Source organism: Passer domesticus, chromosome 16 (genome assembly GCF_036417665.1).
Source record: "Passer domesticus isolate bPasDom1 chromosome 16, bPasDom1.hap1, whole genome shotgun sequence".
Taxonomy (NCBI): domain Eukaryota; kingdom Metazoa; phylum Chordata; class Aves; order Passeriformes; family Passeridae; genus Passer; species Passer domesticus.
In genome coordinates, this window is record NC_087489.1 from 3,091,175 (window position 1) to 3,152,122 (window position 60,948).

General features: G+C 50.3%; 1 protein-coding gene across 6 annotated transcripts; it reads right to left on the minus strand.

Moving 5' to 3' along the window:
* Nucleotides 1–942: 942 nt before the first annotated feature.
* CBFA2T2 (CBFA2/RUNX1 partner transcriptional co-repressor 2) lies at nucleotides 943–60,635 on the minus strand. Of its 6 annotated transcripts, none has more exons than XM_064391457.1 (11): nucleotides 60,506–60,635; nucleotides 17,522–17,665; nucleotides 14,205–14,446; nucleotides 12,557–12,646; nucleotides 11,654–11,835; nucleotides 10,776–11,029; nucleotides 10,028–10,113; nucleotides 8,883–9,078; nucleotides 6,745–6,813; nucleotides 6,245–6,432; nucleotides 943–3,386 (listed from the first exon to the last, which is right to left on the minus strand). In XM_064391457.1, exons 1-11 carry the CDS (start codon nucleotides 60,531–60,533, stop codon nucleotides 3,099–3,101), a joined length of 1,767 nt encoding a protein of 588 aa, XP_064247527.1. In that variant the 5' UTR covers nucleotides 60,534–60,635; the 3' UTR covers nucleotides 943–3,098. The 6 variants fall into 6 exon arrangements, with proteins under 6 accessions (XP_064247527.1, XP_064247525.1, XP_064247526.1 ...); XM_064391455.1 differs by having other exon boundaries at nucleotides 6,245–6,435; XM_064391456.1 differs by having other exon boundaries at nucleotides 6,745–6,816.
* Nucleotides 60,636–60,948: the final 313 nt, after the last annotated feature.

A 60,948-nucleotide genomic window follows, 5' to 3' on the forward strand; every position in this document is an offset into this window, starting at 1 on the left:
GCCTGGCTTTGGGGTGCCAGGGCTGACCTGGCTGATGCCAGGAGCCACCTGCAGAGATCAGGGAAGCTCCTGCTTGGAGGGACAGCAGCTGCTGCTGCCAGCCCAGCTGGGCACTGCCAGACCCCAGCCCAGGGCAGGCTCAGCACCCAAAGCACAAATGCCCCTCCCAGGGATGGGGGCAGGGCCTGTCCCTGTCCCCACGGGGACACATCCCCAAGCACCCCATTGTCTCCCTGGTTATCAATCCCTGCTGCTGCCCCTGGCCAAAGCCAGGATCTGCTGGGACCGTGGGGCAGCAGGGGCAGCTGCAGGGCCACACTGCTGCCCCTGGGAGTGACAAACAGGGGATGCAGGGATGTGCTGGAGCCACAGCAGCACCATCAGGAAGGGACAGGCTGTGCCAGGGCACAGCCAGGGGGGTCAGAGAGGGGCAGCCACAGGGGCAGAGCTGCAGCAGGCACTGGTTTGGGATTCCTGAGCTGCCTCCCCAGCCCTGGGTGGGGTTCACCCCTCAGTTTTGGGTTTTTTCACCACTGGATTAATGTTTGCAGCAGCCTGGAGACCAAAATCTTCAGATTAAGCCAAGGTGTGGGCAGGGGGCATCCCTGGGGGCCCCAGGGCTGGCAGTGGCAGCCAGCTGAGACAGAGCCCTGCAGGCTGCTCTGTGCTCACCTAAAAAAAGATCATTTTAAAAAAGCTCAGAAAACAACACACTGAGCTATAAACTCAAAGAAATCACTGAGGATGGGGCTTAACTCCAGCTCTGCCTGCACTTGCTCCCAGGCTTTGCCCACAGCATCACCACCACAGGGGAGGCAATTTTTGTCCCTAAAAGTCCCCTGGCCAAGGCCAAGGTGTGGCAGCATTCCCCAAAATCCCCAAGAGCTGCCTGAGCACTGCTGAAAACCTCTGCCCCTTCCCAGAGAGAAGGGAGCTGGAGGATGAATATAGTCTTTTTATTGACTACTTTTGAGTAGAACAAACTAAATACATCTGTAACAGTTTGGGTTCCTTTATACAGGACATTAAATAAGTTATGCACAGGAATGAAGTAACAAATTTCTATTACAGAATTAAATGTCAAAAAAAAAATAGAAACCTTAACCCAATGTCTTCCCACACCCAAGTTCACATTTATAATTCCATCTTTTAAAAAATCAACAAAAAAGAAAAGAAGCAATCATTCTAATCATGACTGTTAGTATTTCATTCATTTACACTGGGGTTAATTTTAATACACAGCCATCAACGTTGCATGAGAATTATGGAAGACAATCTATTTACAAGCAGCTCCTTCCAGCCCTGCCCTGCTCCCCCAGCCCAGCCTGGCACAGCGTGAGGCTGGGGCTGCACGTGAGGAGGGGACACCACAACCTGGGAATGACCTGAGGCTGTTCCAGAAGTGTCCCTTAGGGCAGGAAGTCCCTTCCTGACAGCCCCAGGATGGGCTGCTGCAGGTCAGGGTGGCTCCAGTGCCACCCCACTGGGAGCTGCCTCAATGCCAGTGTGCTCCAGCATCAGCTCCTGGGGGCACAGGACAGACATCCCCAGGGCCACTGGAGCTGTGGGATTCACCTCAACACCAGGAGACCTTGTGGCTTTTTAATAAAACCCTGCAGACCAGCTCCATCCCACAAGAGCAGCTTCCCAAGGGGCCAGGCTGGAGCAGCAGGTTCCCTGCTCACCCCCATGACAACTCATTACAGCTCCATTGTCGCCCTCCAACTGAAAAAGTGATCAAAAATAAATTGGGAATCACTTGCCTCACTGGGCTCCAGCCCAGCAGTGGCACACACACAGTCCCAAACACAGCTGTGCTGAAGAGAAGGATTTCTAGAGCCCTTGTGGGAGCTGGGAGCAGCTCCTGGAGGGCACGTCCCCTCCCTGCCACGGGCTGTGCCACTGCCACCCTGTGTGACACTGCTGGCCAGCCCTGCTGCAGGGCTGTGCTGTCACAGCCTGCACTGCCCTGGCTCCCCCCAGTCCCTTTTCCCACCCCACAGCAGGGACTCTGTGATGGACAGAGCTCCCCAGGCTGGCCCCCTTCCCCAGGGACCTCGTGATCCTCTGGTTTGGGGATCCTCTGATCCTGGGGTTTCAGGACAATCTCTGAAGGTGGATGCACATCCCTGGGCATCTCTGGATGCAGGAATCCCCTGGAGCAGGGGATAAAAATCCACACAGGACACCCAGTCCTGCCTTTCTTTTACCGGTGTGAGTGGAGAGCACAGGCTGTAAACAACCTCTCGCACCAGTGAGGCTCCCTGGGCTCAAAAACAACAGCAGGAACTCACAAACCAGCAGCTTCCAGGCAGTGAAAAAACAAACCAAGGGCCCCCAGGTGGAAAGGGCACCTGCACCCAGCCCAGATCTGCTGTGCACGTGTTCCCCCAGCAGAGGCCCCACCCAGGAAACACCCAACTGTCTGTCTCACCACAGACCAGGATGAAACCCAGGCCATCCAGCAGCACCTCCCTGCCACTGCCTCTTGTTTTGGAGCAGACACATCCCCTCCTCCCTCTCTGCAACCCTCAGCTGCCAGCCTGGAGGCAGGAGAAGTGGGCTCAGCTTTTGCCACTGCACAGAGGATGAGATGCTCCCGCTGGGAAATTGGCTCTGGTCTGTTCACAGCAACAGCCAGCCCACACAGCCACCTGAGGCACAGCTGCCTGGGAGCAGGGAAAAACCACGGATTTTATGGAGGAAAGGTGGCAGGAGGAGGCAGTGGTGGCTCTGACACCTTGGGAAGCGAGCCTGAGCATGCCACAAGGACAGGGCTCCCTGCTTGGGCACCACACTCTCAGCATCTCCGGTGTGTGCCAGCCCTCTCCCCCAAGTCCAGGTCCCCCAAGCGTGTGCCCAGTGCCCCCCAGGTCCTGACACTGCTCTGGTGTCCCCCTGAGAGGAGCAGGGAGATGCTGCAGGCGAGGCTCACCCCAGTCCACGAGCCACAAAGGAAAAGGCAGGATGAGAGGGCAAAGCCGGAGGGTCGGCGCTCCGATGTGTCAAATATGTCAAGTGATAACAGTTGCTGCAGGGGGTTTGTCAGCTTCCAAACCCCAGGAACTCATCCAGTGGAGTGGAGGCAGGCCTCCCTCCTAGAGCCCGTTGGTGTCTATGGCTGTCACGGACGCTGGCGTGGAGGAGCGCGAGGTGGTGGCCGAGGTCTTCTCCAGGGCCGGGCTGGGGATGCCGTCGAGGCTCTTGGCTGCTGCTGCCACCCGGCCCGAGGGCAGGGCCAGGGGCTTGCTCTGGCCGTGCAGGCCCTGCCCACAGATGCGGTGGTGCCTCTCCCAGTCCTTGTGCTGGCAGAAGGAGCCGCAGTAGCGCGCGATGTTGCAGCCGCTGCACGTCTCGCTGGCCTTGCGGCCGCAGTTCCAGCAGCTCTGCAAGACAAAGACACTGTGCTTGAAAGGAGCTCACGGAATCACAGAACCACGAGGATGGAAGAGACCTCCAAGATCACAGAGTCCAACCTATGTGCTAACACCTCAATAGACTACAGCACCAAGTGCCATGTCCAGCCTTTTTGTAAACACATCCAGAGATGCTGATTCCACCACCTCCCTGGGAAGAGCACTCCAGTGCTTTATTATTTTTTTTGTGGAAATTTTTTTCCCAATATCCAACCTATACCCCCCCAGACATGGCTTGAGACTGTGTCCTCTTGTTCTGTCAGTTACTGCCTGGTGGAAGAGACCAAGCCCCACCTGTCTACAACCTCCCTTCAGGAAGTTGTAGAGAGCAATAAGGTCACCTCTAAGCCTCCTCTTCTCCAGGCTAAACAACCCCAGTTCCTTCAAATGCTCCTCATAGGGCTTGTGTTCCAAGCCCTTCACCAGCCTTCTTCCCCTCCTCTGGACACACTCAAGTATCTCAACATCCTCCCTAAACTGAGGGGCCAGAACTGGACACAGTTTAGTTTCCCTGGGAGCTGCAGGATGGTGCTGACTCAGCTCTGGAGGGGACTGTTCATCCCCTCTGGCCCAGATTTGAGAATATGGAAATGAACAATCCATTAATTCCTGCTATTTCCCAGCTCTTTGCCAACGGTTCTCACCCCCACTGCTGTTTGCCCACAGCCGCTGTCACACTGCTCCAGGCACATCCTCTCCCCTAGACCCACCCGAATGCAGAGAGGAAACAGCAGGCATGGACTGAAAAACACGCTGCAGATGCTGCTATTGGGCCTTTTTATTTCCTGTTTTAAGCAGCTCTATTTTGGTCTCGCTCCCAGCCAAGCGCTCTCCGCGGGGATCACGGCGCTGCACCGGCACCATTTGCTCCGCACCCTGCCTCGCTGCACAAGGGGCTGGAGCAGGCCAATTTGGAAAAGCAATTGCTCATTTGAAAGCCTCCCAGCCAGGTGGAAGCACTGCCAGAGCCCGAGCTTCAACGTGGAAGCGCAGCAAAGCCCCTCTGGCCGCCGGGAGAGGTGTCAGCTGGTGGCTCCGCGTGCCACCGCTTCCCTCGCAGCGCGGGGCAAGGGGCCAGCCCCGAGCGAGGGCTGCAGCTGCTCCGGGGAGGGGAGGGACGGGGGAGCAGCTTCCCTGCAGCTGGGCCAGGGCGTAGCAAACACGCACTGGGGAGGGAAGCTCAGCTGTGGGAACGCAGCTTCTGTCAGAGCTGGCCTTTGTGGGGACATGGCTGCTGCAACCACCAGCAAAGAGCTGTGACAGGAGGGGGGTGCTGGGAGCTGCTGGGCTCCACCAGGCAGCCCTGCCCTGGGGAAGGGCTGGGAGATTCCCACTGCCAGGCTCAGCACCAGAGCCACCAGCTCACCATGATGATTTATGGGCTGGCAGTGAAGCACCTGACCGGTTCACTTTGGAGTGAGCTGCTCCAGAGCCCCTGTGTCCCCCAAGTCCTCCATCTTCCAGAAGAAGCAGGACTTGGGACCAAAAAGCCCCTACCAAAGGCTGTAGTAGTTAATGGAAAACTGGGTCACTGCTTTGCAGCTGTTTACTCTTCAAGTGTTTTTCAACTGTGTTGCAAAGGTTACAAGACGTGCCAGAACACAGGACAGCTTTTAGACAAGGGCTCTAGGGCTTGCACAGGGGTGCTCAGCAGCTCCCGAGGTCCCAGCCTGCTCCTCAGCACAGCTGGAGGAGGAGGACACTCCTCTGCTATTCCCCTATGGAGCAATCACTACTTGCTTCATTCCTTCCATGGCTTCCTGAGCAGTTCCACCCACTCCCATCATGCGACTGGTGCGTTCAACCCTCAGCAATTTCACTGGGAATTGCAGCATGGACATCATTCTCTGGAATGACACCTAGAAATTCCAGGGTTCTGGCCACACTTCCCGAGCCCCAGCTGAGCTGAAACCCACCAGGAGAGGGGATGGACGTGCTGCCCCCACATCCCAGACATGAACAGCACAGTCCCATCAGATTTCTGCTCAGCAGATACAAACCCTCTGCTCTTGTACATGTAGAGAAATTAAAATGGGGAGCAAAGCCCACATGGATGGGATGTGGTAGTGCAGGAATCAGCCATCTGATTCCCCTTGCTCAAAATCTCAAAAGCTCTACCAAGTGAACTTCCTGTTAAGCAACAGGGAGGGTGATTGAGGAGTAGAAAGAGATTCTCTGAGGCACCCATTCAGCACATGGCACTGGCTATGACAAACCAAGATCCATCCCTTCTTATCCAACACGCAAGTGTGGTACAGACCACCAGGAATGTCGAAGAGCCTTTCCTGCAGCCCAGCTTCTGCCCTGCCCTATTTTCAAGCCCACAAAACAGAAATCTCTTTCCTGCAAAGATCAAGTACACCACCATAATTTCTGAGCTAAACTGCTGCATGCTCAAGCACCCTTTTCTCTTTGCTTCTACACCTCTTTCAATCCCACAAAATCCCTGGTCATTACACTGAGTCCAGCTCAGGGAACCCAGTGGTTGCACACACACGTGTCCACAGACATTGTTCAGGCTGAATCCCTGCCAGCAAACCCTAAAAAGGATTTTGGATGATACTGGTGCACTGTTTTAGTTATTGATTGGAGAAAGACTTCTAAAAGGAAAAGGTGTTGAAGACTGGATGGAGTTTGGAGCCCCCTGGTCTAGTGGCAGTGTCCCTGCTCATGGCAGGGGCTTGGAATGAGATCATCTTTGAGGTCTCTTCCAACCCAACCCATTGTGTGATCTACGATTCTGTGAAAAGAGGTGGGAGCCTGCAGGTTTGACCTGGAGACTCTGCAGCCTTGGCAAGCCCTTGCCAGGCTGTCCCCTGGCAGCTCACCTCGGTGGACTCCTCCTGCTCGTTGATGACCAGGAAGGCATCCTCGGTGGCCTGGCGCTTGGCGTCGGCGATGGTCTGCTCCATGCGCGCCCGCTCCGACGCGATCATCTCAAACGCCTTCTGCTCCGCCTCGGCCACCGCCTTCTGCACCTCCGACATGGCCTGCCGCTTCACCTCGTTCACAGCTTCTTCTGGAAGGAAAGAGCAGCCTCACCCACCACCCTGCGAGTGAGGGGAGCCTCCCACAGAAACACAGCCCCAGCACCAGCATCCAACGAGCGGCGAGGCCGGGCTCAGCGCCACGGGATCCCCGTGGCACCACAGAGGAGCAGAGCCCTGTGGGAAAGGCAGGGTGGGGATGATGGCAGCCAGATGTGCACATCCCGGGGTGTTGCTGCAGCTGGGCTCCTGCTGTTTCTGCACAGCACACCCGCAGCATGTGTGCTTTGTGTTCAGCCCTGATGCGGCAGGACGCGGCCGCGGTCACCACCAGCACTCACCGGCTTTTTTCCAAATCTCCTCCGTGACGTAGCCCGTCCCCGACCTGCTGCTGAACTCCCGCAGGGAATCTGCTGGAGGAAGGGACACAGGCAAAGGTTGGCAAAGCCTCATCCCACCCAGCTGCTGCTCACGTGCCCAGGGGTAGCTCAGGACATCACGGGGCAGGGAAGGATTGACCGGCTAAAACTCCAAGCAGAGCGTTCCTACGGTTAAAGCTGCTCCTCAAACACCCAGATGATAAATTGCAACACTTAATTAGCACCTTGCATAATTTATGACACTGTATAACCTACCTCCTGGTACTCTAAAACAACAGGCAATGCTTACAAATGTATGTTATCCAACTTCTGCACTGTCCAGAGGCTGTGAGCATCAATCTGTGCACCAGCAGTTTACATTAAGCACAGCACTTCCCAATCCCAGGGCAATTCAAAGGCTTGAACTGATGGACAAACTGTCCTCCAAGACACCTGGAGATGCTGCTTGATGCTTAACTGAACCTTCTCACAAGAGCAATAGAGCTTGAAAATTATCCCTAGGTCCCACAAGGGGAGAAAGCAACAGCTTTCCAAATTTACATAAAAATTTTTAATTATATCATCTTTAACAACATGGGGCTGGAAGTGTATTAGTCATGATATGCTTAAATATAGAAGGGCTAAAAGCTGCCTGTGCCCCCCAGGCTGTCACATACACCCACTGCTCCTCAGCCTTGGTGGCAACTGGAGCCAGGGCCACTTGGATTCCTTGCAGGAGGATTCACTCTATATTTTGTATACAAACAAGTAAAATATACATCAAATTGACATTTATTCTTGCTAGAAGAAATCCATCTTTATTACTGAATAATCAGAGGTTCTTTTCCCCAGAACTTGAATTGCAGTGGGTTAGTTTGGATGGAAATCAGAATTACATTGAAATAAATCAGCATTTTAGATTTATTTTTTCTACAGGGTCAAACCCCTGCATACTGGATGGGGAAACCAGTCAGCTTTGATAAAGTTGACTCATGATACAAAAATAGAATTAGTAACACAGGTAGCTATTACACTTACAAAAGCCTTTGGTATTTTTAGAATAAATAGACCTTGACATTTAAAATCCTTCAGGCAAGAGGGAATGGAAGGGGGAGAGTGGTGGAGACCAACACCTCTTCCCTGCCTTTTCACCCCCAGCTTTGGACCAACTTTGGCCAGCAGTGACAAGGAAAGCATGAGCAAAAGTGCCTTTAGACACTGACAAAAACTGCTTCCTGTGACACCTCTCTTCAAATACTTAAGCAATGTGTGGATGTGACAGCCTGTTGTTTTTTTGTTTGTGTGTTTTGGGATTTATGGTTTTTTTTAGAAGGCAAAAGACCCATTTATTTGATCCTCTCCTTTTTATACCTTAGTTCGCTACAGGTGCACCTGATTGGTCCTTTAATCAATACATTTCACATGATTGCCTAATTAACAAGACACCCATTTATAAACAACCTTATGAGAATAACAGCAAAACAACTTGTTTAAAAACACCACCTGCAGATTGTTTTAATATTTGACTATCATTATTTCTCTCCAGCTCCCTAAAGCTTCCCAGACCAATTCATGAGAAAACTTATCCAGCTTTCTCTCTCTCTGACCAGGCTGTTATTGTATTTGCTGGGAAGTGCCCCAGAAAAGGCAGGAATGATGCATCTGACTCCATGTTCTCAGAAGGCTAATTTATTACTTTATGATACCATATTATATTAAAGAATACTATACTAAACTATACTAAAGAACACAAAAAGGATACTTATAGAAGGCTAAAAAGATAATAATGAAAACTGGTGACTCTCGCCAGAGTCCTGACACAGCTTGGCCCTGATTGGCCAAAGAGTGAAAACAACTCACAGCAGAATCCAATGAAACAATCACCTGTGGGTGAACAATACCCAAACACATTCCACATGAGCACAACACAGGAGAAGCAAATGAGATAAGAATTGTTTTCCTTTTCTCTGAGGCCTCTCAGCTTCCCAGGAGAAAAATCCCGGGTGAAGGGATTTTTCCAGAGAATGTGAATGCCTCAGTCTGTCACATCCACAGCAGTGCTTAACCAAACCAAACCATCCCAGGAGTGGCACGGGGTCCCTCCCTCCCTGCCCGCTCACCGCTGCCCGCGGAGTCGGCGCTGGCGGGGCTGTGCTGGCGGCTCAGCAGCTCGGTGCCCGCCTTGCGCGGCTCGGCCGTCTCGGAGCAGCGCCGCTTCCAGTAGTTGAGCTCCTCCCTGTCGGCCTCCTGGCAGCGCCGCAGCACCGCCATGGAGCGCCGCGTCTTCTCCACCATCTCCATGATGCAGTTCAGGGCCTGCGGGGGAAAGGGTCTTGGTTTCACCCTGGGGGGACCATGCCAGGCAGGTGAGACCGGAGCGGGGTGGTTTCCCAGGGTTTGGGATGGTGCTGTGCCCAAGGATACAGCACTAGGCAGGGTCACCACAAAAGGCTGTACTCCTAAAAGTGAGCGCCCCACCACTCCCCACAGGATTAGGGTCTCCCAAATTTGCCCTGAACCAGGACAGCTGCAATCCTGGTGTCAGTGCTCCAGAGTCACAGTCCAACTCCAAATATTCAGCTACAGGGCCTTCGCTCCACCCCAACACCATCCACTTCAAAAAAACCATTAGCTTTAAACCGTGAGGTCTCTCTGCATTTATGATCAAAGCTGAATTTTAATCCCATCTCTTTGATGGAAACAGCTGTGAAGTGCCTGGAGGAGCTGCCTTGCTCAGAAGGAAAAAGCTCAGCACAAAATCTGCCAGAAGTACCAGGTCTTGCTGTTGGTGCCTTTTTTGGTCCATAAAAGACTGGCACCTCAAGGAAAAAAAGTCTTAAAATACAGTAATGATAGGTTTACTCATTTTGTAAGTCCATATCCTGACTGCATTTAGTGCATCTGTGCACTTGTGCTGGCCAGGGCTGGGGCAGAAAAGATCCCAGTGAGGATAAAGCTGAGTTTGGTTGCTCAGCCAGCCATGGCAGCCCCTGGCCATGTTCTGCAGGAGAAGCTCCCCAGCTCCAGACACTTAAACCACACCAATTTTAGTTTCCACTGACCACGGGCAGAGGAAATCTGCCAGGAAAGTGCTACAGCTCCTCTCAGCCCTCCCCACCATCCACCTGCTTGTGGTGGCTTGTTCCTCCACCAGCCACCAGGAGAGGCTGGATATGGTATCAACAAGGAAATCACCATGTGGAGCAGGTGGAACACTGGGTTGCTGCTTCCCACAGAGCTTCCCACAGCCCCTGCAGCTCCTTACGTGATCGAGATGCTTCCACTCATCCGCCCACTCCCTCTCTGTCAGGCGGTGATCCACCAGCTCGTCCTGGTAGCCTCCATTCAACCCTGCAACAAAACACAGCACAGAGGGATGAGATGGACCACTGGAGAGAGAAGTAGCCCCAAAGCAAGAATAAAGAGCTCTATTTCCAGCTCCACATAGCTGGGATTTTAAAACATCTCCAGGTGGCAGCTCTGCAGGGGTAATTCCGTGCTGGTGCTTTTTTATCCCTGTCTGCTCCACTGTCTGGGAAGTGCTACAATCCATTTGTGGCTCCAGCTCTGACCTGCTTGTGGAGCTGGTTCTCCTGTTAAACCCACAGCAGCTCAGAGCCTGTGATTCAGGCTGTTGTGCTGGAAAAACATCATGCACCTCCCACACATCCCTTGGAGAAACAGGGCAGGGGGTCAATCTCTACTCTCCTGCTTAGGGAGATCTTGGAAAAGTTAATTTCTATTTCCCTGCCCTCTCTTCCTGCCTGCTGGGTTGGCTACACTCAACTCACACACCAAGTCCTTCCTCCTCACCCTCAGTGACTCCAGCCTTCATACAGAGAAATACAAACGCTCAATCCTCCTGTTTGTAACTTCCCATGGGGAGCTGTTTCCTCTGAACTCCCTGCAAAGACTCAGCTGTGAGGACACGCCCAGCATCAACCATCTTTGGGTGCAAGTGGCCAAGCAGAGATCAACACCAAAGCTCAACCAGGAACCCTCCAGGCTCTCACCAAGCCCGCCGTGCCTGTCCCGGATCTCTCTGTGCTCCAACATCTTGCTGGGGTCCCTGTAGAGGTGGGAGGTGGCAATATCTTCCAAGGTGTAGTGCTGGAGGGGAGGTGGGGTGGGGTGGAACTGCCCGCTGGGGTTCATCAGGGGGATGGTGAGGGCAGGGCTGTGCCGGGGCGCGGGGCTGATGGTGCAAACCCTCTTGGCTGGAGGCTCTGTTGGCAGCTGCTCCCTCTCAAAGCTGCTGTCTTCCCTCCTGCAAGCACACCAGTAAAGACAGCCATTCCTTAGCATCCCATACATGTACTCAGAAAGATGCAGATTTGGAATCAGCAGGGTTCGGGCAGCAAGGATTCTACCACGGGGTAAATGCAGAGAGCTCAAACAAATGCGCTCAATTTGTGAGGCAATGCACAAAGCGACCCCGTCAAAGAAAAGGGTTCAGGATGCCTGAGTGTTGTGATTCATCTCTCTGAGCATGACCAAATTAAAATTTCACAGTTTTTATAAATTTGAGGCATGCTCCACATAATTGCATAACAACTTTTATCTTGGAATAAAACGTGGTGAAAATGAAGGGCATCCTTCCCAGCCCTGCCAATGCCTCCGCTCATTGCCTTGGGGGTGGGAAACTGCTCAGCTCTCTGGCTTGGGCTTTTCAGTGCTACCCAAATATGCCTCTGGGACACACCCTGCCTGAAAGAGGAACCCAACCTGAATTCATAGTGCAGTAGGAGCAGTCATTGGAGTCTTAGAACAGCCACAATTGTTGTTGGGAGTGATAAGATACTGAATGCTGCTTAAAGCTTTGTCAGCAGCAGAGATAACACAAAAATTACGACTTCAAGAACTGAGTAGAGTGACAAAAGCTGTGTTTCACCTGTCTGGACTGTGCCTCTTGCCATTGCCGTTGACCTCGATGAGCAGCTCGGAGGAGTCAGCAGGAGACGTGGTGTTGGTGTTGAGCAGGATGTGCTCGTGCTGTGCCAGGTACTGGGAGGGCGTTTGCTTGGCAGCGCGGGCACAGTGCAGCAGCTCCCGCTGCAGCAGAGGCAGGTTGGCCTGCAAAACAAGCACAGGGCTGGATTACAGCAGGGCAGGGGTTTCCAGCTGTTCCAAAAGGTTTGGTTTTCATTACTAGCTCAGAGCAGTAACACCTGTGACCCATGACCCCCACTCAGGATCCCCCAGCTCCTGGTGTCTGCACTGTCAGATTTACCTGTATTTTCCCAGGAGCCTGATGTTGGTGGACCCAAAATCCAGGTGTTAGGAAGCACTGTGTGCTTCCAGCATCTAGTTACCCAGAGATGTTGTGGAATCCCCATCCCTGGAAGTGCTCAAGGCAAAGTTGGACAGGGCTTGGAGCAGCCAGGTCTAGTGGAAGGTGTCCCTGCCCATGGCAGGAGGCTGGAATGAGATGAGCTTTAAGGTCCCTTCCAACCCAAACCATCCTGTGATTCTCTGATTCAACCATCCCAGACAGACTCCCTGTGCCAGCACTTCAAACATTCTAGATCTGAACATTTGCAAATAAGATTATAGGCTCAGAAGCTGCCACATGGAGCTTGGTTTGCCTCCTTTATCTCCAGCACACAAGCAGACATATGTGGCACACAGCACAACGCCAGCCAGTCCCACACGGCCAGCGCTACGCTCTGTCTGTCCTGGGCTCCAGCAGAATTGCTGTGGTGCTTGCAAGGAGAGCTCTCCCAGCAATGTCACAGTGCCAAGAGGCACAGGCAGGCACACGGAGTGGCAGCAAGCCCCAGCAGCTCCCTGTCACCTTCAGGAAGGGGATCACAAACGGCCGCAGGGGGAAGTTGGTCGCCTCTTGCAGCTTGCAGTGAAATTCCTCGATTGTCACCGTTGAGTTCTGAGAAAAGAAATTAAGAAATGAAATGAAAATTTGTTCTTATTTTTAGACATGTGGGAAATGGCTCCAAATGAACAGAACTGGGAGGGAGACAGCATCTGCTGCTCCAGGACTGACAGTGTTTGCATTGGATCCTGCTGGATGCAGCCAGCCAGGCTCAGGCCAGCAGAGCAGGACTGCTGCACCAGGAGAGGGGTGGGAACTGCCTGGCTCAGCACCCCCAGCTCCAGAGTGGGAGGCAGAGGCTGACTCCAGGGCAGCAGGACCCAGCTGGCATCTGCTGCATGCTGGGACAGGCTGTGGAGAGTCAGACTTTGATCCCAGCTGCTCAGAACTGCACCCCTTCCTCCCCTTCAGTTCTCATCTAACCCATCCATGGAGTCTCAGCAGCCTTCTGTTCCCTGTGGTCCCCCCCACAGTCCAGCCCTGCCTCCCCCGGGGCTGCTCAGGCTGGGGAATCCCTGGGACAGCAGCATTTGATAATCTGCATAAACAAAACTCACCCCTGCAGCAACAAGCACAATCAGGGGTGAGAACAACAGCCAAAGGGACCTGGAGAGCTTCTCCTTCCCTCCCCAAAAGGGTAGGCTGAGGTACTGCCCTACATCCATGGAATTAAATATGCTCTATAAATGCAGCAGCAGCATTTCACATCCAGTGCTTAAGCCCTGGGAGTGACCCAGAGGACATGGAGAGACTGAGCTTTGCCTTGGAAGCAGAAATGCTCCAGGCTGCTGCAGTCTACAGGGCCTGCTGAGCCTCAAAAGAAAATATGCCAAAAAACAGATCAGTGCAGGAGCCCCACTGGGTGCCTCACGGGACCACAGCTGCCCAGGACTCCAGGGCCTCAGTCCAAGGTCACAGAATGGTTTGGGTTAGAAACATCCTTAAAGGCATCTCATTCCTCCCCTGCCATGGGCAGGGACACCTTCCACTGTCCCAGGCTGCTCCCAGCCCTGTCCAACCTGGCCTTGGGCACTGCCAGGGATCCAGGGGCAGCCCCAGCTGCTCTGGGCACCCTGTGCCAGGGCCTCAGCACCCTCACAGGGAAGAATTTCTTCCTAATATGCAATCCAAACCTCCTCTTTTTCAGTTTAAAGCCATTCCCTCTTGTGCTGTCACTTCATGCCTTTGTAAGGCAAGTGCAGTATCATGTCTAATGCACTGGACAGCATTTCTCCCAGTTATTCTGTATAAATGCAAACACTGGATACAATTCTACAGCAAGGCCTGCTCATTTGGGTTTGAAGGGTGTTCTCATGGCAGGGGTTAGGAATGAGATGATCTTTAAGGTCCCAAATCAAACCATTCTGTGATTCCACGATTTTCAGAAAAGCTTTGTCCAATTCCTTCCAGCTTTCCTTAAGTTCAGCTGCACCAATCTCGTGCCTCAGCCACCGGACAAACAGCTTTTTGAAATACAGCAAAGAAAAAATAAATCATTCATTTTCCCAGGAAGCACAAACAGAAGAGTCTTGCTGAGCAAAGATGCAACCAGACCGCACTGTGTGCCAGGAGCTGGGAAAAGCCAGGCAGCCTGGGATGGAGCAGGACTTACCACGAGTGCCAGCACGAGGGTCCGGACCTTCTCCCCGATCTCCGGTGAGATGTCATTCCCAAACTGCTGCAGGGTGGTGAGGAAACGCTTCAGCTTGCTGAGCTGCCGGGCTCCACACGTGGCTGGGAGCTGCTGGTTGGTCAGTGACGAGGAGGAGGATGAGGAAGGGCCGTTGCTGAACCTCTGGGGTGGGGATGGGGCCCCGTTCAGCGTCGGGGGCGAATGGTTTATTCCGTTGGGCACTGCAAAGGGGAGACAGAAGCCATGCTGAGCAGCAGACAGGCACATCCCTGTGCTCTGGTGCTGAAGTGGATCCATCCTGCAGCCAGGAGGCGGCTGCTGCAGGGCAGCTCAGGTGGCTCCACCTCGCCCGAGGAGGGCTGGCAGAGCCTGCCCTGCGCCTGCCATCCCTCCCTGGGGATTTACAGGGAGTTTCACAAACACAGTTGTTTTTTCCAACCTGGTCCCATCTGCAACTTTGCCTCCTGTAAGTGGTGAGCATGTCGAAACAGACTGAAGGGCTGGAAGTTTGGGAACTCGGCAAGGGATTAGGATAAATTGTTGACATCCCCATGCTGTGGTTGTGCAATGTCAAACCCTGTCTGATGAGCAGCTGTGCACTGGGGCCCCAGCTTGATATAAACCCAGAATTTCAGAGTGAAAAGCACATCATTGGAAATAGTCATAGCTGATCCACGGGGTTGATCCTTAAACACCCAGCCCTGAATCCCTTATGGTTTTAAGTGCTGACAAGGGGGGCACAAGGTATAAAAATAATTTCAAGTGATGGTGTTCAGAGCAGCCCTGAAACCACCTGGCAGAGCTGCCCCTTGCCTGTGAAAGGAGCAGAAACTTGTGAGAAAAGATGCCAAAATTTCTGCTGCAGCTTCACAAGGATCATACCAAATCCTGATGAACCCACGATGGGTTTTTCAGAGAAGACAGGAGGTACCTGAACAGTTAAACCACTCTGGGGCATGCCAGGGTTGGAGGCTGGAAAGGCTCCAAACACCTGGACCTTCGTGGTGAGCACAGGAGGGAAACTTAACCAGAGTCAGTTAAGATGCAAGGAAAGATAAGGCTACAGAGACCAAGAAAGGTGGTTCCTGCTAACCAAGGGGTGACAGCCCTCACAGACAGATGAAGAGATGAAGGTGAAGGCCAGCACTGAGGGAATGGAGGTACAAAGGCAATGTGAGCTCATGCCTTTTGTTATGAAGCAAAGCAACCTGAAAAACTCCTGTTTTTCACACACACTCCCAAAGCAGCAAAGCCACAGGGATGTCAGTGTGTTCCCACAGGTACAGCTCCACAGAGTACACCAGAGCTGTGTGAAAGGCAAGGCCTTTCTGGTAATTACTCATAAAGGCCTTTATTTCACTACAAAAGGGTTACAAATAGGGTGAAGCTGCCAAGAGAAGCTCCTCTCAAACAGCAAAGGCTGTGCAGCTCTGTGCTCTCCAGCAGCCACAACCGAGGCACTTTCCCCCTTCTCTATTTCACTTCCTCTTATTCTTTCAGATGAAAGCCTGGGGACAGCAATGAGCTCTATTTATACCTCAGGAGAAAGAGGGGCTGTGAGAACCCCTGGGGCTGTGGGGGACCCTCGGGAGAGGCTGCCAAGGAGGGAGCAGAGGATGCAGGGGGACGGGGGATGCCGTTAGACACGGCCCCGTAACCGCGCTCTGCGTTTTTGGGCTCAGCCCTCCTGACCCTCTGCCAACGGCACCACCACAGGGCAGCTGGCACTTATCTGATCCTGCACATCACCAGGAGCTGCTCCACCACAGACCACACAGCAGGGCTGGCACCTCGACTTCCAGGTGAGAGCACAGCGCTGCAGCAAGCGAGGCAGCGTACCACAGCCACTGGGATTGCTGCTCTGGGGACAGCAGGATGATAAAACTCCTGGGAACAAAGTCACCATCTAAGGCTACTCTTAAATTCTGCCTTAGGTCCTACATAGCCAAAGGTTTTGCTGCTTCTCCAAGCCTGTGTCAGTGATCCACAGGCAGGCATGGCTTTGTTCCAAATGCTCCACCTCACCAAGGCATGGCAGGTCACATCCCCACTGAGTGACCAAGACCCTCTGGTCCAACTGAGAAATGAAAAAGCAAGAATGAACTTCACCACAGGTCACATCTCTCATGTGTCTTGGAAAGAGGCAATTAAGTCATCTGCAATCAGCAGATTCAGGCTTCTTGGCCCTTAACAGCGTGCCAAGCATCCTCATTGGAAAAATTAATTTCTGTCACTTTGCTAATGGTCTTTTTCTGCCTGAGCAAAAGGAGAGCCATTAAAAACGCCTGAGCACATAAAGATGGGGACAATGTGTCTGGTGGGATAACCCAGTGATTAGTGCTGCTGCCAGCACATCACAGTGTGTCCTCCAGGAGGCTGGGCTGGAAATCTCCGAATCCCAGTGCCAGCATGGAACTCTGAGATAGCCCAGACACTGTCATGGACAGCACAGCAACGCAGAACCAGCTAGGGAACACTCTGTGCAAGGAAAAGGGGAGAGGAGAGCATGGAAAATATGTACATGCCATGTGTGGGGGTCAGATAACTCCATGCCCAACAAAGTAAAGCAGCTTTGCTCCGGAACAATGCTTATAAAAAAAGACATTAAATGGCTTAAATGTTGGCTAAAGAAGGAAAAAAAAAAAAGACCCTTTTTAGGCTGCAAGAAAAGGCTGAAGGTCCTTTCCATCCATGGAGTCACCTTTGAGCAACACTCAGCCAGAAGAAGTGGGTGCAAGGCTGTGCTACAGCTGAGCAGGATCAGGACTGACTGTGGCTTAATAGGGAAGATTATAAAGAGAAGATGGAAAAAAGAGAAACTGGATGGACAGCAAGGAATTTTCAAGGCTGGGAAATTAAAAAAATGAAAAACTTTCTAATCTCAGCTGCAGGAATGCTGCCTGCAAAGTGAGATACAGCAGAGTGGGAATTAACTCCTCCAAAAGATAAAGAGGAAAGCCCAGCTCTTGGCTCGCTTGAAGCTGACCTGATAAAAGATTCAATTTCTTAAGGAGTTTATGGTGGAAATCAAGGCTGCACCTGCAAGAGAAAGACTCAAGGCAGCAGCAGGAGCAAGGCAGGAGCAGGCAGGGGGGCAAAGGGGGATTACACAGCCTGTTTTATGTCCTGCATGCACTAGAGAACTGCAGGAAAGCCCCAGTCCCCCCTCCCACACAACCAAGCAGCATCACCCGCCGTGCCCTGGCTGATGGCTGGGACATCCCAGTGAGTTCAACGAGCAGAGCCTTCCCTGCTGGCTAGAGCTGGTCCAGAACAAGCAGCAATGCTGGGCTTACGTGCAGTCGGAGTGAAGGACACGGGCCGGGGGCCGCCGGCGTTGACGGGGGGCAGCGGCGGCATGTTGGGAGGAGAGGACCTGGACTGTATCTTCACTTCCACGGGCGATCCGGGCATCACTGGCACCCTCTTCTCACCAGCAACTGTACCAAGAGAAGGTGGCAAGGCTTAGTGACAGTCACTGACACGCATTTCCCCGCCCAGCACGCCGGGAACAGTTGCAAGGGCGAAGATAAGAGCTGGGGGAAGTCACGCAAGGCTCCCACGCTGCTCTGGAGGGCCCCGAGCTGGGGACAGGCACCAGGGGTCATGTCTGCAGTGTCTGTGCTCGCCATCCCAGCCTCCTGACTCCACCTCCTCACCCCTCATGCCCAAAGATGCTGTTCAAAGTGTTTCTGTTGATTTGCTTTGCCCCTATTTAAGATCTCTGTGATACTCCCCAGATGTGCCCACTCACACCTCACTGAGCCTTTGCAGAGGAATCACAGCCTCTGGGAGCCATGCAAGCAGTGACCTGGACTTGGGCCGTGCCAGAAGTGCCTGGAATGGGGCTGGGGTTGTAGAGATGAGCTGATATCAGCTGGTATCAGCCCCACTCCTGTGTGCAGCCTCTGGTGTCTAATTTGTCACCAGCTCAAACTGCAGCTTCCTTTGCAGCCCTGAGGGATGTGCCAGCTCAGGGGAACAGTGTGAGCACACTCCCAGCTCCAGAGGCTGGGATCAGCTTCACAAGAGAAAAAGGAAGAAATATCATAATGTAATAGTGGTTTTTTGAGAGGGGTGTTCTGGGGTGTTTTTGGTTTTTAAAATGCAGACAGCTCAGCAGACAAAGCCTAAGGATCTCCAAAGCACAGCTCCTGTGGGAGCCAGTCCCAGTCCTGGGGTGCTCTGCATTGCACTGCCAGCATCTCCAGTGTCCATGACCCCAAAGAACTCACCCATCTGTGATGATGGTCCCCACTCCTTGCTCTTCAAGCTGCCTCTCCCTGGCTCAATTAACTCACTAACGAGATGTGAGCAGCTTGTCCCACCCAGGAACACAGCCAGGTCTCCAGCCTGTCCAGCCGCACCCCAGCTCAGGCTGTGAGCGAGCTCAACCCAATTTCCAACTCTCCAGTGATGCAAGCTGGGCTTGGGACCATTACCACCTAATTTGTTATCCACAGCTCTTACCAATATCTGTCAGCTGCAAGAAACTCAGCTTTTGAGCCCAGGCAAAGGACTAAATGCTGCATTCCTATGGAGTGCTGAATAGGTGGCAAAACTGTGCACTGAAATACAACCCAAACCTGCTACTTCTCGACTCCCAACAACAAAAATGCTGCTTTTGAGAGCAGAGAAAACACAAACTGGCACCTGAGCCCTCGTCCTGCTGCCTGGGATCTGCTCTGTCAGCCCCAGCACCTGCTCTGCCACCGAGCTGCCTCATTTATTTTCCTTATGGCAAGTCACGGGGAATGCCAGCGAGGTAACAAATGAACTTTGTTATTCCCAGCATTTCTTTCTGCTGTTTGCAGGAAGGGGAAGCAGGGATGATACACACTGAAAACCCATGTTTTCCTGCCCTGTCAGTACAGGTGGAATAACTCGGGTTGGAATTGCTGCAAAACCCACATGCCAGAACATTTGTGTCTTCATTTATCTAAACCTGCTTTCAAGAATTCTAGGCTTTGCTTTAATGAAGTGGGGAGATATTGAAGTCATGGGAAACTACTATTAATTTTAACTTATAATAACTACATTAATCCCATATTGCAAATTACTGTACATGTGGCCCAGCTTCCATACAATTGAACCCTGATGTGCAGACCCTCCCTGTCATTCCCATGCATGAATATGATATTCAGATGAATAACCATGCATTTTTGTAGGAACATGACATCATTTATACATGTAGGCACCTATTCCAGCAGGTGAGCTTATCAGCAAGAGCAGGGAAAACCCCATGACTTTCTTTCCTTTCTAAATCAATGCAGCAAAACAGTGAAATTTTGTACACAAAGTTAGGGGTATTTCTACCACAAAAAGTCTGAGTTCCCTCACTCAGGCAAGGAAGGAACACATTGCTAAATGACCCAAATTATTCAATCAAAACAGCACTAATTGTGCCTCTCCAGCACTGTCAGCTGCCAATGACCATCCAGGGACCCACTGTCACCCACTTGCCTCCTCCTCTTCTCCCTCTTCCCATGAAACCCCTTTTCCAGGTGCACATGGCCAATCTGGTATTGCCATACTCTGCAGAGCATCCTTAACTTTTCTCCTATTCCTTCCTAAAATGTTCCTAGGGCACATTAAGAAAGCATAACTAATTTGGTTAATTTACAGGAAGGGAGATAAATTTTGCATGGAATTTATAACCCCAAAATAAAACCAGCTACTGTGTCAGACACCAAAACTGAAGCCCACAAGAAGCCAACACCTTCCTTTCCAAGCCCACTCCAACAGACAAGAAGCAAACAGGATTGTTAAATTTAAAAGCTTCCTGCTAATGACCTGGGGCATCTATAAATGCAGATAAAATCCATCTTTCTGAAGCTCTCCTTTTTTAGCCTAAACATGTCCATTTAATGAGAATCATCTGAGCAAACCAGGCTGTGACCAAGGGCTTGAGTCAGCCCTGAGTTGACCTGGGGCTAAAACTGAGCCAGTGAGCTGCTCCCTGGAGAAAGGCTGCCTTCCTGATCTCATTCTTTCACTTCCACCACTTGAAAATATTTATTGGCTCACCAAGATCAGCTTTTCAGTGCTGCCTCCATTTGCACAGGCAGGATGCAGAGATGCTCCTCAAAATATGTGCAAGTCACTCAGCTGTGTCACTCACCTAAAGAGTCAAATGCCATCACAAGAACAATAATAATATCCTAATAATATTGTTAACAATATATAATATTCTAACAAGAATAATTGTTGTCAATGACTGAATGCCCCAAGCACCAGAGTAAGATGCCTGCCCAAACTGGAAACATTGCACTGCTCTCCTTCAAAAACTCCTCCTTCCAAACCTTACCTGGATCAGAAACACAAATGCTGTGTTACTTCTCAAGCAGTGCCTGCAGGAGCAGGCCAAACATATTCATGGGACACCACTGTGGCTGTCAAGCTGCCAGATGCCCAAACTTTGCAGTGACACGTGCTCAGCTCTGCACCAGGACCTGCCCAAGGTGACCAGGGACAGAGGTGGCAGTGACGTGGACACCGGGGGAGAGCTGCCTTCCCAGCCTCAGATACACTGGAATTCCCCATGGGAAGAGGACTCCGAGAAAACAAAACGTAATGAGATGCTGATTTAGTCCTGGCTCCATGCAGGAATTCCATCTCCTCCAGCAGTGGTGCATTTCACGGCTCTTGGCTGGGCACGGGCAGCTGCAGCACAGAGCAGCCTGTGCTCCTGCCCCAGATATTCCTGTGCCCCATTTAAGGAGCCCAGGTGTGCAAGAGACAGAAAGCCCCAGAGCTGTGAGTACACCTGGAGCCAGCCCTCCCTCCCTCCCTGACCCGCTGCAAGGCCCTGTGCTCATCTGGCTCCGCTCTGGCTGTCGGTGCGCACCAGATTTCCTTCGCTGCTCCAGTTGCCATCCTGGCGTAACAAATTAAAAAGGAACATATGTCAGGATTAAATGCAGCTGATGACTTTTTCTTTCTGGAGAGGAGAAAGAGCTAAGTGAGGCAATGGGACAAGATGCCAAAAAAACATCTGGGGTCTCAAGTGATGCTCAGAGAGGTGCCACTCCTGCATTCCCAGCCCTCGCAGCACATTTCAGAGGGTCAGTTCCAACACCAGCTCCAGACAGATCTCATCCTATTTATTTTCTTTAAAAAAGTCTTCCACCTATGGTGTTTAACATAAAGAGTGTTGCTGTGACAGGTAACCTCAGCATTTACTTGCACTATAAACTGTATAAAGAAACTGCTTTATTAATCTCTTCATGCCTGTGGGCTTGGGAAAAGGGAGAAGGCAGAAGAAAAAAAAACTAACCCAGCAACAAGTTAGGGAGTATCTCAACTACACTGGAATTTAAATTAATCCTTAAATTCCTCTGGCAATCAGAGAATAAACTAAGTGATGAAAAAGAAGTAAAAACAGTTCATGAGGAGAACTGGATGCTACCTTCCCCAAAAAAGCAAGATTAGGAACTGGAGAAGAGTGACAATGAGGCAGACAGACACAAATGGCCACCTCCTCATCCTTTTCCCAAAGTTCAAAATATAATTCAAGGCAGTACCAGGAGGTGCTCCACTCTGCTCAAGGAAAAGCCGTGATCTGGATTCCCTGGCAGAGCCATGGATCTGCTGAGACCAAGGGAAGAGAGGAAGAGCCACTGCTACAGAGCAGAAAATGGAGATGCTTTATATGAATTTACACTGCAGTGTCTGCATGGGCACTATTTAATCCAGCCACCTCCCTGAGTGGTATCTTCAAGCCATTCCTGATGCACAGGTAGGATTCCCCTTGATTCCAGGCATGAGAGTTAAGGAGGAAGGATGAACAGTGGAGTGATTTTGGAGCTGTCATTTGTAAATAAGCTGCAAAGAGTCAGAACTGTGTCTCACCAACCCATGTGCCAGACTCGAGTTCTCCAGCTTTCTGTAGAAGTCAAACCATGAAATATCTTGGAAGAAATAAGAGAAAACTACATGAAACATGAGACAGCCCCACAACACCAGCAGCCATGCCCAGGTAAGGGTTTGCTTTTCCCTTTGGCAGCTTGCAGGACAGAGAACAGGCTCAAAATCAGATCTAGTCAACAAAGCTTTTATCACTAAGTGTTTACATTGCAAACCTGTAAATTAACAAAGGTGTTTTTTGAGTAAAAGGCTGTGTACAAGGGTTTGCCCAGTGATTCAGTTTCAGGAGAGAAAGCATGCAATGATTTCAGACAGAAAGAAGAAGTTTAATCAAAGCAGATGTTTTCAACTTTCATCTGGAACAGGCAGAACACATTCATAAACTAAAAAGCCTCTCACCCCAAAAAGTTAAAAGCCCCAAATTCATACCTGCCTCTTGAGAGCAAGGGACAGGAGAACTGTCCCAGTAACAACAGTCAAGGTCAGTCCAGCAGGAGAAATTCTTTGGTCACCCACAAGCAAGGTCTGAGCTTATTCCAGAGCCAGTGGACAAACAGACATCCCAAAGGGGATCCAGCCCATCCCAAAACACCCCTCAAAGCAAGGGAGAGCGGCCCCACCTCTCCTTCCACTGGCCCTGCCACCTCAGGGGAGCACTCAGGCTAGAGGCATGAATTATAGATCACCCACAAGTCAGCAAAATGAGCCCTTCCTACAAACAGTCCTTGGAACTTCCCCCACCATTTACATGGATCAGAGTCCCTGGTTTTAGATAAAGCAATGCCAAACTTGGCTAAATGGATAGAGGTCACTGGACAGAGGGAAACGGAGGGACAGACCTGGAACAGCCCCCTCTGACCCAAGCTGTGCTACAACCCTGCAAGCAGCTCCATGTCTGTGCTGCAGGCAGGCCAGGGAATGGCCCAGCCCAGCCATGCAGCCCTGACGTCCCAGCGAGGAGGATGTGCTGCAGTTGGCTCGTCACAGGGTCCCTGTTGATCATCTGAATGCAGACGAGAGCAGCATCAGTGTAACCTGACCTGATAATGTAAATAGGGTGAAATGAAATATGGTTCGCCACCTCCCCAGCTTTGGCGAATGTTTATTTTGAATAACATGCTTATCTGCTCCAACTGCTCACCATCTGTTTTCAGTCTCCACCAAGCTAATATTTTTCACATTTAGGAACTGAGAAATGGGAAGAATTACATTTAAATTTTATTAACATCTTTCCTCCTCTCCAAGGTTGCCTCTCCCTCCCCTTGATGGCTCTAAGCCATCTGTAGAGCACCTTTGCAGTTCTCCAAGGCATGCAGATGAGAGGTGATCTACATGCAAAGCAAGAGCATCATTACTCAGGCTTCCAGAAGATGCCATTTACTCCTTCTCCACCGCAATTCCTTCCCTCACCTGCTTCCAGACAGTTTCCCCCAAGCTCAAACTCCAATCACATCGTCAAGGGAAAAGTAATATTTTATCTTTTTGCAGCATTGCTGCATCAAAAAGTGATGAAGGGGGAAGACTGAAGATAAGCATCAGGAACAAGGCAGCCAATACAGCAGCTTTCAGAAAAAAAGGATGGTTGGGTCTGTCCCAATTTGGAGGAGAGTGAGACACTGGGAGGTCTGTAGTAAAGATGACTTGTCTCTACAAATATTGACATTTATTTGCTTGTGGGGTGGTTTCTAGAGGTCTTTCTTTGCTTGAGTCAACAAAAGGTGATTTACAACCAGCACTGGGGGACACGAGCGTGTGCCATAACCAGGTCACCAGCAAGGGCTGGTCACACGAGGTCCCTGTCCATCCTCCTCCCTCCATGCATGCAGTTGGCCAAGATGCTACTACAGCAGCAGTGCCAGTGGGTAACTCATGGCCCTTTACAGATATTTCCTCCACTCCATGTGATCAGCTATTTTTACCCCGTTTAGCTCGGGTTTATGGCACATCCCAGCTCCTGAGCTGTAAGATGCTGTGGGAGTGGAGAGGGCTCGGCACCTCTCAGGAGAGCCTTGCATCACACAGGAGGGAGCTGCTGAGCCTGGGATAGGCATTTTATAAATCAAAAATAAACGTGTGTATCTCCATTGCCATCTAGTCCTCTCCCACACACAGCTGTTTCACTTTAAATCTCAATTCAATGCGAAACTCAGATAGAAGAACTTGAAAGAGCAAAGTATGTTATCGTTCACAAGCAGTCCAGAAAGCAGTTAATAAGGGAAATAAGATTAATAATTTATTCCTGAAGGCAGACTGCAGATCTTTATCCGTCTTGCCTTTCAGTGATTTTTATAAAATCCTATTAATGTGCCTGGCTCTAGGAACTCAGCAGTAGCACAGGTTGGGTTTTGGGCAGTTCCCAGGCAGACAAGGCGGCGGCAGCTCCAGCTCTGCCTGTGCCATGGCTGTGTCAGACCCAGCAGCACAAAACGCCTGCAGGGCACTCCTGCCTTCCTCTGGGGCCACGGACCAATCCCTGCATGTGGGATTCACCCCACAAACTATCACATCCAACATGCCCCACAGCTGGTGCACATCAAGCCCCCAAACTCATCTCGCTTCTAGAAGAGCACGAACCACCCTGTTGTGGTAATCCCCACTCTCCTGCTCTCTTTCCATGAAGGAGGCAGGGATTAGTTACCCTGACAGCCATTTCCACCCAGGAGCTGTAGCTGCTCTAGCCACCACCACTGCCATTCCCATCCCACACCACTAGCATCCCTACAAATAAATTTTGGGGACCCAAGTTCATCCCTTGATGTCCCTGGCAGCAGCTTTTGCTCATCACTGTGTCAAAGGGATGCTGTGAGCTCTGCCAGGGAGCCCGAGGTGCCCTGGGGCATGGAACCCTCCTCACCCTCACCAGCTGATTGCTCTGCCCTCAGCAGAGACAGCCACCCCAGAGGGAGGCATACACTCCTGGAATATAGCCCAGGAGAACACATTCCTGGAAACCAAGGCCTGCACTGCAGTTTTAGGATAGGAAGCACTTTGGGGATTGGGGGGAGTGACAGAGCCTGCCCAAACCACTCCTTTGGCTGGGTTATAACCTGGGACAGAGCACTCGTTCAGCAAAGCCAGAGTTGCTCACTAACTCATTTGCTTAGATACCACTAAGTATTTTGGTACTTTTTCATTAATCCCTTGTTCCATTTAACATTACAGAATCAAGACTATTTTTTTTTTAAATCACCCACTCCCATAACAATATTAAGCAATATTTCCTCCTCCACACTATTTACTCCTTGGGCTAAAGCACTCGGAATGAAAAATGAAAGCAGTTACAGATATCAAACAGGCAATTATCACAATCACGGCAAAAAATTACTTCTTAAAAGTCTCAGCCTGCTGCACTGCTCTCCAAAGCCTCTGACTCTGAGCAGAACAACGGTGGCGGGAGCAAAGTTTCCAGATGGGAACATCTGTGTCTCATTTGCCTCAGGGAAGAAAACACCAGGAAGATTAACGGCTCCCGAGGCTGGTGGAGCCCAGACACAACATGTACAGAAGGGATACCATGGAGAAAGGCTTGGAGCAACAGCCTGCTAGCAAAGATTGGGATTTTTTATTTAATGATTATTTTGTGGCGCTTCTACACGTGGGGAAATGAGATGTCAGGGCAAAAGAGAGCTTGGGTTTTGTGTACTGTAAATGTTGTGTAAATTGAAAGCAAGAATTGAGTTCATTATGCTTGTATTAAAATAAAATAAAATAAAATAAAAGCAGCACTTTTACCATCTCAGCTATTTTTGGATAGAAAAATTAATTTTAAGGTTGGCTTTAAGGGGTTACACTCCTAAAAGGTCTGAAATTGCTCCCTGCCCAGAGCATCAAGGCCACAGATTCACCCCTCTGGGGTCCAGGGAACACCAAGTTTGCACCAGAGAGTAAAAAGCGATCCAACAAGTGGGAATCTCATGGTTGAATGACCAAGTCTTCCCTGGCAATGGCAGTAAAAACCTGTTTCCCTTAGGAGCATTCCTTAAATTCTGCCACATTTCCGAAGGTGGGCAGGCGTATAATCCACAGGTTATACAGAAGAACAACTGAGCACTGTAATTTTGAGAGTGCAAATCTGCTTTTCATTCTGCCTAGGCTAAACACCATGGAGTAAATAAAGCTGGAACTTTTATACCTGTAAAATTTTGGGAGGTCCAAAAGAGGGGAAACGCGGTGAAACAAGCTCTAAGTTTAGAAAGCATTTTCCACCTTAACAGAGGCTTCGAGACAGCCTTTAGGACATGATTTTATCTAGCCCTCATAAATCCTTTTAAAACTTGGATTGCTGGCCATTTAACAAGCAGCTCCACCCTTCTCCTGCTCTCCAGATGAAACACATTTGCACTGGGCTCCATTTTGTTCCCTCCTTCTCCAACCCAGCAGTACCAGCAAAGCAGCAGAGCCTGGGGAACCGTGGTTAATTGGCATCCTCTAATTACTAATTAGCTCCAAGGGGCTCTCTGCAGCTCCAAACAGTCAATGGGAATGCATCCACTGATTTAAACAGGCTTGGGAAAAGCTGAGCTGCTGGAGCAGGCACCGAGGAGTGACCCAGGGAACTGCACAGGGAGCCCACAGGTCCCCAAGGAGGATCCAGCACGGGCCACCACCACTGCAGCCCTTCCTGGGCTGCTCAGGAGGAGCCTCAGGGAGGGTTTGAGGGTTCTCTCCTCCAAGGGGAACATTCCCAGGGGGTTCTGGCTGCTCTGCAGCTTCTCCTGCACAAGCACCTCTCACACAGATGCTGCGGTTAAAGGTGTCCGAGCAGCATTTGTGGTTTAAAAATCCATCGTAAGATATTTAAGGCACAAATTCATCCCACAAACTCCATTTAGGACCCTGAGCCTCCTCGCTTCATGACTACCAAAAGAGCTGAGGAGAGGGCAATGTGCACAGAGCAGAGCCCAGCAGGAGCCCATGGCCACAGCTCCCACCCTGCAGCACTGCCCTGCTCCCTGCAGAGCTGCTCCAGGAGATCCAGGGGAGCACTGCAGGGCTGGCATTCCCATGGCTGCCCCAGGACAACCCCTTCCCAAGGGAATCCTGCAGCTTCTGCGCTCTGAGTCTGGTTCATCCCAGAAGTGATGGTCACCAGGGCAGCGAGCCTCCTTTTTCACTGCCTGGTGGTTTATGTCCCAGCTCCCAGTTTGAGTAGGAAAAGCTGTGGAAAAGGAGGACGTTTTCTGGCTAATTCCATAAGAAATTTAGGAGGTGCTGAGAAGGATGCTGTTTCTGGGTCAGCACAGTGAGCCCCTTTGCTGAAGGCTTCCCACCACAGCCCTGCTCTGCTCCCTGCAGGATGAATCCTGCATTTTTAACCCCAGGCAGCTGAGGGATGGTGTGATAGCCCTTATCACAGTGCCAGCTGAGCTCAGATCCCAGTCCCACAGCTCCTGGCACTTCAGATCCTGCCTCTGCTCCCAGTTAGCTGCTGGGAATAAGTTTGGTCACAAGCAGGACAAGTTCCTACAGGGATGTGCATGGTCTGTACAAAAGCCCCCACAGACTGTTATGAGGGCAGCAAGGCTTACTCAAGTTTTTTGTCATCAGAGAACACAGAAATCCTTCAGCCACAGCAGCTCCTTCAGGAGAGACAACCTTGTCTGTGCCAACACGTTCTTTCCCCAGGATCCCTGAGATCCACAGTGATCCTGCCTCACTGGGTACAACAAACACAGGCACTGTCCATGACCTGGACAGGTCCCCAAGCCACACTGACACACCCAGGGATCTGCACAGCAGGGCGGAGACAGCCTGGAGCACCTCGGGAGTTCAAGCAACACAAGGAAATAGGGGAACGGCCTGAAAAATCATTAAATCTTTCAAAATAAAAGGATGAATTCAAACCCACCTTAAAATCACCCAGCGATTCAAGATTTGGGGGCTTTAAACCTGATTACTAAAGACATACAGGAGGAGTTTAAAGTCAAGCTTCAAAACCATTTAAGAAGACATCCCTCTTGCTGTCCTCCATAGTCCAAACACTGCTCCTTGATGGTTTGGTCTCCAACACTATAAACGAATCTTAAAATCAGCACCGACCTCAGAAAACAACCAGTACTGAGCAAATCTGGATTTCTTAGAGCATCATGAATATCACTGAGCACAGAGATCTGGGCTAATGAGAACAAGAACAGCAGCTCTGGGGTTTAAGAGTAGGGGTATCCAGTGAGTAGAGAGTACTCCAAATGAGTAAAGCACAAACTGGGATAAAAAAATCTCTGCCTTCCAGGCAGACACAAAGCAGCAGTGCTAGCAGCTCAAGCACCACGACCAATAACTGCAAATAACAGCAATTAAAGAAAAGAGCAAGGTCACTTCTGAAAGAAGTGAGATCAAGGCAGAAAACCACATTTAATCCATAACAACCAACATGACCACAGAGAGGCACAAATAATACCAAGGACACCCAAAGCTATTAAAAAAGCCTATATTAAACTTGGGAAGAAAAAAAACCAACCAAACAAACAAACAAAAAAACCCAACAAAACTAACAACAAACCTGTTTGTTAAGCACAGACCAGGTACAAATCCTGACCATCTGGAGAAGGAAGCAATCCAGAAACTCATAGTCAGATGGGCCAGTTTAGATGAAAACAATGGTCATTTTAGCAAAAACAAAACAGAAACCAAATCCAGTGCAAAACAAACCACTAACCAAGTTCTACCACAAACCCAAAATGAAGCAATCAAGGAAGGATACAGAAAAACATCCCCCTTGGGTCTCTGAAGTCATACCATTTCCAAATATAAAGCAGACTAACACAGACTCCCTTCTCCAGATGGAGGCTGAAGAGCAGGAGCTCATCACTGCCAGCCAGGGCTAAAGCTCCATCAGGTTTTATCCAAAACTGGGCAAGTTGTCCAAGAAATCAAGGAGGAACTTGGGAAAAATTTGGAAAATCTTTTTCATCCTCACTATTTACAAGTGCCCCTATCCCTCTGTCAGTGTCTGCAGGGAAGGGTCACAGCAGGGACAGACTCTGCTCTGTGGGGACAAGAGGAATGGGCAGGAACTGATACCCAGGAAGTTACACCTGAACATGAAAAACTTCTTTACTGTGTGGAAATGCTGAGGGAGGGCAAATATCTCCTCACTGGAGGTGTTCCAAAGCCGTCTGGACACAACCCTGTGCCACGTGCTCTGGGATGACCCACCCTGAGCTGGTGTGACCAGCAGTGTCCCTTGCCCCACAGCCAGGCTGCTTTCCCAGGCAGCCCTGGCACTGCTGCCCACACCAACACCCCTCTCATGCCCTGCTGATCCTGCTGAGGTAGCCAAGCCTCACTAATGAGTCCCCAGCTCCCTGGCTCTGTGGAGAGCTCTTCATTCACTTGGGCGCTAAGTGCATTCAGTGCTGCCCAGCTAATAGTCCCTGCCATCACTGGCACACACACAGGAGCCCTGCCAAGATGACAATTCTGCCTCTTAAAATCAATTCTCACACCACTACACAAATGGCTCTTCCTCTGTGCCCCAAGCCTGAGCAGCCTGTGGGAAATTTCCACCATTCCCTGGAGCTGGAAGCACAGGAGGAAGACACTTAGGGGTGTAGGGGCCTGATGATGTAGAGGGGTCCTTACACCTGGAACCCCCTAAACCAGCATCTCCTGCAGAGTCCAGGCACAGAGAGAGCAGGATGGACAGGAGAACCATCAAACCCACTGTTTAGAATCATGGAATGGTTTGGGTTGGAAGGGACCTTGAAGATCACTCTGTTCCAAACCCCTGAATACCTTCCACCAGACCAGGTTACTCCAAGCCCTGTCCAACTGGAACATGAACACTGCTAGGGATGGGGACCCACAACTTCTTGGTCTGTTCAGGGAATGATCCCAGCAGAGACAGAGGCACAGCAGTGACTGTTTCTGTGTGCCTCCTTCCCCTCCCTCTCGGGGGCAGCAGAGGTGGAATATTTCCATAGATAACCTCTGGAGATGCAGTGATGCACAGGGACTGGAGAGGGAAGGCTGGCTCAGCTGCTGCTGCACTCGCTTTCAACCCATCACACAGCACAGACAAGACTTCTCAATTCATCATTCTTAGGGCTGTCCTCATGTAGTTACCAGTAACCTGCATTAACCTGCTCCCCCATCAATGGGAGCACGGGGGAAAGACAAAAACCCAAAAAAGCTCAATTTCCAAAACTGCGAGACCAGGGCACAAAACAACCCAGCAAACCCCCAAGTTTGTTCTGAACTGCCATTTTCCTTCCCTGGTCACAGCAAAGCCTGTGCCACTGTGCCTATAAATTTCCTCTAATGATGCAGCAGTGAGGCAGAGCCCCATCTGTGCCTGGGCACAGGTGAGACTTTTCACTATCGTGTAAGTGGAGGCTGCCTTTCAATTACACTCACCAGCCCATTAGGCAAATTAGATTTGCATATGAGAGGATAACTAGAAAGTCAAGAAAGAGGCCCTGAAGGAAAATACATTCTATGGCTACATGTCCCTGGGAAGATGTGGGCAGGGAGTTTGCTGTCCAGCCCTTCAGGGCTGCTGTAGGTTTTCATGGTGCTCAGGCTCCTCTCAGCGCTGGCATGGGTTTGAGGACAGCCTCTCCACCAGGCAGAACTGAAGCCAGACAAAGACATCTGCGTTCCCTGCATCCCCACCTCCCTAAAAAGATGCCCATTTCTGAAGGGCTTTGCATCATTTGCAGGTTCTGCCTTGCAGTATGCTGGAGAGGAGATTAAAATACTACTGGTGTGAGAGAATTTCAATTGATCCCACCTGGGTTTCAATAATGTATCACTGAAGTACAGAGTTATTTCCAGCACCCTAAGAAGGTCCAGAGGAACATGATACCCAGTGGTATGGCATTACACAGGTGTCCCATGTCACTGAGGACACCCATGTGGACTAAACAGTTCTGCTCAGGTGCTTCTGAAGAATTCATCCGCCTGCACACACTTGTTTTTTTTTTTCCTGGTGAGTGTATGCAAAACAGAGACAACCTAGCTCATCTCCCAGAATCCAGATGGCACTTGCAAACCTTGTCTGTGTATCAAATGTTGTTTTTTAGATCAAGTGTCCCTGGTTGACAACACAGAACTTCACGATGCTATCTTTAGAGAGGCTTCTCTGCAAAGAAACACCCTTGGAGCATACGTTGCAGGAATATGCTAATGTGGCAGGGTGTTTTCAGCAGCCACAAATGGATCTGTTCCCGGGAGCTCAGACACCCCACAACAAGCTGAGACTGGCTGGAGATGAAGGGTCACCCAGCCCCTATGGAAAAGATGCACCAACAAGTTAAAAATCGCAGAGAAAGGTTAAGTTACACCACTGGAGAGATGCAGGGTGAGCTCACAGCAAGTGCTCTTGCACACAAGTGATGATTATCAAAAAATCCTATTAAATAAGTGAGGGCAGCTCAAAACAGAGAGACAAATCTGAGACTTTCCATTCCTTGACTTCTACAAGTTTAGAGATTCTTACCCTATTTCCTATTCAGCTAACTGCAAGGATCTTATAAAAACCCAGTGATTTTTCTTCCTCAAGGTCTTCACTTCCTCCTCCACATCTCATGCAAAGATAAAAGCAGCACATGCAAAGTAAGTTCTTTAAAACCAGCCCATTAATAAAGAACCAAACTCTACAAAACTTGCAGTTTGACATATTCTTGAGATGGTCATGTTACCTTCAATGAAAAAAAATTGTAGCAGTTGTTAAAAGAAAACACCAGCACCTCCCAAAAAACCCACCCTGAGTTGTTTTTCTATTCTCCTCAGCTCCAAGAACAAGAATCATTACCTGCGTGTGAAAAAGCATGAAAAAAACTCTGACTTATATACACTCCACAGTGAGCAGCAAAATGACCTAACAAAAGCCAAGAAAAAAAACAAAGAAAGCTGCAGAAACAGGTTATGGCAGAGCTCAACCCTGGGATCAGAAGGTGACACCAACAGCACTGAGGTGGCAGAAATAACCCCTCATGCCTGCTGCTGAAAAGAACATTTCAGAACAGTGACATCAGGTAAAGCAGCAGCTTTTGAAAAAAGAAAGTGATCCAGGAGGTAGCTCCTTCCATATTGCAGGCGCTCACAGTAAACACCATATGGCCTGTTAATTTAATTAGGGAGAAGAAACCCCCTAAGTTTGAGATTTGACTTTGAAGGGTTTAAAACAAGTCTGAGGAAAATCACTCGAGATATTCCATGAGGTTGCCTTGCCTCTTTCATCCACCTTCTGACCCGCTGTACCTGGTGGCTCTCCCCAGGCTGCACAGCACCCCTAAAAGCTGGAATTTTTTTAGAAGTCCACCACCTTCCCCACACTGCACCTGCACAGATTCCTCCCAGGAAGATCTTGGTGGTCACTGCCAGGTAACCAAGCCAGGAGAGGTCTGGATCAGGAAGGAGGGACTTGCAGTAAATAAACCAAGTACTTCAGCTGAACAATATTCTCAGATAACAACCAGAATTTTTATTTTAAATCCTCACAATCTACATTGGCAGGTCCCACCTGTCAAAGACAGAATGCAGCTCGTGCTGAAGGTCAGTCTGACAAATGGTGGAGCACCAATGCTGAGACACAAAGCCTCAGGGCAAGTCCACTCCCCATCCATAAGTAAGTTTGCATCTGTAATCTTGGGATCAACCAAGCGAGCTCCAGCTGTCCCTAAAGACTTTTGTATCTGAGCAAAGCCTCAGTGCAGTGACTGTTTGCTGAATAAAATGTCATTCTGCATTATGGGTATGTCTTCCATGTCTCTTTGTGAGCAGAGAGGGGCATTTCTAGGATCATTTCCAGCTAGAGGCTTGCTTTCCTGCATCTGTACTGTGATGGGACACTGCAGCACCACTGCCAGGTCTCTGCACAAACTGCCCAGTGCATCACCAGCAGGAACAAGAGAGATCCTGTGGCTGCTGGGGCACCACCAAGAATGCAAAGCCACAAGAGGTGATGATTCCCTGAGGAATGGCCTCCCAGGCTAGAAGAGCTGGGGCTTACGAGACCCTGGTAGGCTCTCACCTTCAGCAGCCCCTGAGGGCCAGGCAGCAGCAGCAGCAACACCTCCATGGTGCTCCAAGGACCAGCCCCTGAGGAGCTGCTCTGGCAGGAGCCTCCAGCACAAACCCCACCAGCACAGCCTTGGGGGTCCAGCTGGGTGAGGGAAACCCAACACTTCTCCAGAGAGGTGTGACTGACCAACCTCAGGCCTGGGATAGGGCTTTGGCCCCCAGGCTGCCCGGGCAGGGGCACAGAGGGAAGCTCTGCCTGATCCTCAGCACGGGCACAGAGGGAAGCTCTGCCTGATCCTCCAGCATGGGCACAGAGGGAAGCTCTGCCTGATCCTCCAGCACAGGCACACAGGGAAACTCTGCCTGATTCCTCAGCACGGGCACAGAGGGAAGCTCTGCCTGATCCTCCAGCATGGGCACAGAGGGAAGCTCTGCCTGATCCTCAGCACGGGCACAGAGGAAAGCTCTGCCTGATCCTCAGCACGGGCACAGAGGGAAGCTCTGCCTGATCCTCAGCACGGGCACAGAGGGAAGCTCTGCCTGATCCTCAGCACGGGCACAGAGGGAAGCTCTGCCTGATCCTCCAGCACAGGCACACAGGGAAACTCTGCCTGATTCCTCAGCACGGGCACAGAGGGAAGCTCTGCCTGATCCTCCAGCATGGGCACAGAGGGAAGCTCTGCCTGATCCTCAGCACGGGCACAGAGGGAAGCTCTGCCTGATCCTCCAGCATGGGCACAGAGGGAAGCTCTGCCTGATCCTCAGCACGGGCACAGAGGAAAGCTCTGCCTGATCCTCAGCACGGGCACAGAGGGAAGCTCTGCCTGATCCTCAGCACGGGCACAGAGGGAAGCTCTGCCTGATCCTCCAGCACGGGCACAGAGGGAAGCTCTGCCTGATCCTCAGCATGGGCACAGAGGGAAACTCTGCCTGATCCTCAGCATGGGCACAGAGGGAAGCTCTGCCTGATCCTCCAGCACGGGCACAGAGGGAAGCTCTGCCTGATCCTCCAGCACAGGCACACAGGGAAGCTCTGCCTGATTCCTCAGCATGGGCACAGAGGGAAGCTCTGCCTGATCCTCAGCACGGGAACAGAGGGAAGCTCTGCCTGATCCTCAGCATGGGCACAGAGGGAAGCTCTGCCTGATCCTCAGCATGGGCACAGAGGGAAGCTCTGCCTGATCCTCCAGCACGGGCACAGAGGGAAGCTCTGCCTGATCCTCCAGCGCGGGCACAAGCTGCCACCCTCCTCTACTCCTGCCTGGCACAAAGTGGGTCAGGGCTGTGCGGGCTGATGGCACGTCACAGGATGTGACCCTCCTGTGCTCCCCACCAGAGATGCCCCACAGTGTCTCTGAAGAGCAGGTGCATTTCCCAGGTAGGGCAGCTGGGGATGCTCCCTCCCTCCCTCCTCCTCTTTCCAACTGCAGCCCATCTTGTCTTGAGGAAAACCCAGGATGCTCCATGCCAGTGCTACCCCAGGGGATATTTTAGGAGGTTTGGACTTTCATGGAACCTGCTGCCCTGTAGATAAGTTGTACCAGGAGAAGATCACATTGTTCCTAGAAATTTGTAACCTCAGTTGGCATGGAGTTTCTCCTTGGCTCCTCTCAACAGCTGACTACACTCACAAATTAACATCCCACTTGTTTAATTATGGTTTCCTTTCCTATCCAGACACAGGCTGGGATCTGTGTGTCCCTTTAATAGGTGTGTCACAGCAGTATGCCAGAGTTTCCTATTTTCTAGTAAAAAAAAAAAAAAAGCGCCAAAAAACAAGCCCAAACCCAGATAACAAAACATCTGAAGCCCAGCAGACTTCTTCCTGCTAGCAAGGAAACCTCCTCTCAGGACACTGCAAAGATTTAATTTACTACCAATTGCCCTCTGGTTATTTTACATTTATGGGGTGGGGGCTGAAGAAAGGAAGAAAGCAGAGAGGGTGTAATTAGCTTTGCTTGTAAAATGTTCATCCCAGTTGTAACAGCAACTGGAGCCTATCGGGGGCTTAATAGATTTCAGGGTTTTGTTGAAACTGAAGGGTCTGCATGGGGCGGGGGGAAAGGCTAGGGATAAAAAAAGGGGAAAAAATATTAAAAAAAAAATCAATAAGTGGATTCTACATCTTGCCACAGCCCCATATGGAAGTAATCAAGCACAAGGGTGGCAGCTGGGGCCAATAACAGTCACCTGCAGTTGAGGGACGTGGGGGTTTGGGATGGGTTTTTAATGCTAATTTCCTGGAGGAACAATGCGGGAGCGGCTGAATGGGGAGCAGCGGAACAATGGCTGCACCTGGCGCTGCGGGCAGCGCACGGAGCGGCAGCGCCCGGCACATCTGTTCGCACAATGCCGCTCCCCCTGCAACAGGTCCGAGCTGCAGCCTCCTCATCCTCCCCTCCGCCGCCGTTAGCCACACTTTTGGGGCTTTCGAGGGTTTTTTTTTTTGGTGAAAGGGATGGTTGCACAGCATCCCGCCGGCAGGTTGCGGCATCCCGCCGCCACAGACAAGGCGAGGAAGGAAAACTGACTCTTGGGTTTGAAGATGTGCAAGTGTTGGTTCTTCTAAGTGGTCTTCTGGCCACCTGTGACTGTCCTCCTTCAATACCCCAAGCCGTGCTGCAGCCAGCAGAGATGGGAATCCCGCGGCCGGCAGCGCGCCGAGGAAATTCAATACGCATTATTCTAAAACCTTAAGCTTAGCTTATAAAAACGCCACTGCCCAGCCCAATAAAAGGCATGATAGTTACACTTTAAAATGCTTTGAAACCTCTGAAATCGCTATTGTCCTGTCGGACATAAGCTGCTGACACACAAAGCCGTGCTAAGGTCAAGGTCCTGCCTCAGAAAATTGCTTGCAGACCCAGGAACTGAACCCAAGCCTCTCCGTGCTGCACTTTAACTGTGGGATCACTGCTCACCATTTCTTCCTGGCTGCTGCTCCTGCTCTAAACAAAGGTTTTTCCAGCCATTCCCTGAACGCTGCATGAATTAAGGCAGTCTCCATCATAAAAATAAAAGTTGAACAGACTCCCAGAGACCTGCAGTGACGCTGCCCCCAGGGACTGCTCTGGAGTGTCTGTCGAAACACATTTCATACCTAGCTCCTAACAAGCAATCAGATATGGAAATAGTCACTAGATAAAGGCAAGCTTACAATCCAGCCCAGAACAAGTATGGATAAGCCAGCTCTTATAATGGGAAAAAACCTGATAGGCAACAGATTATGACCATCTCCTGCTCAGATTTAAAAACTAACCAGCATTGACTTAAATCTGCTGCATGTGCCCAAGTCCTCAAATGACTGTGTTCAGCTCTGCAGCTATACTATAAACATCACACATACACGTCAAACAAATCTTGTTTTTTGTCCAAACCTTAAAAAAACAGATCTGGAAAAAAACAAGAGGCCACCTGGCTCCCCCATCCCATCCCATAACCGTGGGAGAGCACTGCCTCCTGCTAAATGCTGCTGGTAGTTACAGCATTTATGGGTCAATTTGGGGACTGGAGGGCTGATTGACTTGAAAACTCAGCTCCTGCAGTCAAACCACACAAACCTGTCAAACCAGTGATAACCTCTACAAGCCAAACTCCACCGTGGGTGATGCAAGACAAAGCTCTGTAAAGCAGCAGTAAAATCATTTGGGACTCACACTCAATGCGACAGGGGAGGCAGCATTAAATGAAACCCCGCTCTCTTGGGGACCCTGATCCAGTAAGACTGAGAAGAATAAACCAGAAAAAAACCCAAACCCAAGAGCCTGAGCCAGGATTCACGTGAGCAAAGCTCCCTTTGCTTTGGCGGGTTTAAACAAGCCTCTGCAACACCAGCAGATGCAAGTTGCAAAAATAGCAGCATCTTGGAAGTAAGCAGGGGCTGTGGCTCCAGTCCCCGGGCAGAGCAGAGCCTGGCTTGGCCTTTTCACTATTAAATGGAGTTTCTGCTCTTTTCCTCGGGGCATTGCCTGTGTAATAGAGTTCTCAGATTAACGATTTATTCTCCTTGCCTTCAGCAATTCTGCTCCTTCCTCAAACCCTTCAAATCTTTCCCTTGGCTTAGCTGCACTTTCCTGTTGGCAGTATTTTATCAAACTGCCTTTGCTTTACTCTTTTTCCTTGTTTCCCACACTGGAGTCTCTAAGTTTTGCATTATTGTGTGTTTCTCTAACTGCCGGATGTGCTGGGCTACCTGGCTGTGCAGGGCACACAGTCATTTAGGTGAAGCCTAGGTAGTTACAAAAATAAAACTAAACATCTTTTCCATATTAATAGTGAAAATCATGTCATCCAGCAGACAATAGCAGGGGGGAAAAAAAAGTGTCTTCACCTGGATGTCCTGTACCATTTCTATAAAATTATTAGGTCTGGTGACAGAGTTTCAAGCCACCCTCTTCCCCAAAATACAACCACCTCTCATCTAAGCACTCAGCTCATCAGGCACCCTAAATCCTTTTTAAAAATAAAGGAGCCTGAGGTAAAAAAGAAAGTTTTCTGCAGGGCTTGAACAAGACTCTACTAAATTAGTTGTTTAATGGCCAAATCGTGCTGCCTTGGTGCCAGCAGAACTTCCGTTTGCTTAATCAGGGCTCAACCTGCAAGGAGACCGCAGCAGCAGCTGCTCCAGCACCCTGCACTGCCTTCACAAATTCGGGAAGTCTCCAGGAGAGCAGCACGGCTCTCTCCTCCTAGATACCATCCCACCCTCTATGGCTTTGCTGGACATTTCTGGGGTTTCAAACTCCTTTGTGCTGCTGCACTTTGAGACATCGAAGCGCACACACTCCTTCTGCCTCCTCCCCAGGGACACACAGGAAGTGTTTGGTGTGTTTATAGAATCAGATTCGTATTTTTTAAAGCCTCTACCCAAATGCTTACATGCTGCAAAAGAAGGAAAGCCTTAGGGTGGCCCATGGAGTGGCCAAACTAGCCGAGCACAGAGCTGCAGACCAAGCACACTGCCAGGGAGTCCAGCCAGGCTCTCCCTCAGGAAACCCCATCATTTGGCATGTTTAAAGCTAACCCGGACAAAGCAACACTAAAGGAAATCATCCTGCACCAGGCAGCCCAGCAAATATTCCTCTCTCTTTCTCCAGCCTGACAGCAAGTGATGCTCAGCCATGTTTCAGCTCCCCAAACTTTGAGTGCGGATTTTGGTACATCTCGTGTGGCTGGGCAGGATTTCTCCAGCACATAAGTACTGAGTACAGGAGCTGAGTGGTGTAGGGGGCAGAAAAAGCTGGTAATATTTGGGGGAGCAGCTTAAACATGCAACAGAGGGATCTCTACAACAAGCTACACCAGAGGGTCAGAGGAGTAAGTTCAACTGCTGAACCTTCCCAAAAGACAGGGAGGGGGCAAAAGGGCAGGTTAAAACTAAATATGCAAGATCCAGGGATTACAATAGAAAAAGAGAAAATACAGCCTATCTACAGCCCGACAGTGAAAATATATAGGGGAGGTGTGCTCTGCTATCACAAGATTGATCTGGGAGATTTAGATGCTGGGAGCATCAGTTGCTGCTCAAGGAGTGCAAAGACAAAAAGGGAGCAGCCTCTGACACAATGCAGAGAAGCCCTGAAAACACGGGGGAAATTAAGGAAATTTGGGAGCCAATGGAAGAAATCCACCTCTGCAGTTTACACTCCCCCCACCTCAGCTTCAATACCAGCATGCAGAAACCAGAGTAACCCTAGGCACAGCAGAAAAACACGTTCTGCTAAAACACACAAAACCCTTCCTGCATTGCCATTTCCCCAGAAAACGCCAAATCCCAGTCCTCTGCTCACGGAGTGGGGGGGGTGAGGGGGGGGGGAAGATAAAAAAAAAATAACCATTCCATAGCAACCCAGAACGAGCTGTACCGCAGCTCTCCTCAGAGAGAGTTTAGTGTTTTTTCAGCTGCAGAATCCTCGCATGCAGCCGGCTGGGCTATTGAAGTTTTCCCCAGCACTGCAGAGGAGCGAGGCAAGGCTGGCAGAGCGCTGCGGCCGCCGCTCCCAGCCTCTCTCAGCCTCTCCCCGTACCTGCTCCCGATTCGAGGCTCTCCCAGCCCGCCTGCGAAAGCCAAGGCGCTCCCCAGACCTCGCAGGGCTGAGCATCCCCCCGAGCATCCCCCGCCGCCCCGGGTACGCCGAGCGCCGCTTAAAAATAATCCCGTTCCTTGCTTACCCTAGCCAGCGAGGTTGCAAGGATCCAGCTGCTGTGCAATACACCTCGTTTCTTTCAAATAGAAAGAAAAGCGCTCTTCCTCCTCCTCCTCCTCCGCCCGTGATCTTCGAGCGCAGCCGGAGCCCAGCCTGCCTTCTCCTTTCATTAGCTGGACATGTGTCAGGTCCCGCACATCTGCGATTTCTCACTGCCTGGAGCCGCCTGTCCGATTCCAGGGAAACACAGATGGATCCCAGATGGGAAGGTCCTGCCAAACAGACCAGCTCTCCACCTTGCCAGAATACCCAGCTTAGAGGCACACACCCTCGGCTCGCTGCCTGCTCCCTGCCTGCGCCGCGCTGCTGCCAGGCTGCTCGCCAGCTGATGTCACCAGGCACACACCTACCAGCGCCTCGCCGCCCGCCTGACATTAACTTGTTAAATACACGGAATTTGTTTATGGCCGGCAGGAACAGCGAGGCAGCGGCAGCTCCGCCGCCCCCCTCCCCAGAGCCGGCACCGGGGGCACAGCAGCCTCTGCCCGGGTTTGGACACCGGGATGAGCTCTTGGGTAAAGCGGCGGATTAATTTTCCGAAGGTTTCCCCACGCACGTAAATCTTCGCTGCAAACTCCCCCCCGCTCCCCAGCAAGCCCAGTGCCAGAGTTTGCGGCGCTGGAAAACTGGCATGTGTTAGCAATTAGAAGCAACAACAAGATAACAAGACACTGATGTTGCAAGGGTACCAAACGCGGACTGGAAAATTCAAAGGAAGAGCAATTAAATGTGTAACATACTACCCGGCTCGAAGAGGAAGTGTTAAAGGAAAATGTAAATCCAAAATGTTTTATACCGGGAATAAACTCCACCAGATATCTCAGAGCACCGAGGGAGGCCGGGAGCAGGAACCCACTGGGCACGACCACGTTTGACCATCTCCCCCTCGCATTAATGCACAGCCGTGGCTGCTGTGCCACCTACAAACCTCGTGGTAATCCTGACAGCCTCTTCCCGAGGTGCGGCGTGAACAACAGATATTAACTGGGGGCCCCTGACTAATCCCATTCACCGCCAGCCGGGCGCTGGGCAAACAGGGATTTACACAACAGCACTCCCGGCCACGTCCCTGCCGGCCGGGGACTGCCCCGAGCCGGGGCAACCACCCCTCCAGAGTGCCCAAAGCACCCTGCTCCACACCACCCACTGCCAGCTCCCCTCCAACCGCCCCACGAGGAGAAGCAGTGCTTGCATTTTGCCTGCAGACCATGCACAGGCACACTTTACACCCCACGAGGAGAAGCAATGCTTGCATTTCGCCTGCAGACCATGCACAGGCACACTTTACACCCCACGAGGAGAAGCAATGCTTGCATTTCGCCTGCAGACCATGCACAGGCACACTTTACGCCCCAGGAGGAGAAGCAATGCTTGCACTTTGCCTGCAGACCATGCACAGGCACACTTTAAGATCTCAGAAGGGATCCACTGCTCCAGTCCTTACAGCTTAGCGGGTTCAGGTCTTGATCCTTTCCAAATCTCTGCAGTCAACAACACCTCTCTCTCCAGCTACTTTTTTTGAGAACCAGGGACCTCAACACTTCCCCAGTTCAGCAAACTAAGAGCCTGCCACTGCCCAAGCTGGGGGATGCTGCTTTTTCACAAGTCCAAAAATCATACATGCCAAATTCTCCACAGCTGGTGTAGGCATGACAGGATAGTTACTTGTTCACAGGCAGCAAAATGCTCCTTTTTATGAAATTCCCAAGGCTCTGGCAGGCTACTGCTAACTGCTATGCCCATAAACCTTCTGGAGGTACTGCCCCCCTGGCATCTCACCTAACCCTTCACCCTGGCTTCTCTGCTGCTTATTCCTAATTAGTTTAAGGTACCTCTACTTCCCTTTGGGAGGGGGAAAAGGCTATAAAGGGAGAAAAGTGCTTTAAAGGAAGCATTAAAAAGCATTCTGCAAGCAGGCACGGCATGAGTCCATGAACAACAGGGGCCACAATCTCCTCCTGCAGAGGACAGGCCTCCCAGTACAGGCAGGATGCTGCATGATAATGGGGGGCAATTTGGGCAGGAGATTTTTGGGCTGTTGTAGGAGCACATGAAGCTGCTGCTTCCCTGGCTGGGCAAACACATCACTCTGAGAAGAGCAGCCTGGCTGCAGGCAGAGGGGACACAGGTTTACAGCAGCTCTCCCTCCTCCAAACCTCACCCAAGAGCAGCAATTCCACCTGCTTCAGTTAGGAAAAAAGAAGTGAATCACATTCAAGTATCAGCTCACAAACACCTGGAGCATCCCATGAGATGATGCTCAGGCAGCAAAACAGGTTGAGAACAGGCAGATCCAACAGTGCCTCCCAGCACCCCAGTCCCCACTGGAGGGGCTGCTGGCAAGGCACATCAATAAAACATTTCGGTTCAGAAAGTTCAGCTCGCTGGGACTTCTGACACTTCTGATGGAGGTTGCGCAAAATAGCAAAGCTCTCAATATTTCATAAGCTGAGATGGAAAAACCATCTCTAAATTACACAGACAATGAAGGGAGGCACAACCCAAGCTGCTCCACCAACACCAGAACTAATAAAGTTATTTTCCTATGGACTTGCATCTCATGGTTGGCTCCCTGGCACCTCACGCTGTGAGGTCCCCAACAGGAGCCGTCCCCGGCCGGGTCGTGGTGACAGCGGTGGCTCTCATGTGGATTTTCTGATGTCTTCTAAGAAGCAAGCTCATGTTGCAGCTCTGTCCCCAGTGGAGATGGCACCAGGCAGATGGACGCTCCCAGTGTTAGGAATCCAGCATCAGACACCGCTGCTCCCTGTCCAGCCCTGTCCCACCATCCCCAGTGAACTGGGCAGTGAACTCCAAAGCTGACTTTGTCTGAGTGTGACAGAGGAGGGGATGCTCAAGAGCATCCACGTGGGATCTGTCAGGTCTTTGGGTCAAAGCCATAAGAGAAGTACCCGCAGAAGGCACAGGGGACATCCTGGGGTTGAGATAAAGGAGCTTTATGTGAGATACATAACCAGCATGAGGTGTTCCCTCGCCTGCTTTTTTAACCATATTTCAGCTTAAGGACCTGAACAGCTTGTAACACTTCATACAAACAAAAGCTGTCCACAAATGTGACAACTGGGTTCTAACTACCCTTTGTCAACCAAGGCTAAATAAATCTCTTCAATGTTTTTACAACCTAAAGCACTTTGAAATGTCAAGAACTCAGGTCACTGCAAGTATTTTAAGTATAGTTACAACGACTTTATAAACCTTTATGAAAAGGCACATAATTCTTTGTCACTGTGTCCACAGCCCAGTATCTAAAACCCCACCATCCTCACTCAGGGAAGACATCCCCACCTCTTGCTAGGGAGGCAGGAATAAGCCAGACCTCATGGATCACCATTAGAGTAAGAAAGATAGATGTGTGCTTTTGGGTTCTCCAGGTACAAAAACTATGGACACCAGGGTGCCCTGAGTGGAAGTCATTGCCAAACCATTGCCTTTCTTTGAAAGGCTCATGGATTATGTCTTACATATGATCCACGTGCCTCAGCTTACCCAAACCATGGCCTATCCCTAAGCTCATCCCTGAGCTCACCTCTGGCAGAGGCAGGTCCCTGAAGCACAGAATCACAAAGTCCCAGAGTGGGTTGGGTTGGAAGGGACCTTAAAGCTCATCCCATCCCACATCCTGCCATGGCAGGGACACCTTCCACTGTCCCAGGCAGCTCCAGCCCTGTCCAGCCTGGCCCTGGGCACTGCCAGGGATCCAGGGGCAGCCCCAGCTGCTCTGGGCACCCTGTGCCAGGGCTCCAGGTTGCTCCAACCCCCATCCAACCTGGCAAGGGGAGCCCATCCACATGTCATCTACTGACCCCTCTCACTGTTCCCAAGAGGCTTGTCTGCTCCTAAATACACACTAAAGCAGATTTTGTAGCCCAGACATCACCAGCACAGCGGAAGGAAGCAGAAGTGCAGGCAGCATGGGGAGAACTTCTTTCCCCAGCTCATCATGCTAATCTGCTTCTGCTTTCTTCTCCTGGGAATGTTCCATGGAAAGAACGATGCAAGCAAACTTTGAACACTGGGAGCTATTGATACCTGCTGCTCTCTGTGGTTTCTGAGGAAAGCAAGGAAATCTGAAGAATTTTTCCAGTTTGCAGTGGAATTTTTATGCCTATCACAGCCCATTGCCACAGCGAGCACAACAGACCCGAACTGCTTCTGATTTCTCTGCTATTCCACAGATAGTTCATGATGTGTCTCAGATTTATTTTTTGCCTGCTGTGTTCTTACCTCAGAAAGAAGCTCCAATTGAATTCAAGGCAACCCTGGAAAGCCTTTGCCTTTTTAAGCTGACCACTTTCCATTGCACAGAAAAATAAATCCAAATGCACTAAGGCAGCCAAAGCCATTTATCAGGCTAAGTAGAAACCGTAAATTCATGCTAACTGGAATCTGATGGAAACCAATTGGGATCCTTCTCCTCCTCCAGGCTCAGGTCTGGCAGGAAAGTCAAACATTTTATTGCCTTCTTTATGCCTTACAAGACAGTGGAGCCAAGAAGGGACTGCTCCCTTTGAAGCAATGCTGGTGGGGCTGCAAGGGACACTCAGTGACTTGAGTTCAAGCTCAACCCCCAAAACAGAGATTAGACCTCTCCATTCCTGGCAAATTTATCACATTTAACAAACATCCTCTTTTCAATACATCTATTATTTGAATTAGTACAAGGCAGATTATGCTAACAAGCTTAATTTGTCACAGAATCGTGGAGAAAGGTTTGGATAGGAAGGGATCTTAAAGCTCATCTCGTTCCACCCCCTGCCATGGACACCTTTGACTATCCCAGGGTGCTCCCAGCCCTGCCCAGCCTGGCCTTGGGCACTGCCAGGGATCCAGGGGCAGCCCCAGCTGCTCTGGGCACCCTGTGCCAGGGCCTCAGCACCCTCACAGGGAGAAATTCCATCTCAATATCCCATCTAACCCTGCCAAGGCACACCTTCTTATCACTTCCAGAGCCTTGTCCAAAGTCCCTCTCCAGCTCTCTCGGAGCCCTGTCAGACACTGCAAAGGGCTCTAAGGTCTCCCTGGAACTTTCTCTTCTCCAAGCTGGACATCCCCAGCATTCCCAGCCTTTCCCCAGAGAAGAAGAGTTCCACCCCTCGACAAAATCCAAATCAAATCACATTGCCTTCTTCAGGAGTGAACATGAACAGTGTTTGGCTTTTGTGCCATTTTAATCCTCCCCGGAGAGGGGGAAAACCACATTAAAAGCTGGCCTTAACTGAGCTGGAAGAACGTTACAATCAGACATTACCAAAAAAATCCCCAACAATCAGGAGGAGCAAAGATGCAACAAGGAATTAAACACAACCTGAGGAAGTTATTGAAAATACTCCTGGCTACCCATTAAGGGAGGGGACACACATCACCTAAGCACATGATGCTTTATTCTTGTGGCCACATATGAAAAGAAAAACTGATGTCCTATGCAAAAACATCCCCTCCAAAACAACAAACCAATTCCTAAATCTAACACCCTTGCTCTGATTAGAAATCCAAGCTTCTGTAGCTGTCATGGGTATTTAAACCAAACACAGAAATATGGAAAAAATGAGTAATCCTATTTGGAGAGAGAGTAAAATCCAGCCTGCAGAGGATTAATTCTAGTCCAACAGCCCTGCAGCTTGACAGTATTTTCCAGATCAATAGCAGTGCCATTTGATTACAGAGATTTGTTCAAATACATACATCCACTCCCCTCCAATTGTCATTTCAGTGATTCTCAACTTCAGTTGCCCAACACCCAGAGCAGGAGCATTCCAGGCACTGGAGGCTGTGTGGATGCAGCTCTCAGCCACCTCTCCCCTACTTCAGAACCCTAAATTTCCTGTCTACATCTGACAGTCATGCACTCCTTGCACGACCATCCTCTTTAGCACCTGTTTATGGTGCAGACAACCTTCAGAAGCCAAAATCCTCCCTTTTTCAGGTGAGGTGGTGGCTTTGAGAGCTGTGTTTTGGATCAGGCACCGTACTCCAGGCTCCCAGTGCTCCTCACCACCAGGTGTGCAAGTAGGACCATTTACAATTAAGAAAGCACAGGTTAAAGCCCAACAAAGCAGCAGAATATGGGGGTTTTGCCTCATCCCAGGGGCCATGGCAGGCAATAAAGGAGGTGATGGATCCAAGCCCTACAGCAGGCTCACTACATCCCAGTTTGCTTCCAGCACCTCCCTCCACTGGTGCCTTCCCTGCCACAAGCTCTGACTCTTTCTTGAGAATGGCTTTTCCTTCTTTATCTTGGACTCTTTTAACAGAAAGAGCTTCTCCTTCTTTATCTCAGGCTCTTTTTTTCCCCCCAATTCCACCCTGAGCTTCCCTCTGCTCCGGCCCTTATCTGTGAGGGCTGCTGGGGCTCTGCTCCTTTCCCAGTGCTTCACAGGAGGACAGCGGCACCTCCTCACCACACAGCCACCCAAGGAGGGTTCTTTTCTCATTTATTACCTGTCACTAACCTGGTAACATTGATTAAAAATATCCCAATTCCCATCTCCCTTTAAAAAAAAATCCCAAGTTGTTTTGTTCATTACACCCAGCAAAACCACCAGCTGTGGATTTTAAGCAAGGCATCCCAGTTTAGCACCAAGCAGGGTTCCCTTCCTTCCAGCCTCAACCAATCACAAAAACCACATTTCAAACATGGTCTTTGCTAGTTTTTCCTCCGTTTACTTTTCACCCATTTTTCTTTGCCAGCTCCCTTCTCCTGCTGACCCTTTAGACCTAACAACCGCTGCCTTTGGGGAGAGCGAAAAGAAGAAAGAGCCCGGCGCAGCCCTTTGCGCCTGGCCCGGCATTCCAGCGCCGCGCTCCCGGCTCCACCAAGTCTGATTTAGGAGCACTGCTGGGAGCTATTAGTTTACGAAAGGCCCAGCACGCCCACCCAGGCTCAGGGACGGCGAGAGGCTCCCCTTTCACCGCTGCCATGTGCCGAGCCGAGGCAGCGCGGCCGGCGGAGCGCGGGGGTCAGGGGACAGCGCTGGACACCGGCCACACCACGGGAGCCTCATTCACGGCAGGCTCAGCAACAGAGGCCAGGCTCTCCTTTCACACTGCCCGGTGCTCCTTGTTACAACCACTCCTTCCTTTTTGTAGCCTTTTTGTTTCCATTACCATGCTTCTAATCTCTTTTTTTTTTTTTGCCTTATTTTTGCTTCCCTTCTCCACTCTCTGCTTCCACCATCTCCTCATCTGCCTCCATCCCTTCCCCAGCAGCCCCAAGAGCTGATCCTGAAAACCATCACAGTGCTCCCAACCAGGGGAATCTGCTGAGCAAGCTCAGCCGCCTGCCCAGGTGTCTGCTACCTGGCCCTGTTACCCTCCCAGAACTAAAGCATGCATCAGCCTCCCAAAAATGTGGGCCACGGGGAACTTAATGGGGTGCTCTGCCAATAGCTGCCAGATTTTGGGCAGCTCATTATCCCAAAACGCCTGGTGTGGATGTAAGACAGAGTTAACTCCCCAAAACAGGATCAGCTCAGTGGTGGGAGAGGCAGTGAGAAAGGAAAGGGGAAAACAAGCAAATGAAGCATCATTTTGGAGTCATCAGGGTTTTGACATTCTCCAACTGGCTTCTATTAGCATTGCATCTGTTTGGGTGCCTGAAGGAGAAAAAAAATCAAAGGCAAGACTCATTTCCAGAGGTACAGAGCAATCAGCAGGTTCTCTGTGCTTGCCTCTGGAGCCCTTGGATGCAGCTCAAGGAGGACCAGGCACAGTGAACAAGGACCTGGAATTTTATTACCTTCCCCTCCTGCCGGAAGCAGAGCCTATTTGCAGATTTACAGCTCGTGTCAACAGGAAGTTCGTGTTTACAAGTTTCCTGGAAAAAAAGCCAGCATTCCTGTCCTCCACCACAGCCCGGTGGGAATGCTGCCTCGTGGGGGAGTGCTCAGATGGGTACAGGAGACAGGAATGAGTTTTGGCCATGTAAAACATACAGACAAATAGATAAAGCTATGAAAAAAAAAAAATTGAAGACCAGAAGGAGAACAGTAATTCAGCAATTTGGTGGAAAATGCACAGCAAGACAGCACAGCCGTGTCTGGAAAAATACTTTTGTAGCATCTGGGATTCACACTTCAAAGAAGCAGAAGAATTTTAAGAGGATGAAAAGCTATATTCAGGCTAACATGAATTTTTCTCTTCTGGCCCAACTCTTCTGTCATTCCCATTACACTGTTCCTCCAGGAGTCCCAGCCAAGCTCAGCTGGTCACACTGGGGTGGGCCCTCCTCTCCCAGTAAAGGCATTAATGGGACCACAGTGGGTCTGGTGGTGCTGCTGGATCCACCAGGACCTGCCAGGATCCATCCATCCCTGAGCTCAACCCCAGATGGAGCTGAGGACATTGTTTATTGCCTTCACAAACTGGAGCCCTGGGCCTGAACAGCCCTATCTTGTGAAAGCTGGATTTTAAATCTTCCCCTTTCATATGGTTATTTAAAAAAAACAAACCCAAAAAACAAAAAAACCCCACAAACAAACAAAAAAACCCCACAAACAAACAAACAAGAAAAACCCACCACCAACAAAAAAGCCCCCAACAACAACAAAACATAAAACAACAAAAAAAAAACCCAAACCAAACAAACAAAAACCACACCTAAAACCAAAACTGAAACTAAACAAAAAAACCCCAATATTTGTTCCAAAATTACTCAAAACAAGAGGACAGCCAAAGGTTAAGCAGCCAGAGCTCTACCAGGACAGCAAAGACCCAAATCAGTAAATATTTATTTAGGCCATGCTGTACAGTTTAGCAAAGACAGATATGGAGTGCTTAGGGTGGTATCTGATCCCCTGAGAGAGAACACACTGCTCCCAAGGAAAGTTTCTGTCTTGACAGATGGACATTTTCCAACAGAAGGATGATCCAGTCACAAGATCCCTCTGACACAAACTCATTCAACAACACAACAGGTACAGAGAACCAAGTCCCAAAAAGCCACACTTAGCTTCTCCCTAGAGGAAGGGCTGGAGAAAACCAAGCTGACAAAGCACTCAACCCACCCAGCCTTACCAACTTCCAGGATTTAACATGCAGAAGCTTGAAACAACTGAGCTGAAGAGGAAACTCAGAACTAGAGCAGGCATCAGGTCCTTCCAACACCACCACAAGTGTCCCCAGCATAAATTTAGGTGATCCTCCTCACCCAGAGCTGCACCTCTCCACTCATTCCCTGGGTATTTGAGCTCTTTCCACACCAACCAGCAGCACTAAGAACAAAATTCCCAGTAGAATCAGAGATGGGGAGGAGAGTATCATGCAGAGGTCCCAAAACTTATTTTTTCCACCTTAAGTCCTTATCAGGAAACCATTACTGAGGAGGTGCCTGCCTGGATTCAAGCATTTCACATGCAGGTGCCACCATCCCTGTGCAGGAGGATGGAAGTTCAAAGGGAAGATTTTGCAATAGGCTGAAAGGAACATTTGCTGAAAGCATCCCATCAAAGCAGGCAGGTGTCTTCTACCCCACACACTGGACATACTTGTTCAGACAACTTCAAGAGCCAGAAGAACCTAAACATCTGTATGGTGAAGTTAATTTCCATGCACAGAGAGGAAAAAGCAAGAAAATTATTACCTTCAATCCAAACCTCAGGTTTACTAAACTTGAAACTTCAAAAGTCATCAAAATCTTCATTTTCTACACGAGTTACATAAAAAAACCCCAAACAACTCAGGGAGAAGAATAAGAAAGAGACAACTTAAAAAAACAATAAAAACCTGGAGCAGGAGATAAAAAGAGAGATTCATCAGCAAAGCTCCTCTAAAGCAGGGTTGGAGTTGATGGCAGAGGCAGTTAAACTGCAGCATTGTGGGAAGAGCTAATTTGATTTGGCTGTCAGTACCGGGGGAAAGAAAAACCCAACGAAACTAAAGCAGCTCAAACACATTTACTTCCTCTTCATTTCGTTAATCCTACCCAGGGCTGTGGCCAAGGTGAAGCTGAGTTTATTGCCCGGAGCCTGCTCTGGGGTGTGCTCTGCCCAGGTGAGCCAGCACCTCCCAGAGCTGCTCTTAACTTGTCCCAGCTGTGTTTTCCCCATGCCCCAAACGTCTCCACCTGGCTCTGCAGATGGAGCAGCTGCAGCTGAAGGCAAACACCTGGTGAGCCACAGCCCTGCCCTGCGTGCAGGGGGAGATCACAGTTACAGCAGCTCCTGCCCTATTTAAGGCCATGTCAGGGGTTTAAGTGCTGTGTTTGTGGTTAATAATCTGCTCCCTTTGAGCCTAAGGAACCTGAAAAGCTCAGCTGGGCAGCTTTGCACTGACCAGCCACCAAAAACCTCCTGAAGATGTGGAAAGGAGTGCTAAACCCCACTCAGAGTACAACACCACTGGATGTACCTCTACAAGAGCTGCATTTCTCACACAGCAGCTTTGGGCTGCACCAGCACAGGAGCTGCAGATGTGCCCAGGTCCCTGGTGGGCTCCAGGCTGGCAGCAGGCTGCCCTGGGACAGAGGAAGGGACACCCTTGTCCTGTTCACTGTTGATGTCTGACCTAGTAAATACTTGGAAATTCACTCCTCTAGAAAAACATTTGACAAATACTCATCCCCTAGGGAATGTCATGATGAGCAGAGCAAGAGAAGTACTAGGACTGTTTTTTAAGGGATTTTTATAGCAATCATGTCAAGTAACATCCCTCTTCAAGTCAATACTGCTGTCTGAACAGGCTTTCAGTCCAACAGTTCATTCTTGTTGGAGACTCCTTACAACTAAGCAGCAGTGTCAAAGAACTACCTGGTTAGCAGTGCTGCTTCAGCATTTCTTTGCACCAGTTTCCTCCAAGTTCTTGCTCAGTGATGGCAGTATTTATATTAAGAACACAAGGGTATATAAGACTACAAACTGGAGAAGCAGACAGTGCATTTAAAAAAAACTCCAAACCCATTTCCCAACAGGCTCCAGACATTTATGGCCACCAAGAACCAGCAAAAGAAGCTGTTTGTTACTTAGCAGTAATTTTCAAGTGACTTGAGCTGAATTCAGTATCACAGTCACACAGGAAAAAAAAAAACAAAAACAAAAACAAACCAAAAAACATGAGAAATGCTCAAGGCCAGGCTGGAATGGGCTCTCAGCAACCAGGGATAGGGGAAGATGTCTCTGCCCACAGCAGGGGTTTGGAACAGGAGGGTCTTTAAGGCCCCTTCTAACCCAACCATTCTAGGAATCTATGTAGTAAAATGTTGGGGGAAAGGGAGATAATTCAAGGGTTAAATGAAATCTTGCTAGGCCAAACTGACAGGAATCAGTTCCAGAAAGCCTGCAGGGTCAGCTTGTATCGACTACAGAAGATCCTTGTGCAAATTAAAAGGTTTCCCTGTCTGCTTGTTTCAGCATATGGAAAAGCTGCAAATTCACTCCCTGAGGTTTGCACTGAGGAGGCTGTTGAATGCCAGGACGAGTCTCAGGACTGGGATATTTGGATGCTAAGGAGTGCTGGAGGTGCAGCCTGCTGCCATTCTCCCACGTGTTCAGGAGTCAAGTCGAATCAAGCCAACATTTGTAAACGCCCCTCTCGGGCCCGGTTTCCAAACACCTGCATCCCTGTGTCTCCTGGGCCCCCAGCTCTCCCGTTTCTCAGTGCATCTCACTCTGAAAATACAGAGTGCCTGTCTTCCTCACCCATGCAGAACAGCTAATCCCAGCAGGATAATCCTGCTTTAATGAGAAAACTATAGGACCTTTGATAAAGCATATAAATCTTATAAAAGCCCTACTACAACATTCCTTAGTCTCTGGGACTGGATGACCGACCTCTAAAATGAATTTTGCATGTGGCTGTCTCAAAGCTGTGGAAGGTAACACGTGGCAGGGACAGCAAACTGCTCCCTCTTGCAGGACACCATAAAATCTGTAACAGTGCTGGAGGCAAATTTCCCATGCCTCTGGACATGTGTGCCACTCCATCACCAACATACCTCATCCTCTGCCTGCCACAGGAGCCAGAGGACACTGTCAGCTCCCATTCCTTTTCTCCAGCTCACAGCACACTGCCCCAAATGGAAATGGCCATGATAGAGCTGACCTGCCCCAGGTCAGGGGCTCCAAAGGTCCAGTAATTTCTTACAGCCCAACAAAGAGCTGGGAGATGGCAGGAACTGTGTCCTGGGCTGCAGCACAGCTGCTGAGCTCCAAGATAAACCTCAGAGCCTCTGCCAAACTGGGAATCTGTGTCAGGTTTTGTATGATAAAAAATAAAATATTTGAGAACAATTCCTCATTACAACTTAGGTGTAGAAATCCACAAACACTTTTTTCTGACCTCACAAGACCTTGCTCCTGCTCCAGAGAAGAGCCCAATGAATTGACATTTCAACACTTTCTTTTCCCCTCAAGTACAAACACACAACTGCTGAGAAAAAGCAGTGATGCTCTGACCTGACACGACCAGTCGTGTTGAGGGATAATTCCTGTGCTGTATCAGTGACTGGAATTACCAGGGCTTTGCCAACAATTTAATGAGATGGAAACTCATGCTTCCACTGCCAGAATTTGTTTGTCGGGCCATAAACTATTTAGATGCCCTGAATATTTTGCTCCTGTGTTATAAAACAGGTGTGAAGAGGTGCATCTCCATCCACAGAGCTGCTGCTCGGAGCAGCACGGCCTTCTGGACAGATGTAAGCTCCTGGTGTGCTGTGAGTGCTCAGGGAGAGCTGTCCACTGGCTTGTCCTTCACCAAAAGCGGCTCTCAGAGCCTGGATGGGGATGGGGTCACACCTGCCCAGAGCTCACCTGAAGCTGGACCAGCTCTGAGTGGTGCTGCCAGGTTCTCCAGAGCTTCCTGGGCCTCCTTACACCAGCAGCAGCAGGATACTAAAAATGCAGTGCTGGTGGGAACCGAGGCAATCCTTACACATGCACAAGGGAGAAGGGGAGATTCTGTGCCACCACACCAACTCCTGTTTGGTACCTGTGAGACTGAAGGCAAGAATTCCTGCATGGATCAGATCCTGGTCTTTGGTGCTCCACTGTCTTTATGCCACCAGGAAAGTCCTTAGCACTGATGGAGGATCAAGATGTGGTAAACAATGTTCAGGAGCAGTGACTGAGCCTACAAGTGGTTTTTTTCTGAGCGTATTTTACCATAAAAACATAACAAATTTAATTCCATTAGTTTTATCTCAAACTCCACTTTCTTAATTAGAGGTACAGGGCTCGAGGGGAAACTGCTGTAATTATTAAATGGGAAATAAAACCTGATGAACACAGTAACTGCAGTGACTGAAAACTTCAATAAAACTGGTAGAGAACAAATCAAGAAATATCTAAACATCACCTGCTCAACAGTTTGTGTGCTCTAATAGTTATTTACCTTTTCACATGCAAAAAGAGGTTTTATTCTCCCTCTTGCTAAAATCAATACCACACAGGAAAAAAAAAAAAGGTTCTTCAACAAGAAAAATATATTCAAGAAGAAAACAGTCAGACAAGCACCTGGGAATGTTTCTGGAGTACTGCAGTGCAAAACCAAGACCCTCCCTCAAAAGATTCCATCAATTTAACTTCTAGGTGCTCAGTATGCCTAGATAAAGAGGGAAAACCAAGCTCTCAGGGAAAAAAATCATCCCCTGGGGGGTGAAAGGACACAACCAGTGTATTCTGGAATGTGGAGACTCAGGTGGGCCAAGGGCAGTAATCTGAAGTCAGGGCTTCTGCAGCAGAGGGGTGAATAAACACCAGCAAATGGATGCAGGTGATCCACCCACAATTCCAGTTCCAGCTGATTTGCAGCTGATAGGGGAGCCACAAGAACAAGGCAGTGCCACTCCTGAGGCAGCAGGGGTCAGGAGCTGTGTCACACAGGCAGTGCCTCCCTGCAGAACATTCCTGAGGACACACGCTTGCTTTCCCAGCACCACTGAAGTACAGCGTGTCCCGTTACTCACCACGGAAGGTGATCCATCAGCATCTGTAGTGTGAAGAGGGAGGCAAACAGCAGAAGGAAAGCAAAGTGCTAGAAAGAATTCCTGGCTAGAGTTTGCTGCTTTAAATCTTCCCATGAACGCGGGCTGTGAGCTGCAGAACGGCACACTCGCACCGGGAAAGCAAAATGGGTACAAGGCTCCCATCCAACTCGGATTTAATGGCAGAGAAGATAGATCTGCTCTTTGAGAAAAATCCCAATTGTTGATTTCTATTTTGTCTGGCGATGGAGTACAGTATTCCTCCTTCCTTCCTGCCAAAAGTGGTGGAAGTACGATGTGCTTTAAAGTAATTACAGCGGCTCATCCCAGAAGTGGCTGCATTTCAAACGAGGCAGGAGATGCACAAGTGGGGAGTGGCTGCTCCCAGCTGAATGCTGAACCTGCCTTCAGACCTGGGGATGAAAAGGTTCTCTCCAAAACAAATCACATTTGCTTCTGATACCTGCCCAGTTTGACCCCTTCTGGTCTAACCCTGATGCACCCCCACGGATGGTGGAAAACCCAGGGCAGCGTGGCTCAATGTGACACTGTGGGCAGGACATGCCTTCCTACAGGGACTCAGCTAGATCCAAGTTTTTTTAAACTGGTATCTCTCTGACTCCTCAGCAAGACTTGCAAACATTTGGCTGTGCCAACCCTGTACCCCTCTAAACACTCAAATGCAGTATTTGGAAGTGTGCAGTATTTTCATTATTGGTAGAACAGCCATAATTATCCAAATAAAACTATTACTATAGTGGGCCTTTGATCATAAATAGACGTTAATGGATTTTATTACATCCTAGGAAGCGAGAGCTACAGAAAGAAAAGTATTGCTAAATGTGCTTTGCTACTACCTATCAATTTCTCCTAAACACTGAGCACTTAAGAAATACCCAAAGAAACCTACTGCATAACCATTGCAAGTTCCCCTCCGAGCTCTTCCCCTTTAGCCAGCTCGCAGGGGACGTTTCAGCAGCTGAAAATTAAAGGGTCACAATATTGAGCCTTCAGGTATCAAGTTCACAATGGAAATAGCAGCTGACACAGAAAGGGCTCTGCTGAGCACGGCGGTGATAATTCTGTTGCCTCGGAGCTGGAAGCAGCTCACTTACACAAAGTTTGTTATTTAACTCAGCGAGGAACAAAATAAAATGCCACAGCCATGGATTTATTCCTTACACAGCCTCTTTCAAATCATACTCCACACCAGAGATGTGCTAGCAGCGAGTCTCTAACTCTGGCTGCAGTATCCTCTCAAATCCAAATAACTCCTGTCGAGTGCTGGGGAAGGCAGTGATGGCCTCAGCAAGGGCTGCTTGTCCTGCAAACCTCTGCAAACTCTTCTGCTGGAGCCCATCTTCCAGAAAACTTCACAGGAGCCAAACACCACCAGATGCCACAGGTCCGTGAACAAGCAACTACAAATCCGGGATGCCCGACAGCCACCATGGAGAAGGGCAGCAACAAGGAGTGGGCAGACAGATATGCCAGCTTCCCACTTGCCCCTGCTGACACAACGCAGGAAAAGCCATCTTGCCACCCCCGGGGACTCCCCACCTGGCCCCGCTCCGCGGTGACAGCCCAGGCCTGCTGCTATCTCCCAAACAGATGCATTTATTCTCCTGAGAGCCTCCCACGTCTTATCTAGCTGGCAGTTTCCAAACGTTGAGCGCCAAGTCCAGCTAAAACCACTTTAAGCTCTTTTAGGCAACAATTCCTGAAAGCGTTTTGGCAGGGGAGCGAGGGAGGCGGGGTCCCCCTGCGCTGTCCCGCCGGGATGGGCACGGAAAGCACCCCCTGCACCCCACTCTGGAGATGCTGTAAACAGGACCTGGCACAGGAATGGATGTATAGTTTACAGAGATGCCTTGCTTGAAGCAAATTTGCCTCTCAACACATGGCCAAACTCTCACGCAATAAATTAACTATTTGGCAGCCACCAAACCAGCGCTGGAGCCAAACCAATTAGGGTTTAATGTGATCCCAATTTCCTATTTCTGAGACGGGGGTCGGGGAGGCGGGGGAAGAAGGGGGAAGAGGAGGGAGGGAGAGCAAAGTAAATCCCCTCCTGGTTTATAAATCCTTGCCAATCATCCCAGATAAACCTGTCACCCACAGCTCTAAATCTGTATTTGCACTTGCGTGCTCCGAGGGACGCGGTGGGAAAAGGCGCGTCGGACGCAGCCAGCCTGACTCCCAACATGTGTTTTCCATACTTGGGAAATTCAATCATTTAAAAAATATTTACCAAGCTTTGTCTTTAATTAGAAAAACATGACGACGGATAAGGCGAGTTATTGTTTCTAAGCTAGAAATGTCAGAGATCCTCATGATGTCAGAAGATAAACCCCATCAGCGACCCTTGGACCCGCTGCCAGGGCTGCAAATGTTTTGAGGGATTTTTTTTCATCTCCCCTCAAAGTTCAGCACCTTCCAGTCACAATTCATCGGTGGCTTCTTGGCCCCCAACAAAGCTAATCCTGAAGGAGGAGGAGGAGATGGAGGGAAGGCTCCTTCAGCAGATCTGCCAGACGGGTGTTTTCATGCAAACGAGCTCGCACAACAGGGGAGGAACAGAGGAACATTTGACTTCTTTGTGTTTTAACATCCTGGCTCTGGTACCTCCCCTGCACAACTACCTGCCCTCAACTAAGATAAGCAAATTAATCTCATCTGCACCTGGAAATGCCGCAGGCTGAGCTGTCCCCATACTTTGAAAAAGTGCTAAATTAACTTTCTGCTTAGCCAAGACCCGGGGAATACAGCCACAAAATACTGCAGCCCACAATACTCACCTAAGAAAAGGAAGCTGCCTGTGCTCCGAGCAGACAAGCAGGAGTTCTGCCTGCCCAGGACCATGTGTGACCCTACAGCTGTACCCCACACTACAGTCACTGTTCCACCTCTGTTTGATCCAACACCTGCAGCCAGATCCGGAGAGGCTCCGCGTGCACAGCTTTAAAGTAGAAAGCAAATATTTGTTTTTTGCCAACAAACAAAAGATAGCCGGGATGCAATGAGCTGTCAGGCCCATTTGTGTGCTCACCACTGCTGTTAAGGCGACTGAAGAGTCTCTGCTGACCAGGTGGGGGTCAGGAAGGGTCCCTGGACCGGCTCCTCAGCGCTGCCAGCCTGCTGTGTGGCACCAGCCCAGTCCCACCAGTGCCAGGCACTCGACGCAGCCACCCCTCCCCAGCCCACTCCTACACACCCCAAACACATACAGCCTCCCCACTTTATCTCCTTTAGGGCTTTATCCCTGTTTTCCTCCTCCTCCTGTTGCCTGCTGGCAGAAAAGGCGGGATCAAACACACACAAAGGCCAGGTGGGAGCGTGTCAGGTGACAGATTTGGAGAAACTTCCTGCTGCAGCAACCAGGTGCACTGCTAGGAAGTGAAAGCCAACTCCCAAGAGATCATGAGGATTAAAAAGTACAGATAAGCAGGGAGAAGCTGGTATTGATGCAAACAAACTGGTGTGTCTATCAAGTCCAATCTTACAGCAATAAGTCTGTAAGCATTCACTATTTGTCTGATTATTTTATATCCACAGGCAAAAAAAGGCTAATCCTGCATTTTCCATTCAAAACCGTACCTGTAATGAGAGAATTCTGTAATATTTTTCAAATATTTTTAGCAAGCTTTGAAGTGTCACCTATGGCCCCAAAGCCAAGTCGAGAGCATTTCATGTAAAACACCCTTGCAACCCAAGGCTGAGGGCTATGAGCAATGACTACCTTAAATACCAACACAAACCTACACTGGAGAAAATCCCTGCCCGAACAGTCTGATCCTTTAAATGATCCCAAGTGTGCAAAGCATGTCATTGAAGAAAGCATGTGCAGAATTTGACCTCGAAGTCCAAGTGCCAGAAAAGCTGCTACCTGTAGAAGTTAGTACTGCTCTCTCATGAAAGGTAGTAAAGGACATTTTAATTGACTTCCAAGGACAGGGTTGATTAACCTGGAGTGCACAAATACACCCAAAATGATGTCCAGGATACATCTGTAGCTGAATCAAACCAGGGTGTGTACACACTCAGAATGTGGCACAAAGAGATGGGAAGGTGACAGGGACACAGGAGAAGTTTTAAGCCCCAGCCACTGGCTGGACAAATGCCTCAGGAAAGTGGTTTTCTGCAAGAGTTCCAGGTAAATCAACAGCCTGGGTGGAAACTTTTCCCTTGAGACTTTTTACATCAGAGAGGTGAATTCACCTTTCTGGGTCTTACAGCCACCTCCTTCTTCTGAAGGGGAAGAGTTCACCTCTGGTTGTTGCCAGCAAGAGGGAAACCTGAGCAGTTCCCCCCTTCTCCAGTGGCTCATGGCAGCCTCTCGAGGTGCCTGTGACTCCTTGGCAGCTCAGGATGATGGAAAGCACTCTGCTCACTATTCCACTCCAGTCCTGCTTCCAACAGAGTCAACTCCACAAGCCCTTCCCCAAGTACAAACCCTTTTCAATCCTCAGAGTGCCAGCAAATCAAAAAAGTCTTTTTCTTTTCTCTGGCTGCTTTAAAAGTTAAATTTATTTCATTCTCCTGAACACTGGCACAAAGGAAGATGAACACCTAAAGCCTTTCATTTTACAGCATATGAAAATCAAGACTAAGTCCCTGAACGATCCATTTCAATTTCTGGCCATTGGAAATATCCATGTAAGAAGAGCATATTCATGAGAGCCAGTATGTGCCTTGAATGAACAGGGAACATCCCAAAGTTTCCAAGCAGTGCCACATTTCTTCTTTCATTCCCCATGGTTAGTTTCACACTGATCCACTTCCCTGTAACACACACCCGAAGAAATCAAGCAACCTTCTGACATTGCCAGGATCCGTAAAAATCAGAAATTATTGGGCTATGCAGATAATTAGATTTATAAAAATTATGAGTCTACAGCTGATTATTCACTTTTTTGATAAACCCCAACAGTTTGGGCTGACAATGGGCCTATGAATCAAGTGATGTCTCGTGCAAGTGTTCACACTGTTCAATAGCTGGCACTAACAGGGCATCCTCACCTGATCTATCTACAAAGGTCCTGATAACTACAGCATATATGTGTGCTTATCTTTATAACGCAGCTGCATGGCTCAGCAGGCTCATCCTTAGCATTCCCCAATGGATGCTGGCCACAGACACATTAAACTGAATAAAAAACTATATTTTATCTCTCACTGAGTCACTCCAAGCATTCTAGGTGCCCTCACCCTTCCTGCCAGGGGTCTTGCTGTCCCTGCTGCCATAGGGTCAGTGATTGCTCATTTCTGTCAGCAGGACCCAGATGAAAAGCCCTAATCAGAAAACAACAGACTGGTTTGGGCTGCAAAGAACCTGAAAGATCACCCTGTTCCACCCCCTGCCATGGCAGGGACACCTTCCACTGCCCCAGGCTGCTCCAGCCCTGTCCAGCCTGGCCTTGGGCACTGCCAGGGATCCAGGGGCACCCACAGCTGCTCTGGGCACCCTGTGCCAGGACCTCAGCATCCTCACAGGAAGGAATTTCTTCCTAATTTCAGAAATGCTTTAATATTGCAAAACTCAACAGCCACATACACATCCATACATTCCTGCCAGGATCCAATGAAATATTCACACAACTTGTCCCCTGTTGCAGATAGTGTCACAGCTGAGAGGAACCGGATTCACGTACCCACCCTGAAGCTATGATGGAGGCACAAGATCCCTGTCTACCTTAGCTTCAAATATTTTTAGCAGGATTTCAGTGGTCTGACTCTCCTCCCTGTGCTCAGTCTGAGGGAAGCAGGTTGGGAATGTGACCAGTCCCTGCACACACCACGAGCAGACACACTGGGTGGGATTAGTTTCATCCAGCTCCTCACTACCAAAGCCTAAGCCGGGCTCTCCTGGACTCCCCTTGCAGTCAATGAAAAAGCCCAGGCACCTCCCGTGAGGAATTTGTCTCATTCAGAGAGAGGTGTCCAAGCCTGGAGAGATGAATCACCCTCAGCAGCGCCTGTTTCTCTGATGTGACTTCAAAGGGAGCTTGGGGAAAGGAGACTGAGCACAGACTTTGGACAGCGGGGTTAAAGCACACGATCTCACCCGAGCTCCTTCTGTGGGGCCTTCTCTTCAGAGCTGACAAGATGAAGGTCAGGAGCCAGGTGCCCGGGCTCTCCAAAGCCACGTGGACGCGGACACGGCTCTGCCACCACGGTGCTCCCCAGGCACCTGGGACACCGGCTGGCTGAACTCCACACACTGATATATTTCCACATGCCTTGAGGGGTAACAGCCTCACCCCATCATCTCCACACATTCTGCCCTAGGCAGCACCATAAAGTATAAAACCAACTTGTATAAAACCAACTTCTATCACTTGGTAATTCCTTCTCCGTATCGGGAATGCAGCTTTCAGAGTGGTTTCCACATTAGCATCAGCATCTATCTTTACACTGCTTCCCCATGAGCAATCACACTTCATTTTAAGATTCCTGAATTTCCTGAGCTTTGGGATGTGCTTTTAACTGCTTTTCTCCCTTTCCTGAGCAATGACTTACCCACAGAGCCACCTTGATCCAGCCCACGCGCGATGGCCATGGCTGCACACAGACATCCCGGCTCCATCGCCCCTTGCTCCCCTCCAGGACACTCAATTCCCATCCCAGCCGTGCACGAACAAGCACGGGCCACAAAACGCTCAGGAGGCTGAAACGCGGCGAGAGGCACCACGTGCTCTCCTGCCAACCCCAAAGCTCTCAGAGGGCACAACACTTCTGGCAACAAGATTTTGGGGACATTAACGCAAATGGAGCTTTGGACAGCCGCCCTCCCATCTCCACGGAGGAGAGCAGCAGGATTTGTGCGCACAGGACTCGCACACACGGTGCCAGGTCGCTGCGTGCCCGCAGTTTGCAGCACGGGAAGCCCTCGTGCGCGGCTCTGCCGTGGGTATTTCACTGTGGGTGTTTCACGAGGTGTCCCAGACACGGCAGGGCCGTGTTCCGGTGCCGGGCCGGCAATGTGGGCAGCGCCGGAGGCTGCAAGCCCGCGCTGGCCGCAGCACCGCGGCCGGGCACTGCCGGCCCCGGCCCCGGCTGCACCCCTTGTTCCGCAAGCCCTGCAGCCTGGAAATCCCGCACCAAGGCGGGCACTGCCGGGCCGGCCTTGCGGCTGGGGGTCCCCAGGCCCACACTCCGGGGCAATGAACCCGCACGGAGATAAACACACGATAATCAGAGGTGCGACTACAGCTGCGACACAAAGCGCGGGTCCCCCTCCCGCGCCCGCTGCCCCCGGCCCGGCGCTGCCTCCCGCCCGCTCCCCGTGCCCCGCTCCCGGCTCTTACACTGGCAGCTGCCCGGGATCCCCACCATGGCCCGGATCCTCGGCGCCTCCTGCCCGGCCCGGCCCGGCCCCCGCCGTGACGAGCGCGGGGCGCGGCCTCCCCGGCCCGCCCCGAGCCGCGGCCGGGCCTGGCGGGCCGGGCTCTGAGGGTGTGGGTGAGCTGGGGCCCGTGCGGCGTGTGAGCTTCACAGAGCCCCTGGGCAGCACGCCACAGCTCACGGAGCTGCCCGGCTCCTCTCGAGGTGTAATACCCGTGCACAACCCCAAAGGTGTTAAAATGCCTGTACACACATCCCCAAAGGTGCTGCAGTGCCTCTACACCCCCAAAAGATGTTAAAATTCCTGTACACTCCCAAAAGATGTTAAAATTCCTGTATATATGTCCCAAAAAGTGCTGCAATACCTGTACAACCCCAAAGGTGTTAAAATTCCTGTATACACATC

Excerpts from the sequence above, each read along its gene's own strand:
- CBFA2T2 (XM_064391454.1), bottom strand. The coding sequence starts at position 60,533 with ATGGTGGGGATCCCGGGCAGCTGCCAGT. Across the intron at positions 11,836-12,556 it reads TTGTGATCCCCTTCCTGAAG|GCCAACCTGCCTCTGCTGCA; the intron begins GTGACAGGGAGC and ends CTTGTTTTGCAG. Across the intron at positions 9,079-10,027 it reads AGTGGAAGCATCTCGATCAC|GCCCTGAACTGCATCATGGA; the intron begins GTAAGGAGCTGC and ends TTTCCCCCGCAG.